We start from the raw sequence: 72,089 nt of genomic DNA, 5'->3' as shown, positions 1-72,089 counted from the left end.
AAATGAATGAGACCATATAATGTTTGTCCTTCTCCGATTGACTTATTTCACTCAGCATCATACCCTCCAGTTCCATCCACGTCGAAGCAAATGGTGGGTATTTGTCGTTTCTAATGGCTGAGGAATATTCCATTGTATACATAGACCACAGCTTCTTTATCCATCATCTTTCGATGGACCCCGAGGTTCCTTCCAGAGTTTAGCTATTGTGGACATTGCTGCTATAAACATTGGGGTGCAGGAGTCCCGGCGTTTCACTGCATCTGTATCTTTGGGGTAAATCCCCAGCAGTGCAATTGCTGGGTCGTAGGGTAGCTCTATGTTTAACTCTTTGAGGAACCTCCACACAGTTTTCCAGAGTGGCTGCACCAGTTAGTATTTTTTAAATTAATTAACTTTAAATTTCAGTATAATTAACCCACAGTGTCATTATTTTCAGGTATACAATGTAGTGATTCAACAAGTCTTTTTTTTAAGATTCTATTTTTTGATAAATATTATTTATTTATTCATGAGAAACAGAGAGAGAGAGGCAGAGACACAGGGAGAGGGAGGAGCAGGCTCCATGCAGGGAGCCCAACATGGGATTCGATCTGGGGTCTCTGGGCAGCAGGCAGGTGCCAAACTGCTGAGCCCCCTGGACTGCCCTAAAGATTTCATTTTGAACTAAACTCTACACCTAATGAGGGACTCAGACTCACAACCCTGAGATCAAAATCACATGCTCTACAGATTAAGCCAGCCAGGCACCCCTGTTTCAACAATTCTATACATTACTCAGTGCCCATTATGATAAGTGCATCCATCCTCCCCCCACCTTTCCTTTGATGACTACCAGTTTGTTCTCTATGTTTGAGAGTCTGTTTTTTTTTTATTATTGTTTCTTTTGTACGTTGTTCATTTGTTTGATTTAATTTCCACATATGAGTGAAATCATATGGCATTTTTCTTTCTCTGACTTATTTCACTTATCGTTATATCTAGGTGCAAACATGCTTTTTGTAAATGGCAAGATTTCATTCTTTTTTATGACTGAATAGTATTTATCAAAAACACAAAGAACAAGTGTTGGTGAGGATGTGGAGGAAAAGGAACATTGTTGGTTGCAAACTGGTGCAGCCACTGTGGAAAACAGTACGTAGGCTCTTCAAAAAAAAAAAATTAAATTAAAAAAATAAAATAAAAAAAATAAATTACCATATGATTCAGTAATTCTACCACTGTAATTCAAAGAATACAAAAAAAACACTATTTGAAAAGATACATGCCACACTACTTTTTTATGTTTATTGCAGCATTTTTCAGAACAGCCACAATATGGAAACAACCTAGTGCCATCAATAGATGAGTCAGGGCAGCCCAGGTGGCTCAGTGGTTTAGCACCACCTTCAGCCCAGGGTGTGATCCTGGAGACCGGGAATGAGTCCCACATCGGGCTCCTTGCATGGAGCCTGCTTCTCTCTCTGCCTGTGTCTCTGCCTCTCTCTCTGTCCCTCATAAATAAATAAATAAATAAATAAATAAATAAATAAATAAATAAAATCTTTTAAAAAATAGATGAATCAATGTCAGTATTTTAAATAAAAATTTTCAGCCAGTATTTGGTTCCAAATATCACACAATATACTTTTTTCTTTTCTTATAGGAATACAATGACACATGTCAAGCCTCAGATTTATTCTTCATGTACCTTCTAAACTATTTTTGATTATTTTTGTGTTCTTTGTCTTTTCCAAGCTTCAGTTCATATACTTATATTAAGCTATTCTTTATTGTGATATTTCTCTCTATTGGTCTAAGCTGCTATTATACTATATTGACTTGTTTCATTTCTCAGTTCTAGAATGTTTATCTTCTTTATAATTCTTTCATGAAAATTTCTAACTTGTCATCTTTGTGAGGGTATAATAATTATAGTTTTTTTATAGACCACGTCTATAATTAGAACATCTAAATGACCTATCAGTGTTTCTATTTTGTGTATTGTCTCTTCAGTTTTGGTCATTCAGCCCTTTGCCTGGCATCCTTTTTACTGTTTTACTGTATGTCACGTGTTGTATATGACTATAAAGATGCTAAACGATATTAATAGCCTCCAGAAATGATTTGATTTTCCATCTAACCGCAGAATATGAGATCACCTGGATCCAATCAGGGATTTAAGTAAATCAAGTCCCAACTTTGTATTGTGTTCACTTTTCTCTAATAGTCCCTCAAAACCAAATGAATTTGCCTAGATTGTCACACAGTGAATTTTATAAAACTTACACTCAAGCCTCCTAATTTATCACCATATATTCAGGTTTCTTATACATTAAGAAAGGGGTTTTAAAGAATATTTTATTTTACGTCTTTATTTCTTTACAGTGTTAGCATTGTTCCTAATGATGTAGCTTTTTCCTCAGAACACACAGGATTAAAAAGTATTTCTCTGCCCCTCTCTCTCTCTCCCTTTCTCTAATATACCCATATTATTGCATATGTGCATATATATTTTATGATATTCCCCAACTTCATACTGACCCTTCAAAATAGGCATTTAAGATGTTTTTAGCAATATATAGGCATGACTCTTTATAAGCATACATTATAAATTCATACGTGTACCATTGCCCAATTTACTTAAAATATGTTTTAATATTTTATATAGTACAACCTTAAAATTCATGGTTTGCAACTTTCATAAATAGTTCTTTTCGGGCAGCCCGGTGGCTCAGCAGTTTAGAGCCGCCTTCAGCACAGGGTGTGATCTGGAGACCCAGGATGGAGTCCCACATCGGGATCCCAGAGAGCCTGCCTCTCCCTCTGCCTTGTCTCTGGCTCACTCTCTCTGTGTTTCTCATGAATAAATAAATAAAATATTTTTTAAAATAGTTCTTTTCAAAAGGTTTTGTAATGATTTCTTCAATAACAGTCCTGGGTTCTATGGTATATTATTTGAAATTATAAAGAAAAAATATTACTCTAGCAAAACTTGGAAAGTTCCCCTACAAGCACATTAAATATAGTTATTAAACACAAGAGATCTTGAAAAGTAGATATTCTAATTTAATCATCTATTTGCTAAGCAAGTACTGAAGAGCTACTATACATTGACACATTTATAGGTGCTAGTAATTCTAAGATACATAAACCTTGTCTTTAAAAAAACATGCAATCTCAGTACCAAATTTAGAGTACCTGTATTTTGCTAGTTTGTTGATATAATTAGATATTTATTGGTATCACTTTTTTTTTGAGTAAGAAAAAAGCTTTTAGAATTGTCAGGTCATATTAGATAGGCTTGGTGAAATCCCGATTCATCTTGGTGACCACTCATTCCAATATTTCACATGATTTTTAATGCTCAGATCCTCAGAGCCCTATAACTGTATCATAAGAAAGACAATGACACCTCCAGGTGACTTTATATGCATAAACTGGAAATTAACAAGAATTTATTTAATTTTATCTAATATTTATATCAATTGAAATTCATTTGCACTTGAAAACAAAGCAGTGAGCATAGGCTGTCTTGTGATATTTCAAGATATAAAGAAGCATTATTATAAAGACTATAAATGCCAACTGCTCAAGTATATGTAAATAATCACAGAGATAGTTTCTTTTAATCTGCCACCCAAATGCTTAATATTCTTTAGAGGATAGCTTCCTATGCCATGAGCATTATTATAATTCACAGAGGCAGTATGTAGGAGCTGTGAATAACGGTATTGTATAAAATGCCTTATAATCTATAATGGTTAATAGGCCTCCAGTGGCTACCAGCTCAAGATTTAAGAATTGGCTGTCTCATCAAGAATAATTCACAACTGGTCAATGTTCTGCTGATGTAATACTATGACCTTGATCTTTGTACCAGATCATGATTGCAAAATAATTAATTCTGTTCAGTTCGTCCACATTAGTGGTGATGGATGACATCATTTATCAAGGCATTGGGAAGTTATTTAGGAAAATTTCTTATCATATCCTTAACCTCTCTGCTACCTAAAGTAAGGGCAGATTTGTAAGGTCAGTTTTTGCTATGTCTAGAAGAAGATTTATAATCATTGTTCTGTGCTGCCTGCATAATATATAAGCCTTGGGAGTATTCTAGCTATGTGCTTTCATTTCTACTATAACTATAATATTAGAAAACATTGAACTAATGTGCACTTGGTCTTCCTGGAGATGCCAGGTCAGGGTCACCCCTGACCTTATAATTTAGCCACAATGGGCTTTGATTCATAGTAGAACTTATAATTTTTAATATTTGAAAGTAGTTTTCCTAAAATGATTAACCTATTGCAATTCAACATGCAGTCCTCTGTAAAGCAAAAATCCTGAATTAATTTCCACTCTTTTGGACTAGCTCTATCTCAAAATTTGGTGCAATATTTTGTCCCCTTGAATACTGACATGTATTTTCCAAGAGAGTGCATGCCTGTATTATATTTTTTGTATAATATAAAGTCCAGGAATATGAGACTAAAGAAAACAGATCACTCTAAGGAAATTAGTAATTGTGGGCATCCAATAATCATTTTGGCAGACTAACTAGACGATGTTCAAGGGCCCAGAAATGACTATGTGTTGACATTGATCTGTTTTTTGTGTGATTGTGTGTGACTGTGCAAACTAACTAGATGTTCTCTTCCTTTGTTGACTTCTTAATATTAAGGGATAATTTTGAATTTTTTAGAGACTAGATACCTTATGTACATCATACAATGCATTTTACAAAGAACACAAACTCTACCTGCCATATCGCTTCACATTATTCATTTAATCTCTTTTTTTTTTCTCTTTATGAGGACTTTAGAAACAGAGAGTTGTGATATTGCCTCGGCCAGCTCAAGGAGCATAAATACCATTCGATTTACTTATTCTACTTTATCCCAATTTCTCACTCTGATCCTTCTCCTCCACCACAGGCAATGATTCAATATGTTGAATACTACTTTCAATTTTTATAATGTTCTTTGGTTACGTATCTCTTTCTGCTTTTTTTTTTTAATTGATAGCATACTTTTAAGTTGCATTTGCTTTTCTATGCATATGTTTGATGTATTGCTTCTAATTGTATATGGTTCTCCAGCATGTTTAATATACATTATCTATTGAATTCTTTAAGCAATAGACACCGCATTTTTCTATACTTTCTTATTGACAGGAACAATACTGAAAGGAACATCCCCACATATGCCCCCTCATGTGTGTGAATTCTTTGAGATAGAAACTCAGGACAAACTGTTAAATCATATTGATTTTTGTTACCAAATTTTGCTGACTATCCATATGACAGTCTGCCATCCAGAATATTTGCCCCATGAACCCTCACAAGAGCAGTGTGTGAGGGTTCCTCTACATCTATATCCTAAGTAAATATTTGAATTACACAGCTTTCTAATTTGCTCTTTCTGATTACTTTAAAGTAATATTTGGCTCTGTTTAATTTTTTAAATTTCTTTTATAACAAGCATTTGCTAGCATTTGAGTTGCTTTCTAGTTACTATCTCATCACATCCTTCACTTAATTTTCGATTGGAATATCTGATTTTTGGTTTCATACTTTTGCTCATTTATGTGTTCCTATTATATTCTACTATATTTATTACCTTTGCCTCAAGATATTCCTCACTCAACAGAAATCTTTAGTTTTATTTTCATCAAAAATTGTGTTTCATCCATTTGTAATTAGTCAAATAAACAGGGTCTTGCTGTGATTAAATTAACATCTTTATCCTTGAACCCCTATATATTTGTTGATACTGCGCTTTTTGTTGATGGTGTCTTGTTTTATTCAGTAAAATATATATACTTTTACTGGAATATATGTTGTGTTTTCTTCAGTATAATATATTACTGTGTTAATCATATTTGTATGGCTGGTATCTAGAGGGGTACATGGCATATAGTGGATTTTCAACAAACATTTATTAAAATAATGTGTTTGGAGCCATGGCACTGGAAAAAGGACAGATGCCTAAGGGAAAAGGAATGCAAAGTGAGACTTGGGTAGATAGAATCTATAAAATCTTGGTTTTGGTACAGCCTCCAATCAAGATTAGAGTTAACTTGTGGCCATTTGCTTTCCCAGTGGTTCTCCCAAACTTAATTGTATCCTCCCATTATCTCCTATTGCGCTTTCTTATGCAGGGAACAATTTTTATTATGAGCAATAAAATATTGTCTAAGATGATCAAGTAATTTTGTCTACCTGTATGTTTCTTTGTAGTATGTAATTAGAATTAACTTTAAAAGGACAACTTTTTGTTTTCTTTCTTAAGTATATTTGAGAATGTCCTCCAATTCTGTTCCCCAGAAACAGATTGGATATTCAGATTTCAGAGAAAAAGACTCTTGGGTTAAAATGTCAAATCTATGATAAACTAGAAATATAGCCTTAGGTACTCTCACCTTTGTTTTTGTTGTTTTTCCTTTCTAAATTGAGGAGATCCATGCAAAGCCCTTAGTGTGGATCTCAAGCATATAATTGGAACTCAGTCTGAGTTATCATTTTTTATGGTAAAATTGGTGAAATTAAAAGACACCTTGCAATATGAATTTGTAATGGACCTAATTCCACCTTTACTTCTTTAAAAGGGCTTCTAGTAGATGTGAATTATATAAGTGTCTCTGGCACAAAAGTTCATGAAACACTGAAAACTGAACAGTTGTACAACTGTTAATACTCTAAAAAGTCAATTTGGCTCATATAATGCTACTGGGTAACATAAATCTTTACTGTTTGCCTCAAATATTGGGTATATTTCTTCAAAAGTTCCAGTATAAAATGTACTTAAAATACTCTTGCTTTTGAATGCATGGAAGCTGAGGCTGCAGAGAATAAATGATCTTATGAGAAGGTAGGATTATAAGAATTCTAAAAAGGAAAAAAAAAAGAATTCTAAAAAGAGATAGTTGTGGTAACTAATTGTTTTTTATGGTAATATTTTTGTCTTTCTCTAGTAGCAGAGCATACTGATTGTTAATCTTTAACCACAGTAATCCATATACGTTTTTTTTAAAAGATTTATTTTTTTATTTTAGAGGGGAAGAGAGAGTGTGTGCATGTGCAGGGAGGGGAGAGGGACAGAGAGAGAGAATCTCAAGATGACTCCCCACTGAGCTTGAAGGCCAAAGCAGGGCTCCATCTCAACAATTGAGATCATGACCTGAGTTGAAACCAAGAATTCCACACTTAACCAACTGAGCCACCCGGGTGCCTCATTAATGCATGTTTATTTTAGGGACCACATTTTTTTCTTCAGACATTTCTATCCATCCCCTTTTTATTTTTATTCAAAATAAGATGAGAAACAGTGAGTGACTGCCATATTTGATTCTGCCTGCAATTAAGGATTATGTTTTAAGATGGTATTTTAAAATAATCATTTCTAATAATAAAATGTTATACCCAAAATCTACAATTCTGCAATTGTCTTTTGTATCCTCTTCATTAACATCTTTTGCATCCCAAATGAATCTTTTCCATTAGCATGGAAATATTTCATATTTCTCACCTAGTGACCTCACTTTCCCTCCTGCTTTTCACCTAGCTCCCCACTCTTCTATAACAAAAGGTCTTCAAAGAGTTTCTACACTCTAATTTCAGTGTCACTAAGTTCCTTCATTCTTCTCAAATTCTTTATAACCATCTCCATAAGTCCCTCAAAACTGTACTTGTCAAGGTTACCAGTAATATTCAGGTTGATAAATCCAATCAATTACCAGTTCCCAGTACTTACCTGCCCTTATCAGCAACACTGCTCATAGACCTCTTCTTCCTCTATAAAAAACCTTTCTTTACATGGTCTTAGATGCCATTTCTTTTGGTTCTCTCACTACTTCCCTAGAAATTCTTTCTTAGTTCTACTACTCCTTATCAAGCCTTTTTCTTTTTACATACAACTCCTCTATAATTTCATCCATACCTATAAATTTAAATATCATGTATAACTTGACATTTCCAGAATTTGTATTTCCTGCATAGTACTAAGTAAGATAATATAACAATTGCCTACTTGATTTCTTAATCTGAATATCTAGAATAACTCAAAATTAACATATCTAAAACCAAACTTGTACCTTTCTCTTGCAAATCTGCTTCTTTCCTAGTATTCTCAGTCTTCATAAATAGCAATTCTGCTCTTCCTATTGTTCAGGGCAAAATCTTTGGAGTTCTTTCTTGACACACTGGGATCTTGAAGAGCCTATTAGGGCATTAGGAAATTTAACTACAGCAAAATTAATAATTAGGATACAGTTTAATTCTATCCTTGTTGTTCTGTTTCAATATATAAATGTTTCCTCAATTAATAAAGTCCAATATGTATAGTAAATGAAGTATGGAATCCTAAAATGTATGGTCTTGAATTAACTAAACATCAAACCCAGAGAGACATCTTTGCAATATAAATCTAGAGATCCTCAGTCCATAGATCTAGACAATAACATATAACCAAGAAAATGAGGATTAATGACACCACAGAGAATCATTGACAGGAACATGCAACCCATAAGAACAACTCAAAAGGAAGATTCAAGAGAGAATGATACTGGGTGTTATACCATATGTTGGCAAATCGAATTGCAATAAATAAATATACAAAAAAGAAAAGAGAGAGAGAATTATAGATCATGTTACATATACAAGATCATCTTAAAGCATTCTAATAAAACAAATATCATTATCCCTAGTTAGGAATAGGGCCTATATTCAAATTCCTTCATTCAATCATTCATGTTGCCTTCATGGAAACAAGTTACATCATTAAAACAAACAAAAACCTAAAAAGCTTAAAGTTACTAAATACTACCTTAGGTTCATAACTATATTAGTCGAACATAGTATTTTTAACTTTTAAATTCAGTAAATACATTGTTTTTTTCTAGAAAAGTAGATATTATGATAAAATTTAACATATTTTATAATTCTCCCATTTCACAAATTATAGTACTAAAAGAATACCCCTCCAAAAAATAAAAGGACTTTTCATATCATAGTTTTGTGTAATAAAGTGTTAGAATAGCTATCCCAATGGAATGATGCTAATTTCAAAGTATTTTCTACTTATTTATTCACTGTATTGATAATACGGGCTTCAATTAGAAAAACTCAAAGGGTTATAAAATATTCAAGTGCCTACAAATCCCTTTGGATGTTGGCAAGATAGGTTTTCTCATAGTGGGAATAACAGAAAGCTACTCAGAGACATATGCTCAATGTGTTATTTGCATATAAAATGCCTGGTAGTTCATTTGTTTACATTTCATTTGTAAATAGGTTTTAGCTGAAAGACTTTAATATGACAAATATAAAAATGAATAATGAAAGGCACCTCCTTACTTGAAAATTTTTCTCCTTTTTTCTTAAACTTTCCTCATTGTTGAATGTATATAATTATATCCTTTATTCTTCTTATCTCCCTTTCTGTTTTATCATAGAACTACTGAGCAGAAAACCTGTCAATGTTTGATTTATTATATACCTGAAATGTTGTTGATGCTCAATGAGCCATTGAATAATCTGTTCTCTGAAAAGAAGTTACACACATTTAGATGTGTTAAATTTTTATTCCTCCAGAGAGGAAAAGTTAAGTGTAATCCTGGGACTGGGTCCAAGTAGCAAAATGCTGTTATTGATAATGTAGTTACAAGATAAGTACAGCATTTGAGAATAAGAATTTAAAACCTTTTCTAAGTATTTACCACTGTCATGACATCAAAGTATGTGGTCAACTTGTCTTTACAACAGGGCACAGATGATTCAAAGTATTTCTTAACTCTTATTTTGAATCAAATATGGCAATCAGTTACAATACTTTGTCAATTGTCACTTAAAGTGAGTAGAATCTGAGAAAATGTACCATTATTGGGTTTACTATTATTAAAAATATATACAATTAATGAGACATTAATAAAAGACTGAAACAGAGATGTTTTCTTGGGAGTATTAGATGAATCTATGAAAATAAAAGTAGCTTGAGTTGTTTTCTAGTGATGTCCATAGCATGACAATTTCAAGAACTCGCTAATGATATGAAAACCAACTTGTAGGAAAATAAAACTCTTATAGTATTCTTTTTTGCAATCCCTTTAGGAAAGATGTAATTTGAATGGTGATGTAGAGAAATAATTACATGTTTAGCTTCATTGACAAAAGTACAATAGATTGTATAACATTATGAATGGCTATCTTGTCAATATATGAGATTTGGAATTTAAAATTTGTGTAAAGTAAGTTCTAAGGACACAACCTCAATGATGGGAATGTGTTCTGGAATGATTACCCAGATCAAGGAAATTGTACCAATATATGAATTAAATGTACTGCTTCCTTCACAGAAAAGTTTTGCCAAGGAAAAAGGAGTCAGCTGAACCAAACTATGTGTTTAGTAACATAGTAAAAATGGTAATTATGTAAAAGTCAAAACTTTAAACTTAAGGGTTTCTGTATTGTGTAATAATAAGAAAACTAGTAAGGCAGAAGTGTTCTTGAATCCAAGGTACAATGATTATGGAGGTGAAACATTCTAGGAGAATGTTTGAACCACAGAATAAGATTTTAGCATTAAAAAATAGATAAATAGGGATCCCTGGGTGGCGCAGCGGTTTGGCGCCTGCCTTTGGCCCAGGGCGCGATCCTGGAGACCCGGGATCGAATCCCACGTCGGGCTCCCGGTGCATGGAGCCTGCTTCTCCCTCTGCCTGTGTCTCTGCCTCTCTCTCTCTCTCTCTCTCTCTGACTATCATAAATAAATAAAAATTTAAAAAAAAAAATAAAATAAAATAAAATTATAAAAAAAAAAAAAAATAGATAAATAAACCAACTTCAATCTCAACTTCTTTCTAAACATGAGAGGTGGACAGCTGAGCTTACAGATTTGTCTTATATTTTTAATGATTATAATATTCCATTAAAAATGTGACTTGTTTTTCAATGACAGATAAATTTGAAGGGTGCAAAAGAATAGAGCTTGTTAAGAAAAAAGTCACAACTATGTTAGATAAGTTTAGCTACCTCCCAAAACAAGCTCTTTTGTCACATTAAATCTTTAAATATTGATTGTTCAAAGTGTAAGTATAGGAGTTTAATATGAAAATTATAATTTCAAAAAAAAGAAAATTATAATTTCACTTATAATAACCAATGTGTTTAGATACAGTGCAGAATGACAGTTATAAGTGTAATAGTGATTCTCCATATTAAAATTATACAAATACAGTTATAAACAACATGTATAATTTATTAAAACTCCTTTTCTCTATTTTAGATTTGTGTAGTTATATTTTGAAAGCTAATTTCATTACTGATTATTCTAATTATAACCTTAGGTTTGTATACTTTCATAAATTTTACTTTTTAGAACAGCTTTCAGTTTACAGAAAAAGTTCACAGATGGTACAGAATTCTCATATATCTTGCATCCAGTTTCTCCTATCATTAAATGTCATACATTAGTACAACACATTCTTTACAATCAATGAACCAAAGAGACATATGGTTATTAACTAAAATCTATACTTTTATTCCCTTTTTTACATAACATCCTTTTCATGTTTCAGAATCCCATGCAGGATAACATTACATTTATAGTCGTCATCATGTCTTCTCAGGCTCCTTTTGATTGTGGCATTTTCTAAACTATGTTTTTTTTGTTTGTTTGTTTGTTTTCATTTGGATGTCTTGGACAGTTTTGAGGAGTACTGCTCTGGAATTGTGTAGATTGTTTCCACTGTTGAAACTTGTCTAATGCTTTTCTTATGATTAGTCTGGGAGGGTATGTGTTTTAAGAAGGAAAACCATGGAGATAAAATTATGCTTTGTCACATCATATCAAGGGTACATTCTATCAACAGGGCTTACCACTTTTGATGTAAACCTTGATCACCTCAGTGAGATATTATCAAATTTCTCCACTATAAAGTGCTATTTCCCCTCCCCTTCCCATATAGTACTCTTTGGAAAGATGTCACTTTCCAAATGTGAACAATCCACATTTAAAAACTCAAGTGTTTTTCTACCTCCTTGAGTAGAGTTACTAAATAAATATGTTGAATTTCTCTGCTTGAGAAACTTGTCTCTTCTTCCCCAGTTACTTATTCAGTCATTTAGCTAAAGTATATGAGTATGGATTCATGGATATCCATTCTCAATTTGGGTCTTCATAAAGTATTATTTTATTTTGTTCAAGTTTTCCTGTTTTGGTCATTGAAAGCTCTTTCACTTGGCCCCTGTATTCCTTTGACACAATTCATGATTATGGGGTTAATTTTCTTCCACTCTCTCTTTTATTCTGTTTAGGATTCTTTTAGAGCAGTTTTAGATTTACGACAAAATTGAAAAGAATGTACAGAGATTTTCCCCATATACTCATTAAATGAGTAGATTCTGTACAGCCTTCATGTATAGCTTTTTCCCCATTGTCATGTATAGCTTTCCCCCTTGTCAACATCAGTCTCCAGATTAGAGGTTTTACTAAGGATGAGCCTACATTCATGCATCATAATTACTCAAAGTTCATAGCCTACATTAAGGGTTCACTTTTGGTGTTAAACATTCTATGCATTTGGACAAATGTATAAAGACAGATATTTATCATTCTATCATACAGAGTGTTCTCACTGTCCTAAAAATCATCTGTGCTCTTTTTACCCCTCTCCTTCCCTAGGCAACCACAGATCTGATCTTGTTATTGTATCCATAGTTTTGCCTTTTCAAGAATGTCATACAGTTGGAATAATATAAATATGCAGTCCTTTCAGATTGTCATCTTTCACTTAGTAATACATATTTAAGTTTCCTCTATGTGTTTTGATGGCTTGATAGTCCATATCTTTTTAGCACTGGATAACTTTCCATTGTCTGGCTGTACCACAGTTTATTTTTCCATTTGCCTACTGAAGCATCCACATACAGATTATTGAGTGGACAGTAGTTTTCAACTTCTTTGGGCAAATGTGGGATTGCTGGATTGTATGGTGTAAGAATGTCCCATTTTGTAAGAACCTGTCAAACTGTCTTCCAATATGGCAATGACATTTTGCATTCCCATCATCAGTGAATGAGAGTTCTGATCCACAGTTCTGACCAAAACTTTGTCAGTGTTTTGGATTTTAGTCATTCTCACAGATGTGTAGTGATACCTGATTATTATTTTAATTTGCATTTCCCTGATGACATATGTTGTGTAGCATCTTTTAATATACTTAGTTCCCATCTGTATATGTTCTTTGGTGAAGTGTCTGTTAAGGTCTTTGGCCCTTTTAAAAATCAGGTTGTTTATTATTGAGTTTTATGAGTTATTTGTCTACTTCAGATAACATTGCTTTATCAGGTGGTCTTTTGTAACTATATTCATTCAGTCTGTGTCTTGTCTTTTTTTTAAAGAGTTTTTTTATTTATTTGAGAGAGCATGGGAGAGAGAGAGAGAGAGAGAAAAAACAAGTGAGGTTGAGGGGGAGAGAAAGAGGGAGAGAAAGGTTCCCCACTGAACGAGTATATACACTCAACTAGGGACTTGATCTCAGGAGCTTGGGATCATGACCTGAGCTGAAGGCAGATGCTTAACAGACTGAGCCACCCAGGTGTCTTCTGTAGCTTGTTGAATTATCTTGATATTGTTTTTCACAGAGCAGATTTCAATTTTATTCAAATCCAATTTACCAATTATTTTTTCATAGACTATGCCTTTGATGTTTGCTTTTCTTTCTGATCTTTTTTATTTATTTTTTATTTTTTTATTTTTTATTTTTTTAATATTCTGGCACAGCAAGTTGCTCCAGGATCATCTTCTATAGTTCTTGTCACATAGTACCTGATTCCTAGAATCAGACATTTCTCCAAAGATTCCAGATTTCTTTTTGAATAATGATACTGGAATCTAAGTATAGATGTGCTCAATGCTACTGGGTTTCAGTGCTTCCTGGCAATCTCAGCTGACAGAACAAGAATATGTTGAGTGTATATACTAACCTCTGTGTAAATACATGACTATAAATGCATCTATGCTAACCATTTGTATCCATATTAAACTAAAGTTTTTATTGATATTTACAAATCGAATTCATTGCAGTTGTTCCAGCCTACTCTCCTGCTTATCTGTAAACTCCCACTCCAACAGAGAGAAAACCAGCTTTCATCACCCATTTATACAACTGTTCAATTTCAGTATGTATGTAAAGCAATATCAAAATTGTTAGCCCATACCTTAATGGGATGTAAATTTATCAACCAAAGTACAGTATTTATGTACAATTTCTTTTACCTTCAGTTTTACAGATTCTACTCATTCTACCCATTTTCAGGAGATGAGCACCTTTCCCCCTCACCCCTTTTGGATCATGAATCCATAATTTTAGTATCCAACAAAAGGAGCATGACTGCTACTCAGATGATGAAACCAATTTTAACTTTATAAGAACAATGACCGAACTACTCCAAAATGGTATATATTATATTTCTACCAGCAAAAAAGTGAGTTTCTGTTGCTCCGTGCCCTTGCCAAAAATTGATATTGTCAGTCATTTGGATTTTAATAATTCTATAGTAGTGTAGTGATAACTCATTATTATAATTTGCAATTCCATAATAAGTAATATGAAATATCTCTTCATATGATTGTGTGCCATCTGTATATCTCTTTTCATTAGTGTCTGTTTATGCCATTTTCTTTTTTAAAATTTGATTTCTTGATGTTGAGTTTTTAGAGTTTTTTGTATATTATGAGAAGAAGTCTTTATTACATATGAGTTTTGAAAATAGTTCCTTCCAGTCTGTGACTTCTGTTAGATGGTTTTGACTGTGTGTTTCACAGAGTAGAAATTTTTAGTTTTAATACAGTATCATGAATTGTGTTTTTGGTGTTAAAACTCATCACCAAACTCAAGGATCACCTAGATTAACACCTACATTTTCTTTAAAAAATGTTATTGTTTTGAGTTTAAATTTAGTTTTATAAACCACTTTGGGTAAATTTTAGTATAACAGATGCAAAGTCTGTGCCTAGGTTATTATTATGATTATTATTAGGCAATTTTCCTAGTGTTATTTGTGGAAAAGACTATCCTTTACCCATTGAATTACTTTTTCCCTTTTAACAAATGCAGTTGATTAAATTTTTTGGAGTCTGTTTCTGGGCATTCCATTCTGTTTCATTGATTTAGGTGCCTATTTCTTGATTACTGTTGCTTTATAGTAAGTCATAATATTGTGTTGTCCTAAACTTTTCTCTTCTTGTCAGTATTTTGTTGGCTTTTCTAGATTTTTTACCTTTCCATAAAGATTTTAAAATAAGTTTGTTAATAGCTACAAAATACCTCACTGGGATTTTGTTTGGAGTTTTGTTGAATCTACAGATGGAATTGTGAAGAACTGACATCTTCACAGTATTTTCCAATTCATGACCACGGAATACTCTGCATTCATTTAGCTCTTTAAGATTTCTCTCATCAGAAAATTTTGTAGTTTCCTGCACATAGACCCTATACATGTTTTGATTTACACATAAGAATTTCATTTTTTGGCATTATAAATGATATTATATTTTTAAAAAAATTTTTTTTAATTTATGATAGTCACAGATTGAGAGAGAGAGAGAGAGAGAGAGAGACATAGGCAGAGGGAGAAGCAGGCTCCATGCACCAGGAGCCCGACATGGGATTTGATCCCGGGTCTCCAGGATCGCGCCCTGGGCCAAAGGCAGGCGCTAAACCGCTGCGCCACCCAGGGATCCCTATAAATGATATTATTATATTTTAAGTTCAAAATACAATTTCTCATAGCTGATGTATAGAAAAGCAATTGACTTTTATACATTAACTTCGTATCGTGTGATCTTGCTGTGTCCTCACTTTAGTTTCAGGAGAATTTTCATCAAATATTTTAAATTTTCTATATAGACAATCATCTTAGCATCTTATCTGTGAACATAAACTGTTTTATTTCTTCTTACTTAAAAATCTGTATATTTTTTATTCTTTTGTTATTTTATTGTGCATTTGTTGTCCCATAGCTTATAGTTTTAATCAGGAATGAATATTAGATTTTTTCCATATGTGCTTTCTTCATTAATTGATAATTATAGAACTTTTTTTCCCTGCAAACTGCTAATATTACAGGTGAATTGCATTGAATGATTTTCTAATGTTGAAACAGCCTTGTATACCTAGAACAAGTTCCACTTAATCTACCATATTTTTACTCTATGTGTGTGTGTGTGCATATATATATATATATATATATATATAGTTGGATTTAAGATGCTAATATTCTGTTGAGGAATTTTATATGTGTATTCATAAGAGATATTGGACTATAATTTTCTTATTTTGTGATATATTTATCTAATTTTGGCATTAGGATAATGTTGGGCTGAAAGAATGAATAAGAAGTATTTTTTTCTTTTATTTTCTAGAAGAGATTGTAGCAAATATGCATCATTTCTTCTTAAATGTTTATTAGCATTCAATGGTAAAACATTACTCAAATACACACACACACACACACTCCTATATATTTGGAGAGAGAAAGAATAAAACTACAGATCCAAGGAGCTTGGGGAACAAAGAATAATTACCAAAATGTCTACATCTAAGTACATCTTATTCAAGCAGACAACAAAACACAGAGGGTAATTTTGAAAGAAGCAAAAATATTTAAAGAGTTTAACTATAGAGGGATATGAGTAAGAATTGCAGTGAATTGAATAGAAACAAAGCAAGCAAAAAGAAAGTTGGTCAGAATATTTGATGTGTTAAAATAAAGAAAAAATAACGTCTAGAATTCTGTATCTGGAAAAATTGCCCTTTAAGAGTGAAGGGGTATAAAAACTTTCTCAGATAAAATCTTAACTCACAACCAGCAGATATTCCCTTCAAGAAAAAATAAAATAAGTTCTTCATGGAGAAGGAAAATTATGAGTGAGAAAGTCAGACTTAAACAAGAAAAAATACTTTAAACGATAAAATAAAGTAAAAATGAATTGGCATTATTAATAAAATAAACAATGCAGACTATTGTTATGATTGAGATCATGAAATAAAATACATAACTTTTATGCTGATTATTATATGTGTAATGAGCAATTTTCTAGGAAAATATACCCAAGTAGAGAATTAGAAAACCTGAATAAGCTAATACTCTAGAATAAATGAACAGGATTTAAAAATATTCACAAAGGCATTGTTTTCATGAGAGTTTGAGTTTGTCTTCAAAGCTTTCAAAAAATAGCATATTTCTATAATATCGTAACTACTCCATATATGTGTACATACATCTGTACACACGTACATTTACACACACTCACACATATATTTCTTTTCTTTCCCAACCAAAATTAGGTAGTAACTTGTTAGGTACAGCCCATATTTTTTTAAACAGAATTTTTATTGCTTCTCATTATGTATTAATGGATTTTTAACAGTTTCCAAGATTTCCTTTAAAGGTTGGTGTATTATGACATTTATTAAACTCTTTGTTTACTAAGTGAGCTTATTAAGTGAAACTACTGACATTCAATGCTTTGAAAACCTCCTCTTTCAAGATTATGCAGTGGTTTATGGGGAAAAATTGATTTCAGAATGCTACATTTTACTCTATTATAAAAGAAACTCTCTATATTTTCATATATATTAGATATATATATTTCTCCTCTTCTAATAATATTTACATATTTTAATTCTATAGTATTCACTGTATGCTATAACCTCTTATTTTTTGTAGTTTTTTAAAAATTTAAATCCATTCAGCCAACATATAGTACATCATTAATTTCAAATGTAAAATTCAATAATTACTCAGTTGCATATAATGCCCAGTGCTCATCACATCACATGCCCTCCTTAATGCTCTAAAAAAGATAAATGGGAAATATCTCTCTACTCAATATTGTCTTTCAAGCAAATAGCTACTTATGGTAAAATATGGTAAAAAAAAATCCTCTCTTCAAAACAGGAAGAATATGAACCCGATCCAAATATAATAGTAATAATAAATGCAATTAGTGGCTTCTACTTTTCATTGGATAACAAGTGAAATAATAAGTTAAGTGATAAAAAAAAATGAACTGCTTTGCTGAAAATTAGGAAACTGATTTTATTGTTTTGTTTTAATACTGTACTCTGATATAGTTTCAAAAACCACTATGATATTTTAATAGGTAACAATAAAAGGTCAGCAATATGTGATTATATGTATATGTCTTTTTAAAAACTGGCTCAGAGAGTATCAATCCATATATGGTTTGATTGTTAATTCTAAACACTTCATCTATTTATCCTTAGCAACATATACACAAAAGTTGCAGGGTTGAAAAATTCTACTTTGGTTTAATTCTTATTTTTAACAGTAGGAAAGGAGAAAATGTGTAGTTTGATTTTTATAATTGCACACGTAAATGATAGTATGGTCTACAACTAAACATACTAAAAAAAAGATAGAGTCTATCACTCTACAATGTAAAAGCCTATCTATTCAATAAATATTCCCAAAGCGTTCAATGTTTTCTTTAAAGCCATATATCTAGTATTATAGCTAGCATTAAATGTTAAGTTCAAAAAAGTCAATAAAATAAAAAACTACTGGCATATAACCAACTACACCTATTCCTGGTAACTTACTGTTTATCACTGGCACTAACATACAGTGCTTTTAAAGATAAATCTCACAACGTCCCCTGTACAGGAGACACTGTATTTATGAGATCTTATAGCTATATTTCTGTTTCATTGGGTAACTATTTATCAACAGACAAAAACTCTAGCAGTATAAAATACAGACTCACAAGAGTGGTATGCTGTTAACATTTTACACATCTTTATACATATGTACTCCATAGAAGGAATTTATAATGGAAGGCATAAATCTACATATACAGATCACACTGTGGATTTAATACATAGAGGATCAATATATTAAGTCTTTTTGACTGGATTATATAAGTATTTTTCCCCAGTGAATATAAGATTAAATTCTTTAGTGTTTAATAAAGAGAAAGGACACTATTAGCTGGTTAATGCACCAAATTGATATATTAAAACATAAAGGTGAACAAGCCACAGTAATTTTCCTTTTGTTTAAAAGGGAGAAATAACTAATAAGTGGATTCTAACAGGAAAATATAACTACAAGTGGGAAGCAAATGCTTGGAGTTATATCTACTACTTTTAGAAAAAGAAGCCAATGGATTTCATGCTGTTATAACCCACAGCTAATAACACACTGACTACACTCAAATATTGACTTATATACTATGAATTTACCATTAAGGATCAATCTGACAAATTACATTGCCAGACACTGTTATATCCTGATGGGTAAGGGCTTTATTCATGAGGAATAGAATATTGATTTAAACATTACTCAATTTACCATAGCTGACCATTAAACACATTCATCAGTTAACTTATTTTTATCATCCTCTTACACTATGTAAAAGAATAATAATATTATGAATATGATTATTAGGATCTATATCACATCTAATTTTTATTCTATATGTCTTTATGAATCCCAAATTAGTTATCTTGTTTACATTTCAAGAAATGATATTTTTGTAGACTTTTAGTGCAATAAATTAGATTTTTTTGTTTTTTTTGCATGTGTGTGTTATACAAAATGCTAAGGTGCTAATGTTAACTAAAGTCAATGCAAAAAAAAAAAAAGCATTTCAGTAGGGTGAGTGCCTTATAAATTTTATACAGAAACACTCAACTGCATGCATATTCACTGCTATTTTTCAAATGTGTCTAGACTGTATTATAATAATAAAATAAATTTTGTTTTTATTTTTTTAAGATTTATTTATTTATGGGAGACACACACACAGAGAGAGAGAGACAGAGACAGAGACACAGGCAGACAGAAAAGCAGACTCCCTGTGTGGAGCCCAATGTGGGACTTGATCCCAGGACCCCAGGACCATAATCTGAGTCCAATTCAGATACTCAACAGTTGAACTACCCAGATGCCCCAGTGAAATTTGTTTTTAAGTTTACTAAATTCAAAGTAGTCTTCTATCACTGTATTTTTTTCAAACAACTGATATTAAAAGTACAAACATCATCAAGTGAACTTTGATACATTATTTTAAAATTGAAGATTTCCTAGAAGTCCAAAAATTTAGGAATTAATCAACCATAGATTACATAAAGTCATTACCATGAGCTAATTGATATCTTTAGTCTAATTATATCATGACTTTAGGTTTCTGAAAAATACATGAAATAATGATATTTTATTTTATGGGTAAAAATAAAATGAATTTAATTAAAAATGTACTATTACTTGCTTTGAAATCTACTTTGATAGAAATTTTAAAGCTATTCCAGTGCTCTGCTGACTTGTGTTAGCCATTGTTATATTAAAAGTTGATTTCTGGGCAGCCCTGGTGGCTCATCGGTTTAGTGCCACCTGCAGTCCAGGGCGTGATCCTGGAGACCCCAGATCGAGTCCCACGTTGGGCTCCCTGCATGGAGCCTGCTTCTCTCTCTGCCTGTGTCTCTGCCTCTTACCCTCTCTCTGTTTCCCATGAATAAATAAATAAAATATTTTAAAAAATAAAGTTGATTTCTTATGAACAATATGTAGTTGTTTCTTTTTTTATCCAATTTGACAAGTTCTTGCATTTAATTTAATTTAAATGTAATGCAATTACCAAAATGTTTGGGTTTGCATCTGACATTCTGCTTTTCATTTTCTGATGGCCCTGTCAATTCTGTTTCCTTTTCCAATGGCCTTTTATCAGAATTATAAGTATTTATACTCAATTTCCCTAATTGGTTAATTAGCTATACATCTTTATTCTGTTTTTTAAATGATTTACAGTGGTCATCTTTTATCTACATGATATCCCTTCAAATAAAACTTACCACTTCAGAAAAATGCAAAATTCTACAACAATATACTCCCAATTTCTCCTACCCACTTTGTGGTTATATTGCTATATAGTTTGCTTCCACATATTTCACCATACATTGTCAGTTATCTTTCATAATTATTCTTTAGAGAGATTTAAAAATGTATTATTTAAAACAATTAGAAGTAGGGTGCTTGGGTGGCTCAGTTGGTTAAGCATCTGCCTTTGGCTCAGGTCATGATCCTGGGGGCCTGGGATCTAACACCATATCACATCCAGCTCCCTGCTCAGCAAGGATGTCTGCTTCTCTGTCTCCCTTTGCCTTCCCCGCCCCCCACTGCTGCTCGCTCTCTGTCTCCATCAAATAAGTAAAATCTTAAAACAAAAATTAATGAAACAATAAGAAGCAAGTTTTTATATAAGTATCCCAGTATTTATCACTTTCAGGGCACATTATTCTTTGTTCTAAATCCAGCATTTCATCTAGTATCATTTTTCTTCACCCAGAAATGCTTACTTTGTGTCACATATTTAATGCTGTTTTGTTAGCAATAAATCCGGTCACCTTTTGTATATCTAAAAAAATACTTTGCCTTTATTTTGAAATAACTTTTTTACTGGATACAAAATTCTATTTGCCATTTTTTTTTCCTTTCAGAAATTTCAGGTATTTTTTATTATCTTTTAACTTATAGTGTTTCTAAAAAAAATCTGTAAATTTCCTACTTCTTCCTCTGTCTCTAATGTATGTTTTTTCACCAGAGGCTTAAAATTTTTTTCTTTATCAAATATTTTTAGTAATCTAGTAATGATGTCTTTATTTCTTCTTTCACTTCATTTTGGATCTTTTCTATAGTTCCCTTTAAGCTCACTAATCTTTATCTCTGCATTATTTTAAGCTTTTACTTGCATTTCATGGACTTTTCTGATGTTGTATTTTCATCTCTATAAGTTATATTCAGGTTTTTTGTTTTGTTTTGTTTCACTATCTTCCATACCTTTCCCAGCCATGCTTGTTCTTTCCTCTGCCTTCTCGTATACACAGGTGTATTTGCAATAGTTTTTGTTTTGCTTTGTTTTTATGTCCTTGTCAATTAATTCTTCTATCTATTAATCTGGGTATATTTCTATTAATTGATTTTTCTTCAGAATATGAGCCATGATATTTTGGGGTTTGAGTATGCTTAGGATTTCTTTTTCTTTTCAGGCAGGCTGAAAGTAGCTCTCAATATAGGTAATGTAATCCCATTTAAGGTAATATCTTTCAGATGACTTTATTTCCTATCTTGTATATTAAGATGTCCTTTTCACTCTGGTAAAATCACAACTTTCAGGCCTATGTGGGCTTCAGAGATTGTCCTGCTTTTGTCTTTCCAGTATCCATCCCACCTCAACCTTAATAACTTCCTCTTGTGCAGGCACAAAAATACTCAGCAAAAGATAGAAGAAAACCAATACCAAGGTTGCTTTTTTTGTTTTTGTTTTGCTTTTTTTTAAGCTCTCTCTGCAATTCTCTCCAATCTGCTTTTCTACTGCATGACTTCTAACAACTTTGTCTTCCCAGAACTCTAAACTCTCCTCAAATCAACAAAACTGCCAAGCTTGGCCAGAGTTGCAGCTTTCTGTATTGTGGGCTGGAAACTTTCTTGTCAGTAGACTGGACTCTCATTGTATCTAGCTCACATGTTTCTCTTCTCTGTCTGTTATTCTCTGACTCTGGACTAATGGATGAGAACCTTTGTTTCATATATTTGTTCTGATTTTATAACTGTGCAAACAGGGAAGGTAAACGGTAGTCTCTATTATTCAAACATCGCCAGGAGTAGAATTTTAAATAGAATCAACTGGTATAATATGATAAATGAAATTATTAAGTCGATGAAGAGTTTATTAGAAAGAGATAAAAAGGACAGGTGAACTAGGGTTTGCACTTGAAAAGATTATCTGAAAGGCAGCACAGGATAATAAAGACAAAAAATATCAAAGAAAGTAAGAACCAGTCAACATTTAGTAGTGGGCTTATATTAATTTTTTTAAGTTTTTGATTGTGCTAAAAATATGTATTACAAAATATCTTAAAAGTATTTTAAATGTATAGGTCAGCAATATTTGTCAAATTTGCTGATCTTTTAGAAGAATCAGCTTTTGGTTTTGTTGATTTTTCTTTATTTTTTAAGAATTCTCTATTTCATTTATCTCTGTACTATTCTTTTTTTTTTTTTTCTTCCTTCTGGTAGCTTTAGGTTTAGTTCTTTTTTTCACATTCCTTAAGTTGGAAAGTTAGGTTCTCAACTCGAGGTATTTCTTAACTTTTTAATGTCAGTGTTCATAGCTGCAAATTTCACTCTTAGCATTACTTTTACTGTGTCCTACGAACTTTTGTAGGTTGTGTTTTGTATAAAAAAGAATAGAAATAATTACATAGCAATTACAATAAAATATTGAGTGTTATTATATGGGGAAGTAGGTATCTACACATTTAGAAAACTTCTCAATGTGTTCACTAATATCTGAATAATGTTGAGGAATTAACCATGTGCAGGCAGGAAACTAGAGAATAATTGTTACACAGATGGAAAGAATATGCTATGATCTAGAGGTTAAAGAGTACTTCAAACTTAAGTAATTACAATATGCAAATTTATGGTGATATATATGTCATACATATCTATATATATCATATTTATACACATATATCTGGAGAATTCACGATAGTATAGAAATTAAACAAGACACTCTTAACCAATGAATAAACTAAGAAATCACAAGGGAAAATAGAAAACACTAGATTGCTATGTAATTATTTCTATTCTTTTTTATACAGAAATGCCAATGAGAAAAACAGGCTCTCTTTTGATTAGCTTTACATATAAAACGCAGTACAAATTAAGATGATATATTCAATATTCACTTTTTTAATTAAATAAGAAAAAAATCTGTATTTACCCTATCTTACCTCTCAGCAGCTTCCAGTTAAGGAATGTTGCTTCTGGTTGTCAAATTAGAAAACTAGCGAAGGTAATAGGCCTTCCAATTCTAGTATACACAGAATGTTTCAGATTTCATTTCCTGTGTAGATGGAAGCAATGATATTAAGCAGACTAGAAAAACTCAGAAATAATTTAGGTCTTAGGGGCTTATTATGAAGAGTTAATACTCTATCTTTTTATATCACTTGATGACCATAGACTAGCTTCTCTATATGTTCTATATAGTATAAAGTTTTGGTAGGTGCTGGTCATCATTATATTTATAATAGAAACTTTGCTTAATGAGTAAGTCAGACAGTAGTAATCTTCTTTGGAGGCATCTGGAAATCCTTAAGTATATTTTTGGGGATCAAAATGACAGTAAATATTACTGATAGCTTTGGAGGGCCAGGGTTGCTGTATGGCTTGCAAATGCATTTGAAAGCAAAGAGGTTTCCTGTCTTAAATGCCAATGATCCTGGATGGCTCAGTGGTTTAGTGCCTGCCTTCGGCCCAGGATGTGATCCTGGAGACCTGGGATCAAGTCCCACATCAGGCTCCCCACATGGAGCCTGCTTCTCCCTCTGCCTGTGTCTCTGCCTCTCTTTCTGTCTCTGTCATGAATAAATAAATAAAATCTTTAAAAAAAATGCCAATACCAGTAAATACCAATATCCAAATACTCTATTTGAGAAACATTGAGAGATAAAAAATGGAAAGAATTACATTTAATATCTCTTTATTGTATTCTGGGAATTAAGAGAAAGGTTTTCAATATTATGCTGTCAATGCAAATTACATTCAATCTTTAATAAACTAATTTAGTTTAATATCACTAAAGAAAGTAGAATATTAATTTGTAAATTACAGAATTCTCAAAATAGATTTCTAAAGCAACCTATTTTTTTTAAGATTTTATTTATTTATTCATGAGAGACACAAAGAGAGAGAGGCAGAGACACAGGCACAGGGAGAAGCAGGCTCTGTGCAGGGAGCCCGATGTGGGACTCGATCCTGGGACTCCGGGATCACACCTTGAGCTGAAGGCAGCCACTAAACTGCTGAGCCACCCAGACGTCCCTCAACCTATATTTCTACAACTGGGTATATCTTTAATTTATTGCTGTTTTAATCTACTGTTACATCAAGTTCTCTGAATTCTGTGCAATCATACCACTTCATATAAAATTATTCCATTAGTACCATCAACTCCATATACTAGGGAATCCTAATTACAAAACTGATGCATTATAGATTTTTTTCAAAACTGTGCCATGGAAGGAGAGGACAAAATGATTCTTTACCAAAAATACACAACATTACAGATTCTCTCTATATTTAAATGTTAGCATCAACAGGATTTGCTACTAGACTGTATGGAACATGTGAGGAAAAGAGAATAATCAAAGTAGAATCGTGAAATTAAATTAAATGGGGGAATACTGGAGAACAAATAATCTGGGGAGCAGAAAAGTTACTGTTTTCATTTTGGACAAAGTAATTGGCTATCCATGTGGAAGGAAACAGTGGAATTTAAGGGAAAGTTTTCAGCTCTCATATTTAAAACCAGTGTATTTGATGAAATTATTGAGAGGAAGTATGTAAACAAAGAAGGAAATAGATCCTAGGAGAGAAACAGACAATGGTACTCTGGAGGCCAGATGAAGAGAGTTATTCCATCTCCAGTTTCTGGTATATAAGGTACAGGAGAATAAGTTATGTCAAGAATGTTCTCAGGGCACCATTAAATTTTAAGTAGAGCAAAGCAGAGAATAGAAAATTCAGAGAAAAATTAGAAGTGAGAGATTTTGTTAGTAACTGTGCATTCAAGACAGCACAGAAAAGGTGTTTCCATAGTGGGGTGGAATAAATGATTCAATCAGAATAGGGAAATCATCACAAGGCTATATGGAAATAAGAAATCAGGTAGCAAATAATGATAGCTGAGTCTTATGTTTTTTCAATGACTAGATGTAAATAGGAGTGTATAGTATGTTACGAATATTCTTGATGATTTCTGTGTGACAAGGTTCTGAGTTTTCTGTAGAGTGGAGAGGAAGGAGGAGAAAAGGATTTATCACTTAGTGGTACTCCTTTACAGTTACAGGACTGACAGCATCATAGGACTACGGATGCTTTGTAGGCAAACCATGTTTTCTCCACTGCTGATGGTGTGGAGGCTGATGGAGCCAAAACCATGTGAATCACTCTTGCTTGCCTTTTGTCAAGTCTTTTGTAATCTAGTCATGGTCCAGAGCAAACATTTTTATCAAAGGGCTGAGCCTGAGGTCCCGAATTAAATCTAACTATTATGACATTAGAGTTATTTTAAATTTGCTCCACACTTTATATGATTTTCTTAGTAGAGCTTTGAGAAGTATGTAATTTAAAATTTCAGTATGCTCAGTTTCAGTGATGTGATTGCCTGAAGAGCATGGAGTAAATAAATAGCGTGATCAGGATACTGTAAATGGGATTATTCTGTACGACGCTTTATTGTTTCGTTTTTTTTTTTTTTTTGATCTGAACATTTAATTGGAAATCTAACTCATGGCTTCATGAAAACATAGCCTAATATTTTTCTTCTGATGTTTTAAATAGGACATGAAATTAACCCATACTTCTATGTGTATGTGATAGTCCTTTTAACACAGTAAATACGTTAATATAGTATTAGGAAGTGCTTCAAAATCAAGATTTGTAAGAAAATAAGTCATATGTTTGTTAGGTTGTCTTATGATTCTGGGCCTATGATGAGCGTAATACCTCCTGTTTGTAGGATAATTGATGTCTGGATTATTTTCAAAAGCAAGTTCAAATCCCCACAGTACTCTTGCTGTAAGTGTACCTGTATTCAATTTACTTTCTCTTTTAGGAAGCAAAAGAAAGGAATATGAAGCTCAGAGAATGAGATGATAGTGCAATCAAAACCAAAATGAATTAAGTGAAACACATAGAAATCAAAAAAGTTATCAATGCTTACTATGAAAATTAAGTATAATTTAAGATTTAAACTCAAGTTTTGGGTTAAATCCAATATATATGACCTAATGACCTACCATTAATTGATCTATTTTTCATACACTTATAAACTATCTCAATACAGTGTTAACACAGCCAAGCAGGCTAAACCACGAACATGTGTTACTACATTCAGTGATGATAAGGTTAGTGAGTATGTGTGTGAAGATAAGTGCAAATCTATTGCTAATAAAAAAAAACTAATAGTCATTGTACTATTACTCATACTTAAAACCCAGATGGTTAAAACAATAATAATCACTAGCAAAATATTTATCTTACATAGTAAAAATTTCACTGTAAATCCTAACAAATCCAGCTTCAGAAATGCATGTTGTAAAATCATTATGTTATTCATCTTTTGTTCCATTTACAGAAAATCTTTATGTAAAGTGCTTTTCAATATTTAAAGTGCTTTTCAATATTGAGTGTTATCTACAAACTCTAAAAGTCTTCTAGGAGTAAGTAATAGTAACATATGGTAAGGATCTGAATTTTTATTTCTGTGAGCACTCTGTTCAAATCACAAGTTTTGGGACATTGTAACTCAAATATACAGAGAAAAATGTATATAAAATATAATAGTTTTTTAATGAAAATCTTTTCCCATTTGCTACTAATAATTGTTCTGTGCATAATTCTAGAGCTGCTTCAATTGCAGAAGTATTGTACTTACATTTGCTTTTAATAAAACTACGTAAAAAGAAAATATTTTTGAGAAATGTATTTCTACACAATGCAGCCTATTTTTTACATGACCCACCTATTTTGCCATGGTATAAGTAATGCTATGTTACTGGTGGTCACATACCTAAGATTTTAGAATTTTACATATCAATGTTTAAAATAATCTTTATTTGACTTGATACAGTTGCTCAAAAGATTAAAAGCATTTTAATGACAAGCCAAGTTTTCTGAATGCATTGGAAAAAATACAGCTGGGGAAATTGACTATTACTCTAAACAAGCAAAGTCTTTAACTCTGCTATAGCATGTTTCCTCCTGTGTTAATAACTGTTCCACACACAGGCATACCTCAGGGATATTGCAGGTTCAGTTCCAAACCACTGTGATACAGTGAGTATCGCAATAAAGCCAATATAAATGAATTTTTGTCTTCCTAGTGCATATAAAAATTTGTACTACACTTAGTTAAATGTGCCATAGCATTAAGTCTAAGAAAAACAAAACAAAACAATGGAGATACCTTAAATAAAAACTTTATTGCTAAAAATGCTAGCCACCATCTGAGCTTTCAGGGAATTGTAATCTTTTTGCTGGTAGAGGCTCTTGCCTCGATGTTGAGGGCTGCTGACTGATCAGGGTGGTGGATGCTGAAGGTTAGGGGAGCTGTGGCAATTTCTTAAAATAAGACACAATGAAATTTGCTGCATCAACTGACTCTTCCTTTCATGAATGATGTCTTTGTAGCATGTGATGCTGTTTGATAACGTTTTACCCTCAGGACATTTTCTTTCAAAATTGGTCAATTCTCTCATCCCTGCCACTGCTTTCTCAACTAAGTTTGTGCAATAGACTAAACATTTTGTGGTCATTTTAACAATCTTCACAGCATCTTCACCAAGAGTAGATTCTATTCCAAGAAATTATTATTTTTTTGATCATCCATAAGAAGCAACTCCGCATCCATTAAAGTTTTACTATGAGATTGCAACCATTCAATCATATCTTCAGGCTCCACTTGTAATTCTAGTTCTCTTGCTGTTTCTATCACACCTGTAGTTACTGCCTCCAAGGCTTCAGTCTTAAACCTCCAAAATCATCTATGAAAGTTAGAGTCAACCTCTTCCAAACGTCTGTTGATGTTGACATTTTGACTTCTTCCCATGAATCATGAATGTCCCTTGTGACTTCTGTAATATGAATCCTTTCAAGGAAGTTTTACATTTACTTTGCCCAGATCCATCAGAGGAATCACTATCTATGGCAGCTATAGCTTTTTAAAATGTATTTCTTAAATAATAAGATTTGAAAGTAAATGACTTCTTGATTCATGGGTTGCAAAATGGATATTGTTGTAGTGGGCATGAAAATAGCATGAATCTTACTGTACATCTCCATCAGAATTCTTGGGTGACCAGCTACATAGCCAATGAGCAGCAATATTTTGAAAGGAATCATTTCTTCTGAGCAGTAAGTCTCAGTGGTGGGTTTAGACTACTCAGTAAACCGTGTTATAAACAGATGTGCTGTCATCCAGGCTCTGTTATTCCATTTACAAAGCACGGGCAAAGTAGATTTAGCATAATTCTTAAGGCCCTTAGGATTTTCAGAATGGCAAATGAGCATTGGCTTCAACTTCAAGTCACCAGCTGCTTTTACCCCCAACAAGAGTCAGCCTATCATTCTTTGAAGCTTTAAGCCAGGGATTGACTTCTCCACTCTAACAATGAAAGTCCTGGATGGTGTCTTCTTCCAATAGAAGGCAGTTTTGTCTACATTGACAATCTGTTGTTTACTATAGCCACCTTCATTCATTGCCTTAGCTAGATCCTCTGGATAACCTACTCAACTTCTACATCAGCACTTGTTACTCCACTTTGTGCTTTGATATCATGGAGATGGATGGATCTTTTCTTAAATCTCATGAACCAACATCTCCCGGCTTCAAACTCTTCTCCTGCAGCTGACTCACCTCTCGGCCTTCACAGAATTAAAGAATTAGGGCCTTGCTCTGTGTCTGGCACAAGAGGCCTAGTTTTTGGCCTATCTCTGCTTTGGCATGCCTTCTTCTCTAAGCTTAATCATTTCTAGCTTCAGATTTAAGTGAGAGATCCGCGACTCTTCCTTTCACCTGAACACTTAGAGTTGATCATAGGGGTTGTTAATTGGTCTAATTTCAATATTGTGTCTCAGGGAATAGGAGACCCAAGGAGACAGAGAGAGAGGTAAGCAAAGAACCAGTAGGCAAAGCAGTCAGACACATTCAATATTTGTGGATTTTTTGCCATCCTATATAGGTGTGTGGCACCCCAAAACAATTACAATAGTAACCCCAAAGATCACTACACTAATAAAGATCACCATATGTATATATATACTTTTTTTTCTTTTTTCTTTCTTTTTTTTTTTTTTTAGTATAGAAAAGAGGAAGATATATTTTTCTTTGAAACCCAGTTTCCCTAGCAAAAGCCCTGTTCCTCCTACTCTGCTGAAAATTCAGTAAAAAGGCTGCTTAAAAGCCCTAGCTAGGGGACATGCCAAAAAGGAAAATACCTAATAAAACATCATGGATATAAGTATATATATATATATATATACACACACACACACATATATATATACACAATTACATAAAGTTTTATTTGTGTCAAATGCCATTATATTATATATATAATATAATGAAAAGTATATATATATATATATACTTATATAAAAGTATATATATATAATGAAAAAGTTTGAAATATTTTAAGAATTATCAAAATATGACACAGAGACATGAAGCAAGAAAGTGCTGTTGGAAAAAATTGTGTTAATTGTTTTTCACAAGTCAGGGTTGCCCCAAAAACCTTCAATTTGTAAAAAAAACCCACAGTATTGTGAAGTGCAATAAAACAACATATGTCTGTATATTACAGAAATATTTGAAATCCTTCATAATTATGGTATAAAAGAAATATGCTACTATAGCTTAAGACATCCGAAGAAAGTAAGATATGTCAATCTAAAGTCTGAAACAAAAACAAACCAGACAATTTTGAAATTCAAAGTAATCCATGAAAAAATGGATATGAGAAAACTGAGTCAGAGTAGATGTAATTATTTGATAAGTTTGAAAATACTTAGTCTTCAGTAAATGAAGACAAATGGTTTCAAAACAAAATAATGAGAGAAAATAAATTATTAAAAGTCATAATTGAAAAATAAGGAGAAATAATTTTATGCTGCGATTCCTTATTGATATAATTATGATTCAATTAGTCTGACCAAAACTGTGTTGTAACAAAGTTCTTACGATACAACAATTATTAATGTATAAGGAACACTGTGCTATTTATGTAGAAAAACATTCATGGAAGATTTGAATTGAATATTGTTACAATTAGCCAATATATATACTAAGATTCAATTTATGTTGTTTTCATTTGTGGTATCTCTCTCTTTCTGATATTACTAATCATACATCTCTTGAACAAATGTGATTAGTGAGGTTGCATATTACCTATTTAAATCACCACAGTATCTCTAACTTAGAGTAAATAATAGCTTTGGGTAACAATAAAATGTGACTAATGGCCTTGTTCATTTGAACACTGTAAGAAGAGGTGGAATCACTCATGGAAAATTGTGATTGGTGGAATGAATAAGTGGTAATTACTTCACATTAAATAAACAAAGGACACTATCATATATTAATACATTCACACTTTATTACAGTTTAGACATATTCTAATCAACACTGACAGCAATCGAATAGATTGGTTGCACCCAAAGGTGCTGTTTATTAATTTATCTTAACAAATAATGATGTTGTGTCAGGATAAATTATGTTTCTTCATATGTTGCAGGTTTTTCCATTGAAACTTGAACAGGATGCTTATGCATTTGTCTTTTTCTAAATGTAAAATTATTTTAGGTCAACATTTTACTGAGGTTTTAAGGGGAGATGTTTTTTTTTTGAATGACTTTTAGAAAGTAATAAAAGGTGCTATTTGAGCTGTTAGTCAAATTGTCAAGAAATCTATTGTGAATTTTCTATTTACCTTTATTTACCTTATACGTAAACTAGGAATAATAAGCCATTCCAATTCACATTTCATATTCCTCAACATTTAAAATGTGATAGAATAGGTGAATAATTGAAAGTTTAAAAAACATCACTGTAATGATTATGATACATAGTGTAAAATGGAATACTTTAAAAGTAAAGTTTTATTTGTGTCAACTCGTTATACATAAACAAGTACATATAAATAGGACCATGCCAAGCAATTCGGTGTGCCCCAAGAATATTTGCCTTTCTTTTGTTCTTTACACAGTGCTCAGAATAATTCTTTTATATTTTTAATGTGATCAGTATTTATTTATTTAGCAATCTACCTCAACAAATTCTTGTGTACAATAAGGCATTATTAACTAAAGGCACAATATTGAATAACAGATCTCTAGAATTTGTATAACTGGAACTTTACATCCATCACAGAGCAACTTCTTATTCCCTCCCTTCTCTTCATTTTGTAGCAACAACCATTCTACTCTGGTTCTATGAGTTTCACTATTTTAGTTACCTCATGAGCGAAATCATGCAGTATTTGTCCTTCTGTGACTGGCTTATTTCATTCAACATAATATTCTCCAGGCTCATCCATTTTATCACAAATGCCACAATTTCCTTCTTTTTTAAGGCTGAATATATTTCACCATACCATATTTTCTTTATCATTTATCTATTGATGATAGACTTTCAGTCTATTTCCATATCTTGTCTATTTTGTAAATATGCTGAAATAAATATGAGAGTAAAGGTATCTTTTTAAGATCTTGATTTCAATTCTTTTGGCTATATGTTTAGAAATGGGATCTCTGGATCATATGGTCATCACATTTTTAACTTTTTGAGGAGCCTCCATACTGTTTTCCATAGAAGCTCCACCAATTTGTACTTCTGTCACACTGTATGAGAATTCCAATTTTTCCATTCTTTACCAACACACACACACACACACACACACACACACACACAGAGAGAGAGAGAGAGAGAGAGAGAGAGATACAGATATATCCATTTTAATATGGGTGAAATGATATTTCATTGTACTTTTGATTTGCACTTCCCTGATTAGTGCTGTTGAGCATCTTTCTATATACCTGTTGTTCACTTGCTGTTGATGTTTTTAAAGGTTTTTTTTTTTTTAATTTGTCATGAGAGACACAGAGAAAGAGAGGCAAAGACACAGGCAGAGGGAGAAGCAGGCTCCCAGCAGCAACCCCAATGTGGGACTTGATCCCAGACCCTGGGATCACACCCTGAGCTGAAGGCAGATGCTCAACCACTGAGGCACCCAAGTGTCCCCTATTGTTCATTTGTATATCTTCTTTGTAGAGATGTCTATTCAAGTCTTTTGCCCATTTTTAAGTTAAGTTATATGTGGCTGCTGCTGCTGTTTATATGGAATTGTATGAGTTCTTTATATAGTTTGGGTATTAACTGCTTAACATATATATGGTTTGTATTTTTTTCCCTCATTCCTTAGAAATTCCTTTTCACTTTATTATTCTGCACTCTATGGAAAATGCTTTCTTTCGCTTGATGTCTCATGTCTATATTTTTGCTTTTGTTTCTTGCGCTTTTAGTGTCCTATTCAAGAAATCATTGTCTTAACCAGACAGGAAGGTTTTCCCTTAAATTTTCTCCTAGGGGTTTTACAGTTTTAAGTCTATGTTTAAATCTTTATTCCCTTTAGGTTTCTTTGTGTGAATGATGTAACATAACATAACGGGCCTAACTTCATTCCTTTGCAAGTGAATATCTAGTTTTCCTAGCACTATTTGTTGAAGGTTTTATCCTTACCCCATTGGCACATTTGTCTAAGATAAGTTTATCATATATGCCTGATTTTATTTCTGTATTTGATTCTGTTCTCTTTATCCATATGTTTATCTTTATGCCATATCATACTGTTTTATTTACTTTAGCTCTGTAATATATTTTGAAATAAGAAAGTATGATGTGTCCATCATTGTTCTTCTTTCTCAAGATTGCTTTAGCTATTCAGTCTTTTATGGTTCCAATGGAAATTTAGAATTACTTTTCTTTGACTATAAAAAATGCCATTGAGATTTTGAATAGGTATTGCATTGAATCTGTAGAAGGATTTCGGGAGTTATGAACATTCTAACAACATTAAAGTCTTCCAACCCATCACCAGCTCATATCTATATTTCAAGCTTCAACTGTAATTTTTCTCAGCAAGTCTTTCCTTATTCTCTTCTTGTGTTTTACCTTTAAATCACTGATATAGTATTTGTAATATTACGATGTAAATGTTTTACTTGGGTGTCTCCCCTACACAGGGCGAATCAAAAGAAGGGAAAAACACTCATCATTTTGTTACATATATTTGTTTTTGTTTTTACAATAAATTTTCTATTCTTATTTTAATATTTTACATAATTTTATATTATTAAATTAATGCTAGGATTATAATAAAATTGAACTTCATAATATACCTTCAACCACTACCTGCAAACATATGCAAAGTGTCTGCACATCCATAAACTAAATTTAAATCTTTCTTTTTCTCCTTCTCTCTTTCCATCTCCATATATATCATTACATGTTTATATACATGAACATTAATATAAAATATAAATATATATGTTCTATAATTGAAAAAATGGCACAATTTTTCGATAGTTTCTTTCCTTGTTAATTTTTAAAACCATTGAAAATGCTAAGTCAGTCTGTTATTCAACATGTTTGTGAAGTCTCCAGTTATAGTTATTTACACTATAATCAAACAACTAAAACAAGAGTAATGTATATATGCATATATGTACACAAATAAGGGGGGTTAAATCATGAAGCCTAACTCATTCATTCATTCCTTCTATTTATTCAATAAATGATATCTTATCTGTACACACCAGACATTTTAGTTAGCACTCAGCATAAGATTATGAACACAGCAAGCATAGTACCTCACTCATCTCATAGAGCTTAAAATCTAGATAGATTCCTCTGAGTCTAGAGGAAATGAACAATTAAAATCAAATTAATTGAGTATTGATATTTTGAAGAATCTGGTGTCAAGGAAGAGGATAAGATGATGAAAGAAAGTCTCTGTTAAGAAGTAATATTTGCATCTACTTGACTGTTGAAGAGGACCTAGATGAACAAAAAAATAGGAAGACTTGTTATTGGGTTTTCTCCTAGGTAAAGGGAATGATATGTGCAAAGATGTTCATTCTAAATAATGCTTAATGAATGTCAGAACTAAAAGATGAATAAGTTGAAACGCATATATCAAAAGGCAAGGAGAATGACAAAGGTGGGCTTTGAGAGCTAGAAAGGTGGAAAATTATGCAGGGTTAGTTGCACATCAGCTACAGTTGATTTGAAAACTATGAGGGTCATATCAAATCATTGGGATTTGATTTTAATTTTAACAGAAATATGATTTAACAGAAAAAAATATGAACTGATTTTCATTTTGAAAGCTAAAGGTGCCACTGTATGGAGGATAGATAGGACTCAGTCACAAATTAAAATGGGGATATGAGGGGATCCCTGGGTGGCTCAGTGGTTTAGCATCTGCCTTTAGCCCTGGGTGTAATCCTGGAGTCCTGGGATCGAGTCCCACATGGGGCTCCCTGCATGGAGCCTGCTTCTCCCTCTGCCTGTGTCTCTGCCTCTCTCTATCTGGGTGTCTCTCATGAATAAATAAAATCTTTTAAAAAAATGAAATGGAGTATGAGTTAGGTAACTGTGCTTCTCTAGATAGTAGATTAATCTATGCATCACTGCAGTTTTTTGTAATAGCAGCTATATAGTGATAAAAGAAGAAATATTGAAGAAAGAACAGATGTGTTTTTTTCAGAAATGACAAAATTACAACTTACTGATCACAATTTTTTGGAAGATAGTTATTTTCTGTAGAGAACTATTCTTTAATACAATACAGAATTCTATATAGGCCAGTTACATTGTGATGAAATATCCTCAAATTTGAATTTAACACTTTCCAAAGAGCACATCTGTTACAAGACAATGCGTATGTGAAATCACATCTGGACAATTAATTTAAACTTTGAAATCTGACTTCAAAGTTATTATCTAGCCTATAAAAACTAGAAGTTAATGGTTCTCAAGGTAGAAAGTAGCAAAATCTTTCAACTCATAAGGCAAGAGCAATATAAATAATTCACAACATTTTATTAGTATGAATGTATTGGTCTCTTACTTGATATACACTTGCTCTGCATTTTGCTTATGTCTTCTCTGTCTATAAACAATTCTAGATAACTACTGGTTACATTGCAAGGCCAGTGTCTTTTGAGTTTAGATAGATATCAAAGAAAAAATAAAAACCATCTTGTTATGAAAATATTTCCACTGACTTTTTTCCACAATCTATAATTCTTAAAATTTTAGATGGATAAATTTCACTATCATTTTTAATTGCCATGTGGAATAGAATATTTATTTATATTGACTAACAAATTCTCTTTTTGTTGGCTGCTGACTTAGAAGAGATAAATCAGAAAGTGACTCTAGTATTACAGTTAGCTGTATGAGCTATCTTTAAAGCAGATACACATTATTTTCTTATCTTCCAATTATCTAAACCTTATAAAGTTTACCTTATGTAACCTTAAGGTGTCATCAGATGCTGAACTCAATTCTTAGTAGACAAGATGGAAAGACAAGATATTCATTTCATCAGTTACCTTGGCATTTAGCGCAGGGCCATGGGGCCACAGCATACTTAATCATATACAGAAAGAAAATAAAGAAAATAAAAGAAAACAAAAGACAGAAATTTTGAATCGGGCATCAGTGGTGAAGTCCCAAAAATAGGAACAATAAAGAGTTCCAGCACTTTATACGATTACTAGTGAGTAGCCCTCCTGACAGCCAAGCGTTAGGAACCAATTAAAGGTCTTAGACTATAGAAGGCGGGGGACCTCTCTATTTGTCAGGCAGCACTAACAGCGGTTCCGTTAGGTTGCTATTAGTGTCACCCTTACTTTACCAAACAAGATAAAGAGGCATAGAGTATTTACACAATTTGCCAAACTAATAGGTAGTGAGTATGAGACAGACCATTATGATTCAGAGTTTGTCCTCTTAATCAATATACTACAGAGCTTTCTTCACCCACATAAAAATAGTTTCCAAAGCTATGAAAATCCTTCTCAAAGATGCTGACACATTACTCGCTAATGAGTTTTTCAAGGCTTTGGTAAAGTAAATGTCTCTAGAAGATATAGATGCAAAATAGGTGATTTACAAATTATAAATCCACTCTCATTTCTCCCTGCATCTGTACCAGGAGATTATTCCCCTCCCTGTTGGTTTCTAGTCAATTATCAGAATGAAATCTCAATCATTTGCTTGGTCGATTGTCTGAGACTAAATCTCAATAGTGGCCAATGATAAATACATATGTCATAAATCTCTTACTATAATGATACTCTTGAAATTCACTTCATGTGAAAATGGCTCATTGATTTTAGTGGACATGACAGAATCCTGGGAGGGCCAGAAGGACCAGTGAGAACCTCCAACAGGGAGGCCCCAGGATTTATTAGATCTATCTCCCCGTACAGGAGTTTTTAGTAGAAGCTGATAAGATCACAGGATTGACAACGTGCTAATATTCCACTTACTAATAGTTTTTAAAATAAAGTAAAATTAGGCTTAGGTAATGGAGCCTTGATGTGAAATAATAGAGGCAGGATTGCTGAATTAATTCCTTAGTCAACTTAGTTCACAGACTCAGAAAGAGCTAAAAAAAAAAAAATAATAAGATAATACATTCTCAGAATCTTCTTTCTAGCCTTCTCTGAAGACAAAAGAATAGCTACACAATCAGAAAATGAAACACTTAGATCTTTTTAACATTTGTCAACAGTGACTATAAATTTTCATTAATCTGGGGACTAAGACATGTTCTTTCCTTAATTACAGTGGAGGCTAAAACACCAAATAATAAATGAAGTCTTGAATGCAATTCACTTCATGGTAAGCCTACTTTGATTCTAAAACTAATCCATTATTCCTTCACAAATTATTAGATTTATAGTTCAGCAATAAATATGCTCTGCAATTATAAGCATTCTCCTAGGGGTGCCTGGCTGGCTCAGTTTGGTAGAGCATGTGACTTTTGATCTCAGGGTTGTAAGTTTGAGCCCCACATTGAGTTGGAGAGATTACTTAAAACTAAAATCTTGGGTTGCCTGGGTGACTCAGTGGTTGAGCATCTGTCTTTGGCTTAGGTCATGATCCTAGGGTCCTGGGATGAAGTCCTGCATTGGGCTATCTGCATGGAGCCTGCTTCTGCCTCTGCCTGTGTCTCTGCTTCTCAATCTGTGTCTCAAATGAATGAATGAATAAATGAATGAATGAATAAATAAATCTAAAAAAATAAAGTCCCTTTTTAAAAACAAATAACTAAAATCTTTAAAAAGAAAAAGGACATCTACTGTCCTTTGAACAAAGAAGGGAGAGTCTGATATAGTCCAAATAGAAATTCCTACAAGCATGTTTTTACTTCCCACAATAGCAGTAATTAAGAGTACAGACTCTAGAATCAGACCACACAGGTTAAAATCACAGTTCTACCATTTAAATGCTTTGTGACTTTATACAAATATCTTAATAATTTTATATTTTAATTTTGATATATGCAATTAGTTATAATATCTATTTTATAAAAGATTTTATTTATTTATTTGAGAGAGTGACAGAGACAGAGCATGAACAGGGGTAGCAGCAGAGGGAGAGAGAGAAGCAGGCTCCTTGCTGAGCAGGGAGCCTGACATGGGGCTTGATCCCAGGATCCCGAAATCATGACCTGACTCTAAGGCAGACATTTAATTGACTGAGCCACCCAGGCACCCCTAGAATGCCATTTATCTTATGGGGCACTTATAATATATTTGGCAAGCAGTAATTATATATTAGTGTTTGATTAATCAATCTAAAACAATGCCAAATTTTGGGGAAAGTTCAAAAAAATGTATCCAACTATCTAAAATTTTAAACTGAAGAAATAATTCTACTCACATCTTCTTTTAGTTATCAATTATTTCTGGAGAAAACAGATGGGTTTTAAAAAATGAGTGGATTATCATATTTTTAATCTTTAATTGACTTTGTCACTGTCACTTCAGATATGTTCCCTTAGAATGGATAATTATGTAAAAGCTTGGTGCCTGATATATTGTTTCTTATTTTGTGATTTAAAAAAAAAAAAAAAAGTTCTCTCCCAGAAGTCAGAAATCCTGGAGGCATTTCTCTTTCCTCTGGCAAGAAGAGCAACACTACCTACAATGTCCTACTGCAGTGTTAAATCAGCTTGTGGATTGTGAACAGCCACTTAGTCTTGAAGGAACTTGACCATGTTACTACCCCAAAGGATATCCTCTAATGACATTGCATTGGTGTTCTCATCACAATAGAACCTGTAGAGAAGGCATCTAGATACTATGGTAACTTGTTGGCATGCCAAGGAAAGGTGCTCATTCTCATGAAAAGTCTGGCGTCTGCCAATCAGTGGAGTAGCTAGGTATCTAGGAGATCTGGCAATTTTGAGATATCCACTCCACCACAGGGCAAGTTTCTGCATGTTATTTCTTGCACCACTAAACCAAGTCATCAAATGTTCGGTAGACTTTTCAGAAATTTGAACTTCTCTGACCCATTTAGAGTCAGGGAAGGCCAGCTTTGAAGTAGCACAGAAACACTTCTGGATGATATAGGCTGCAGTGTATACAGCTTTACTCTCTGCTTATTATAATCCTATTGGTCTAGTATTGCTTAAGCAACTATTATAAAGAGAGTTTTGGCTTTCCTATATGGTAAAGGCCATTGGAGGAGTCATAGTATATATATATATATATATATATATATATATATATATATATATATATATAGTGTGTGTGTGTATATATATGTGTATATATATATATATATACATATATATATCACTTTCTTTTTTTTAAGATTTTATGTATTTATTCATGAGAGACACAGAAAGAGAAAGATGCAGAGACACAGGCAGAGGGAGAAGTAGGCTCCATGCAGGGACCCCGATGTGGGACTCAATCCCGGGACTCCAGGACCATGCCCTGAGCCGAAGGCAGGCACTAAACCACTGAGCCACCCAGGGATCCCCTATATACCACTTCCTTATCCATTCATCTGTCAGTGGACACTTAAGTTTGCTTGCATATCTTGGCTATTATAAATAATGCTGCAATAACACAGGAGTACATATATCTTTTCAAATTAGTGTTTCCATTTCCTTTGGGTAAATATCCAATAATGGAATTATCAGATCATGTGGTATTTCTAGTTTTTATCTTTGGAGGGACCTCCATCCTGTTTTCTACAGGGACTGTACCAATTTACATTCCTACCAACAGTGTACAACACTTCCTTTTCCTCGGCATCCTTGCCAACACTTGTTATTTCTTGTCTTTGGGATTCTAGCCATTTTGATAGGTGTGAGGGGGTATCTCTTTGTGGTTTGGATATGCATTTCCCTGAAGATTAGTGATACTGAGCATCTTTTCATGTGTCTGTTAGCCACCTGTACATCTTCTTTGGAAAAAAAATGCCCATTTTTTAATCAGGCTGTTTCTTGGTGTCACATTGTATAAATTCCTTACATGTTTTATATATTAGCCTCTTATCAGATATACCATTTACAAATATCTTTTCCTTTATTGTAGGTTGCTTTTCTCATTTCATTGATGGAAAAGACAATGATACATTATGGAGCCATAAAAAAGGTTGAGATCTTGTCATTTGTGACATGGAGGGACTTACTGGTATTAGGCTAAGTGAAATAAGACAGTTAAAAACAGATACCATATAATTTCATTCATATGTGAAATCTAAAAAATACAGCAATTTAATAAATAAACAAAAAAGCAGAATTAGAACTATGAATACAGAGAACAAAATGATCATTGCCAGAGGGAAAGGCGGGCAGGGAAAAATGGGTGAAGGGCCGTTGTAGATGCAGGTTTCTAATTATGTAATGAATGTCACTGGAATACAAGGCCCAGCACAGGGAATATGTCAATGATATTGTATGGTGACAGATGGTAGCTATGCTTGTGAGCACAGGGTAATGTATAGAGATGTGGAGTCACCATGTTGTAAACCTGAAACTAATGTAACATTGTGTTCAACTATCCTCAATAAAGATGATAAAAAAGAATCTAAGCCCTGCAAGGTTTCCAAACTTAAATTGAGGAAACACTGTTCTGGCAGTCCATCAATTCTGCTTCTGGACAAGGAACTTAATTTACTGCAATGAAAGAAAAAAGGACAATTAATTTGTCTTATATATTTTATGACCCTGACAGATAGACTTTATTAAAGCCTTAATTTTTTTAAGATTAAAATCCATAATGCTTAATGTGGCCAACAAAAACCTATATTATCTGGCTTCTGCCCTTCTCAAAGCGTAATATCCAACCACTCTTTCCTCAATTCTCAGTGATCCAGACTGAGATTGTGCAATTTTTCCACTATCTCATTGAATCCAAAAGCCCTTGTATAAAATGTTCTTAAGCCTATAACTCTCTTCTCCTCATTTCTATGTCTTAGCACAAATTTAATCATTATTTAGATGTCAGATTGATCTTACCACAAAGAAACTTACCCTTACCTCACAGATTATATCAGGTCTCTTTCTTAAAGCTATCACAACTTCCTGTACTTCTTCATTTTTTCTTATCACTATAATTATTATTTAATAACTATTTCTTGTGTCTCCCTCTTTAGAATTAAGCCCATAATTCATGGATCATTTTTAACCTATCCATTTCTGTATTCATTCAATCTGTCACTGTGTAGTAGGATACAAAAATATTTCTTGAATGAATGAACAAATGAGCAAATTGTTTCATTGTAGTAAGTTAATTCCTCACAGGGAACTTGGAATTTTACAATTAATAAATGAGAAGAAGGACATTCTTCCAGTCATATACTCAATCCTATCATCCTTTTATGAGAGCAGGATGGTGAGCTGCAAGGTGACAACCCTTATTTTGACATATCCATCCCATAACTTTGACCCATGTCACTTCATCAAACACTAATCAATACACTAGCAGTAGTCTCACGCATGGCAAGTAACCTAAGCATTTAGGAAATATTGTATATTCAGTTTTGAGTCCACATCATCAAATTATTTGGGGATTTCTTTGATTTTATGAGAACATTTTTCATCATAGGCATATAAGACATTTGTAATAAGCAAATTATCTGATAAAGGGACAAACATGTTTCTAGCTATTGAAAAACATAGTTGCACATCCACACCCGATGCTCAGATTATGATGATACACTTGTCAAAACACAGTACAATTATGTTATGAATAGGAAGTTGATTTCATATTTAATCTTAATGGAGATTAGATATTTGAATTCTGTAGACATGTGTCTGAGTTTAATAACCATCAAATGCATGTTCAGATTGAATGACCGAGTCAATTACTTTCCCAAAAGTAGTTATTAAGAGGGTTTTAAAAACATAAGAATATCAATGGAACAACTCATGAATATTCTATGTTTCCAAAATTAATCACAAGTCAACTTCATAGTTTATATTTGTGGAATCATTATTATATGATTTGGAAATGCTGATGAGTTACAAAGTAATGAAATGCTAATAACTTTTGGAAGGGGTAAAACAACTAAAGGACATCAATAGGCCATATAGCATTTAGCATAGTGATCTCCTCTGCTACAGATTTTGGGTCTGGACTTTTATTTTTCTGAAAGAGATCATTTTCTAATGTATAGATTGCATAGTTTGTGGGACAGATCCTAAAACACTAAAATAGTATAAACAAAATTTTATATTTTACATTTCATGCTTTTAGAGTAGTAAATTAAGGGTTGAATGGTTGCTTTTTTCCCTTCAGTACACAACTCTTTATTATTTGATGTTGATATAGTTTTAAATTATTTTGCACATTCCAAAGACTGAAAGAGGATTTAAGAAGGCTTAACTGAAACTGGTTTGTCTGCCCTGCTTCCTCACTAGCACCGTGTCCCCTCGGTGTTCAGATAATGTGATGAGACATTAAAGAGCCGCACAGTAATTCACCTAAACCGAATTTAGGTGTCACCCATGGTTATGTACAAGGAAGAAGTGGGAGAAATAAAAAAGATCAGGGAACAAATATTCATTACAATGCAGCACAGTCTGAAGTTAAAGAAACAAAATAACTATGGGATATGAGAGCAGATTGTACTTCAGGAGATATGCTAACTAGAATGTGCTTTTCTTAATAAGATCTGTAGGAGTTTTTTGTTTGTTTTAAGATTGGTTGATTATTTGATATTGATTTTAGAAAGAGAAAGAGAGACAGAGACCAAGGGAGAGAGGAGCAGACTGAGAAGGAGAGAGAAACCCAGGCAAACTCCATGCTGACCACAGAGCCCACGTGGGGCTGGATCTCTGGATCCTGAGATCAGACCTGAGCTGAAACCAAAAGTCAGAGGCTTAACTCACTGAGCCACCCAGGTGCCCCTGTAGGAACTTTTAAGCTCTCACCAAGAGACGGCAGAGAAGAGGCTATTGCCTGTGGAACTATAGAAAATTTTGGTGATAAAATAAATGGAAAGATATTTCTGATTGAAATTCAGAATATTTAATAAATGAGTTATGATTTTTAGATAAGTTCATGAATAGGGCACTGGCTAAGAATAACTACTAGCTAAGCAAACACAGGACATTGAAAGTCATGATCCAAAATGATATAATATAATGCAAATTTACTCCAACTTGAATGTTGGTTTTCTTTTATCCATTCATAAGCCTGTTTTCCATGCCTCCATTATTTCATGAATTCAGCAAAAATTGGATAATTTTAAGTGTTAAATCTGTGTCAAAGGCCATATAGAATAAAACAAAAAGACTAATAAGATAACATTTCTGCAATCAAGAAAATTTCATTTCCCTGGAGAGAGTCTAAGAGCTAACAGTAATACAGTAGAGGAAATTTCAAATAAGAATGAACTCGATGGCAAGGAAAAGGCTTAAGAGGGTGTAGGACAAATTTGGAGCATAGCAAATAGTTCCAGATTGGCGACGTGTAATGATATAGGTGAGGAATGGCAATGATGGAAGTCCAAAATATGGTTAGGAGAGATTGATCATGAATGTCCCAATGTAGAATGCCAAGGAGTATGTACCTTATTTAATAATCAATGAAATATGATTGGAGGATTTTAGAAAGGTGATTCTTACTACTGATGTGGATAATGATAGGGGACAAGATTGTAAGAAGTTGAGGCCAGTTAGAGAGCTGGTGTAGCAGTCCAGGAGAAAAATATTCTGAGTATTCTAATATTGCATGATTGGAGAACATAGATAAAGATCCTACATGGATTCATAGGAGGGAAATCAAGAGCTTAATGTCTGATTTGGACGACATGGGTATTGGCATAGGGCATGATGGAAAGGAAGTAGTTGAGAATAATCCAAGATGCAAGTGACCAGGTAAATATAGATATTTTGATCAAGAAAATGAATAAAAGTAGATATTTTGAATTGTTTGGCCAGTTGCTTTCATTTATTTGGGGGCTAGAGGAGTCAGGTGATGGAGAAATACAGATGATACATTTAGAGATGATTATAAATTTAAATGGATTTGTCAAGATAAATGCGTATCTCAAACATAGTTATTTGATGAAACATTCAGCGTTTACTGATTTCATTATTTAAGAAATATTCTTCATAATTGACTTGTTCTTTCAGTGTCTGACAGGTAGGAGGGTAAAGAGTTCTAGTTTCATGTAGAATTTATTTCCAGAAGTTGTGAGGGAGAAGCAGCCTGCACAGGAAGTATTCCTAAAACTCACAAGAGAACTATAAATGTATGAGGTTTAAACAAGGAATATTCAGAAAATTAAAGTTTTATTCTCTGCTGTCACCAGTTGAAAATCCTGCCAGGAAGGCACAGCTGTGGGTTTTCTCCTTCACATCAGTCTCGCATTAAATAAGATTGAAATGTAAGGAGGATGGGACGGGCAGGGGGAGGAAGGACACTAGCTAACTGCAACCAGCTATTTTTGAAAAAGATAAATGCAACAAAGCTTCTTCTAATATTAATTTCTGTATAATTTCAAAGGCATTCTTGCACCATCTATCATAGGCATGAGATAGAAAAAAATAAAGAACTAATTAAAAACATGTTTATTTTATGTAACTTCTTGTTCCATTATATTCATCTAGGAAAGTTGCTAAAAGGGGGACAGGGTTAGTTTTTAAATTTCGAATACATATGTAAAAGAGTATATTATAATAAAAGTCTTTGCAAATATTTCCTTTAGCAATTTAAGGTCGGTTCATTGAAAAATCAAAACACATTGTTCAAAAAATGTAAAAAATGGAACACATTGTTCATTTGTGTATCTTATTAGAAGAATAAACATTTGCTTATCACCTTTCATTCCCCCACACACTCTACTCAATATTTTTGCATTATCTATTCCATTATTGCAGGAACTATTTAAGATAAAAATTATCACCTCAACCTTTCAAATGAGAGAGCCAATGTTCATAGATGCTAGTTGTTCTAGGTCACTTAGCTAGTAAGTAGTAGCTAGAATTTGAACTTAGATGATTCTTAATTCTATGCTATGTCCAATGGGCAAATAGAAGATGCAAAAAAAAAAAAGAAAAAGAAAGAAAAAAAAAGAAAACAAACAAAAAACTAAAAGGTAATTCCCTAAGCGGATAATAACTGAAAATTTTGCCTCTATAGCTTTAAATCTGCCCTCTTTTCTCCTCTAACCTGCCTGTAAGAATTCATCCTTTACCCCAGCCCTTGATGTGTTCATCACTTTCATTTACTCCAGGATTTTGTGCAATCATTTCTTTCTTTTCTCTTCTCTATCAGTCATCACTCCCTCTTCACTGGGTTCTTTGTTGCCAGCTGGAAAACCTATTAATGTTTGGAATATACTTAAAACTAAAAATAAATGCCAAAAGTACAACACATTACTTGACCTCTTGTAGCTATTCTCCGAACACCTTCCCTTTTTAGCCAGTTTCTCTATGGTATAAATTACCATCTGTGTTCACTTTTTCCCTTCTGATGTACCCTAAACGTTGGGAATCTGGCATCCACTTGCAACTGTTAAATAAAACGATAGTCTCCTCATCTAAAATGTGCATTATATTGCTCAGTCCTATTATTTGACCAACATAAAGCATTTGAAACCACTGACTACTTATTTCTTGAACTTGTTTTCTCATTGGCCTCTCTGAAACTGATCTTCCATGAACTTTGCTCCTCTTTTTGAATCTTGTGCATTAAATATTCTCTTTTTCAGACCACATTTTAACACTAGCTGCTCATAAATCTTACTTCAATTTTAGGCTTTAATAATTTTAGAATTATAAATGCTATAAATTGAAAAGAAAAAGTACTTGAGAGTTTAATTATTTACACTTCTTTTATACTTATTGAGTTTTATGAATTTTAAATAATAAAATTTTATTTTTTTCTGAGTCTAAAGATCCAAGCCAAAAATCTTCTTCTTCTTCAACTCTAACATCCAATAAGCCATAAGTCCTGACTATTCTTCTTGTTACACTATTGTACATGCCCTCTTCTCCTTCAGTAATACTGATGACTTAATTTAGAGACTCATAATAGATTATCAATATTATTCAATAGGTTTTAAACTAGTCTTCCTTTATCTCCTCTTACAACTTCCAAATGTCATGTTATAAAGTGTGGACAGGAAAATATTGAACATTGAACACACACACAAACACATTTATAGACTTTCAACTTTAGGTAAGGCCTCATAGATCAGAGTAGACCGTTACTTCAGCAGAAAAGTACTAGACAAGAAGGATAAATTTTAAAAATCACTTTTTTTTAAATCACTTTTTTATTAGGATTAGTTACAATGATCAAGTGTTCATTAGTGGTTCCATGGTGCTCTGGAGGAGCTTCTATGATAGCAGTTGTAATGATATTATATTGCACATGGAATGGTTTACCTTACTCACCAAAGTCTAAAATTCTTCTTTTTTTTAGGAATTTATTTATTTATGAAAGACACAGAGAGAGAGAGGCAGAGACAAAGGTGAGGGAGAAGCAGGCTCCATGCAGGGAGCCCGATGTGGGACTCGATCCCCGGACTCCAGGAACACACCTGAGCCAAAGGCAGAAGCTCAACCACTGAGCCACCCAAGTGTCTTCAAAGTCTAAATTTCTTTAGAGAAAAGCCCATTTTAAATTTCTTTTTATTTTTTAATACTTTTTATTTGTATTTAATCATTTGAGAAAGAGAGGGAGCACACACATGTGCACACAGGGAGCACAAGCCAGGGGTAGAGGGAGAGGGAGCAGCAGACTCTCTGCTAGTAGGGAGCTGGATGTGGGGCTCAATTCCAGGATCCCGAGATCATGACCTGAGCTGAAGGCAGACAGCTAACTGACTGAGCCACCCAGATGCCTCTACATTCATTTTCTTATTCCCACCACCTGTACAATACTTACTGCTCTATAGTTATTTAACAAATAATTGTTCAGTAAATGAGTAGGGGAACAAATAAATGAATATAAATATTAATAAGGGGACAAACAAGTGAATACCAAAATGTGATTAGGAAATACTTTTCAATGCCATCTCAACCGCTGCGGCCAAAAAAATGGTGTATATGGTTGGTACTTTTCACTGATTTTTAAATGGCACATTCTATCTATACTATCCATGTTGTAAGCTGTTTGTGTTACTTGTGTTACTATTTTATTCCCAATGGATTTTTAAAAGAAAATATAAATATGTTAGCTAAGATAAAAGATATTCATTTCTTTTTTTATGTTAGGAAACATGGGATGCCTCAATATTTAAGTGAATTTTTTTAAAGATTATTTATTTGAGAGAGAGAAAGACAGAGAGCACAGGGAAGAGCAGAGGAAGAGGGAGGGATAGAATTCTCAAGCAGAATTCCCTCTGAGCACAGACCTTGAAGCAGGGCTTGATCCCAGGACCCTGAGAGCATGACCTGAGGCGAAGTCAAGAGCTGGCCGCTTAATCAACTGATCTACCCAGGCACCCAATATTTAGATAAACTTTTAAACAAAATTAGAGTTAAATAACTCAAAAAAGAAATGTGATGTTAATATGATACACATAGTCCACAGAATCCACTCTGACCTTCCTCCCAGAGTGCCTTGCTTCAGCCAGGCTGCTGGGTGATGGTCTGATCAATTGGTGTGTGATAGTCCTCTCAATACTCAACTCAGTCAGACAACTAGAGATAAATTCAGGAATTTAGTTAGTTCTGTGACCTTCACTGGTAATGAATCCTGTAAGCTCATTAGTTGCAATTTGAAGCATTTTAAAATTAATTGCCTTTAGTTTAATGAAGTTTTTGCTTCCTTGAAAATCAGACCAGTAGTAAATACCTCAACAAACTCCTTAACAATTGTTTATTACAGGCTAGCTGTGACCTTGAAGAGACCTTTTCCCCCCAATTGTAATCGCATGTATTTTATAGAATGAATAGAAAAGGTTTTATTTTAATTTTTTAGAACAATTCTTTATGCATTAGGAACCTTATTATACTTGCATTCGTGTACAATTCTCTGAAATATATTAAAATCTCTTCTAAGATTGCTTTTGCTCAGATTCACCCTTGATTTTAATTTCTTGTTTGTTCAGCTTATTTGGCCATATAATTGTCATATCGCTCCAGGCACAAAAGCAACCACCCTGACACTATTTTTTTTAAAGAACATTACATTATAATTTATATACATATGCTTAACAGGAATGTGAATTGAAAAAAAAAAAAAGGAATGTGAATTGATGCCAATATTATAAAGGAAAAAATCATGAAATGTAGTGTTACATGGAGGAATAATTTACTGCAGAGGAAACTAGAGTTTTTAATTTCCATATTTTGAATTTCTATTTTTACCTATGTACAAAAATGAATTGAAATATTTATTCATTGGCCCAATTGTATAGTGTTGTATTTATAAATAAAAAATAGTCACATAATTTTTCAGTTAAAATTCATGCCTTTTGGTACTGGTTATTCTATTATTGCTAGATTATTCTGTTTTATAATTATGTTGGGATGTGTTTTCCTATCCTCTTTAATTGCAGAAGGCACTCACTTTCATTGTCCCTATTTACTTGAATTGTTTTCATAAGGGTAAGGACAACATTCACACACTTGATTGACCAAGGACAGTTATAAAGAGCCCCGAAGTAAGATAGCTAAACCCTGGGCTTAGGGGTCCTGGGTGGCTCAGTCAGTTAAGCATCTGCCTTTGGCGCAAGTCATGATCCCAGGGCCCTTGGATCAAGCCCCACATTGGGTTCCCTCCTTAGTGGGACGTCTGCTCCTCCTTTGACCTCTCCCCTCTGCTCATGCTCTTTCTTTCTCACACAATTTCTAATAAATAAATAAAAATATTAATATATATATATATATAGAGAGAGAGAGAGAGAGAGAAAGAGAAAGAGAGAGAGCTTAGATTGGCTTTCAATTATGTTGCCCAGGGAAGCTACTCAAGTTGTATGGTTTCCAGTTTACCCATTGATAAAAATGCAGATATGGATTAGATTTTCAAAAGAGTTATTCCAGCTCTTATTACATTGGGATTATACAGTAACAGTGATGACAAAATAAGATTACTAAAATGAAATCTAGAAATGTTAGTCTTAGTCCCATAGCAAGTTTGTTTCAATGCAAAGACAAAACAATGACAAAACACCATGTTTCTCACTTCCTGTTCAGTATTCTTTGCAAAACATAAATATACCCTTACTTAAACACATTCTTAACATTCTTAAATCTACCTTTTTTTTTAAGATTTTATTTATTTATTCATGAGATACAGAGAGAGAGAGAGAGAGAGACACAGGCAGAGGGAGAAGCAGGCTCCATTCAGGGAACCCGACGCGGACTCGATCCCGGGACCCCAGGTCACGCCCTGGGCTGAAGGCGGTGCTAAACCGCTGAGCCACCCAGGGATCCCCTTAAATCTATATTTTAATTAGATTACTTTATTACCATCACTGAGAGTATAGAAATATTTGCATAAAAATTGATATGAAATAATTTCCATAGATTCAATAAACCTAAAATGGTCTCTATCTATGCCTATTTGGGATATATTACTCTATGCTGCATATGAATATAAAACAATATACTGGCAAAGCTATTTTCAAACCTAACCTCGATATCTTTTTGTGAGTAAAAATTCTTTAAAACATTTAATGAAAAAAAACATTATCAAAATGTTTCACACTGTTTACTTAAGAGTGATCCTACAAGAGTGATGCTCAGAAGGAAAACGTGTCTAAAGCATTATAAGATTTTAACATTTCACAAACATTTGCTGTTTCGCAAATACATTTTTAGCACAGCCAAGTAAATATAAACACTAAAATGGATTTGAAACTTATGTGTATGAAAAATTATCTCTATCTCACAGAGCCATTAGAAGAAATAAGTAAAATAATGTCTGTGAATTCTTAAGACAATGCTGGGATGTATCAGGTAATAAGCATATTAGAAAATCCAATACAAGCAAACTATAAGTATAGTTAAATAACACTGATGTAATAAGTTTTTCTTTGAGTAAACAAAAAACACAATTTTTAGATAAGTGTTTTGTTAAACCTAGATGAATTTGAAAACAGGAGTGAACACATTAAAATAGCTGGACTTTGATAAACTGATAAATTGACAAGATGAATTCTTCTCCATTTGGTTGACTCAACATATCCAAAGTTCTTTATGGGGTTATTATTTTTCTTCAAGTGGTTCCACATATTTTCTACTTACTTACTTCATAGATTTTATCAAATACTATCATTTTCAATTCCCTGTCCCACCACTAGAGTATCAGCATTTTAAAAAGAGAACATTTCTCCAAATTTTTAGGATATTTAAACTAGAAAGGACATTAAGAGTACTCCAGTCTGTCTCATTTTAGACCAAAGAAAGCAGTTGTATGGCATATGTGGCACATCTAAGGTCTCTCGCTGATTCAAATTTTAGTTCACTGTATTTTAGAACCAGGACCTCTTAGTTTGATTAAATCATAAGAAATGAAGGAAATGTGGGAAGAAAAAAAAATGGCTAGAAGGTAGAAGACAAAGTGGGAGAGAAAGAACTAGAAAAGGAAACAAAAAGGAACACATATAAGAAAAGGAAAGATACATATATCTTGTAGTCCCAAAACAGGATTACCCAGGAAGCCCAGGATACCACAACATTCAGACTCAAACGTGTATGTGAAGGTTGACTGTGAGCTAATAAATTATAGATAACAATATGCTCTCACATAGATGTAGATACTTAACAAAAACAAACCAGAGGCACCTGGGTGACTCAGGCGGTTAAGTGTCCAACTCTTGATTTCTGCTCAGGGTCCTGAGATCAAGCCTCGCTTCAGCCTCTGCTCCCCAGGGAGTCTGTCTCTCCCTCTCCTGATGTCCTGCTGTCCTGCCCTCCCACTCACGCTCTCTCCCTCTCTCTCAAATAAATAAATCTTCAAAAAAAAAAAAAAGAAAAAAGAAAAAGAAGAAAAAAAGAAAAAGAAAAAGAAAAAAGAAAAAAGGCCCAAGAAACCGATAAGCAAACTTCCGGTGTGCTCTGTGTGAAAGGATTTCTAATTGTTTATAATTGACGGGGTCACAATTCATATCAGTATTTTATTGTTTACAACTGAGATAATTTTATAATTTAATCATTAAAATGTTTATTTATTAGTAGTTAAATAGTCCTTGAAATATTAAAACAGTTAATTTTTTAATGAGAATTTTCCTCAACAAAAGTACTGCAATCACCATGCCTTAAATTCTATATGTTGACCACATTGTGCCTTTCAAGACTTTGCTTTTTAAAATCATTAGTAAGCTTTCTAGAATTTGAATCCTGCTATGTCCTGTGAAATTGCTAAATTCTCTTTTACGGTTCGCCCTAAGCTTTTAAGGTGTATGTGGAGAAAACGGAGTTAGAGTAGTTGGCCAGCAACCCATGAACTCCTTTTGTGAGGGATGATGGGACACTTACTGGTCTGATCTCTTAACATGAGAAATAATCTTTTTTTTTTTTTTTCATGAGAAATAATCTTAAGTAAATAGACCAATGATATTTGCCAGGAGTCTGACTTAAGGACTATTTGTTATAAGTAAACCTTGAATCTATATATTTATAATAAATATGATATATAGAGTCATAGAAGTAATTAAATGCCCTGAGGCTTAAAATAAATATATTTTATAACATATTTACTACCTTTTGATGAAATAACTTACACAATGCATTTAGAGAACTATCTTTTTGGGGACAAAAAATATTTGACTAATCCAAAGTGCCTTTGAGGTTCTCCAGATCCTTCACTACTTTTTCTTAGCTTCTTAATTGTTTTAGTTCTTTGAATCATTAGTAAACCTTTAAGGGAAGTAAGATATCTGGTTTTATAAATCAGAATAGAAAATCTGATTCTTCGTATGCTCAGTATTTGCGATTTTTTTAAAATATTAAATATGGTTGTATTAGAAACATAAAAAAAATTAAATTTAAAATGTAAACATTTTAGGGACACCTGGGTAGCCTCTTCTTATTGGTCTGTATTCAGCTGTGTCATGATTCCAGGGTCCCGAGATCCAGCCTACCACTGGGCTCCCTATTCAGTGGGGAATCTGCTTCTCCCTTTCCCTCTGCCCTTCCCCTGCTCATGCATTCTCTCTCTCTCTCTCTCTCTGTCTCTCTCTCTCATTTTATTATTTTTTAAATCTCAAAAAATAATAAATGTGGGATGCCTGGGTGGCTCAGTAGTTGAGCATCTGCCTTTCAGCTCAGGACGTAATCCCTGGTCCCAGGGTGGAGTCCTACATCGGGCTCCCTGCCTGGAGCCTGCTTCTCCCTCTGCCTGTGTCTCTGCCTCTCTTTCTCTTTCTCTCTCTCTCTCTCTCTCTCTCTCCCTTGTATCTCATGAGTAAATAAATAAAATCTTCATGGCATTTGCCAGAATTTCACATATTCTCTATTGTATGGTGTTTCTAATATAGTGCTGTAATGCTGTAATGCACACAAATTTGACACAGTAGCCTTACTGAGGTGGAATTCATTCTATCCCAGGTGTAAAAAGCTACATGGGTATTCCCAGGCTATTTGAGTGCTCAGTTTAGTAATTGCTGAAGCAACCAAAATGAGCATATAATTCAGGTCCCCAATTTTTCACACAAAACTAGCAGTCAGAAATACTCTTTTCATGCCATCATACCATTCACAATCCACTAAGTATTTGTTTGCTTCAGTTGCTAGCCATTCTCATCCCTTGGTAAATAAATTAACTGTGAACATTTCAGAAAATATAACATTCAGCCCTTCCCCTAGAGATTTTGCTTCAATATGTCTCTAAATGTCTATACTTTAAAACTTCACACGTGAATCTTTCTTTCTTCTTTCTCTTTCTTTCTTTCTTTCTTCTTTCTTTCTTTCTTTCTTTCTTTCTTTCTTTCTTTCTTTCTTCTTTCTTTCTTTCTTCTTTCTTTCTTTCTTCTTTCTTTCTTCTTTCTTTCTTTCTTTCTTTCTTTCTTTCTTTCTTTCTTTTCCTTCTTTTTTTCACGTGTGATTCTTAAAGACAGTCTTACAGGTGGAGGCTACTATACAACACATTATGAGTATGTTGCCAAAAAATAACTTGCCTTTTTTTGTTTCTGTAGAGTGGACAATAATAGTAAAACCAAGGAGAAAAGGGAAATGTAAATGGTGAAGGACTCTAAATTAGCCAGTTCACTCACTGGTTAATTATCTCTTGAACACAGGATAATTACATTTAATTTTTTAAGATTTGGCATGGCTACTATATTCCTCGCCCTTTGTACTAAGAAAATACTCAGAGACAGTGCCATAGACGAGAGAAGGAGAAAAACAAGAAAGGAAAGAGCATATGATAGAACTAATGAATGCTTCCCTTGGACAGTCAAATATATTTCTAACTCTGCCTTCCAGTGAACTCACAGTTTCCAAAATTGTGTTTTAAAAGATGTTGAACTAATTTCTTCCTTGATAATAAAACCCTGCTGTGTTCCCAGTTAATTTACTCAGTTCTTTTATAATGAAGGCCAGGAGGCCCTGTCTTTTAAATTTATTTCTATCTGCAAATTCTATAATTTCAGAAAAGTACCCAGGACATGGGGAAAACTTGCTTATTTATTCATTTGCTTCAACTTAGCCTGAAGGAGTAGTCTTAATATTCTTATTTACCTGAAGCATAATTACTATTAAATATCCTGAATCAGTTATTTAGAATTTGGTTCAACTTTGCCATATTTTCACCCTCCCCATCTCACTTGGTTAAATCACTTGTGTAAGTTCACGAAATAGTTTTCCATTGCAGACCTGATCTATTATGCTCTAGCTGCAAGCTAGTATTTCATTCCCACTGTAATGCATACCTAGAAGCCTTGAAATTGTATCTAGTTAAATTTCCACACACTTGAAATCAGAGCTTTACCCAACTCTTTTATTTTTAATCCTAATTCACTAGCCTGATTGAAAGAGAATAGGACATGAGAGAGAAAAAAAGTAACCAAGGTCAAAAGCATTTTAGTAAATTTCACTGTCTTGAATCAAAATGAATCTGTCCATTCAAGGTTCTTCTTTTCCTGTCTCATGTATATGCAAAATCCCACTGTTCAAATTCTTTTTCTTTTTTGTCTCCTAAAATATGGTTATTATTTATTTATTTATTTATTTATTTATTTATGATTTTGTTTATTTATTTATTCATGAGAGACAGAGAAAGAGAGACAGAGAGAGAGAGAGAGACAGAGACAGAGACACAGGCAGAGGGAGAAGCAGGCCCCATGCCGGGAGCCCGACGTGGGACTCGATCCGGGGTCTCCAGGGTCACGCCCTGGGCTGAAGGTGGCGCTAAACCGCTGAGCCACCTGGACTGCCCCAAAATATGGTTAGCTTTTTAAAATTTATTTTAGAAATAATTCTTCCTTTTCCTATACCGAATTTTAAAATACTGACTTTTTCTCTCTGAATTATCCTTACTAATAGTTCAATTCAGTTCACTTCCATAGTTCACTTCCACTGTCCCTTTCTGTTCACCTAACAACATGCTGAGTGATTAAGATAGAACAGTGAGTATAATGAAGTCCCTATCCCAAAGAAACTCACGTTCTAGTGAGAAATATAGCCATCTAAACATATTAATTCAGGGCAGCCCGGGTGGCTCAGCAGTTTAGCGCCGCCTTCGGCCCAGGGCGTGACCCTGGAGACTCTGGATCGAGTCCCACATGGGGCTCCTGCATGGAGCCTGCTTCTCCCTCTGCCTGTGTCTGTGCCCCACCCCCCCGTGTCTCTCATAAATAAATAAATAAATAAATAAATAAATAAATAAATAAATTTAAACATTTTAATTCAGTTCAATATAGTGTAAAGAAAGATACATGCTCATATTTCTATGGGAGCAGAGGCAGAGAAGTTAGCTACTGAAATGTGAATGAGAAAGAAAAGAGAGCAACAGGAAGATTCCTGAAACACACACATTTTAATATGCAAGAAGAAAGGATGATGTAAGAGAAAAAGGCACTAAAGGATTGAAAGAGGAAAGAGCTTTAACTAAAGAGGCATAGCTCAACGGTGTCAAATACAGAGAATTTCTGCCAGAAAAGGCTCTAACTGTTCATAGTTTGTGGCAATGTGAATGCTATTGATAATTCTTTACTAAAGAGCTGTCCCCAAATGGTGGAGACATCATACTGCTCCAAGCTGGGAGAAAGATATAAGACAACAGACATATAGTGTATGATCACTGATGTTGACTAATCTTTCAAAAAACTGAGCCAGGAAGGGTCAATAAAACAAACAGAAACCCAGGAACTATACTCTCTCTCTCAAGGCAGAAACTCAGAATCCAGAATCTCTCAATGCTAGAAGAAATTACATTGTATTTCCCTCCTGAAATGGTCTCCAAATCTGTATGAAAACATTTATATAGATAGATAGATAGATAGATAGATAGATAGATAGATAGATAGATAGACTGATAGCCTCTGGGGAAGAATGAAGGTAGAAAGAAGAAGAAGAGAGGTCTGCTTTGCTTTAGCTCTTTGCTGGCTCACATTGAGAGAGGGCATCCGTCTACCATATTGAGCAGCACTCCAGGGTCTAGGGATATAATAGAACCTGGGGCTGTGGGAAAAGACCCAGAAAAACACTTCAGAGAGGAAAAGTTCAAGACAAGCAGCAAACAAAGTTGCCTGCTTGATCCTGATGGTTGATAATGTTGACATGGGGAAGGGAAGTACTTGGACTACATTGTACTTCTCTTTAAGATCTTTGTCATTCCCACCATATGTTGAATTACAGTCAAGGATCTTCTCTTAGTTATCCTTGTATCTTCAATGTTTTTATATGATAAGAAAATGAACATAAGTTAATACTTTGTTTTGTAGTTAGAACTTAAAATGCTTATCTGTCTGCTATAGGCTGTTACCCTTAAAGATAAATCAATCTAACTTGCATAATCTTGCTAATATAATGACTCTTTATAGTAGAATATGATAAAGATGAATCAAACTAAAAATTATTTTAAAGGATGAAAAAGGAAAAGTCCTTGAAAAATGAACCTTGCTGAAGTGGTCTGATGTAATAAGAATAGGTGACCTCAATCAACCTTTTTAAAGAAAAGTAAGGAACGTCTTTTTTTTTTTTTTTTAAGGAACATCTAATGAAAAAGATTTACATACTGCCTATGGTTTGGGGAGATAATAATAAATAGATAATACTGGTTGAATGCTTATTTTATGCTAAGCACTTTTTAAATGAACTTTGCACTTAATAATTCTCATGATAATCTTTGCAATAGTCTTAGATACTAATTTATTCCCATTTTAAAAAGAAGCAATGAAAACACGGAGTAGTCAAGAAACATACTCAAGTTCATGATGTTAATAAGCAGTAGAGCAAAATTCAAACTCAGGTAATTTAGTTCCAAAGCTTACAAAATGAAGAAATATATCAATAAGATTTAAATACATTGACATAAAAATAAAATTAATCACATTTAATTAATTAAATAAAAATAAAATTAATTATAATTCCAATCATAAATTTTATGCAATTGTTAATATCAAACACTATTAAAAATAGTGTATTAGTCAATGTTCTCCAGAGAAACAGTCAATATGGGCTTGTGTGTATGTGTGTGTGTGTGTGTGAGAGAGAGAGAGAGAGAGAGAGAGAGAATAAGAGAGATTTATTATAAGGAACTGTCTTAACATGATTATGGGGATTAAGAAGTCATAAGATCTGTAGTTGGCAAGCTGGAGACCCAGAGACACTGATAGATAGTTCTAGTACAAGTCTGAAGACCTGAGAACTAGGATAGCTGGTGGTATGAGTTCTATTCTGAAAGCTGTCAGGCTGGAGACTGAAGAATAGCTGATACTTCAGACTGAATCTGAAGGCCAAAAAGACTCAGCAGCCAGATAGTAGAATTCCTTTTAAGCTTTTCTGTTCTATTTAGATCTTCTGATGATGGATTAAGCTCACCCACCTTAAGGAGGAAAATCTGTTTTACTCTACTCACGCAAGTGTTAATCTCAGGCAGAAACACCCTCAAATACATACTCAGAATGTTGGCCAATGTCTGGACCTATGGTTAGTTAAATTGATACACAAAATCAGCCGCCATCATTGGAATGCCTGGGTGGCTCAGTAGTTGACCGTCTGCCTTCGATTCAAGTCATGAGACCAGGGTCCTGGGATCAAGTCCCACATCGAGCTCCCCACAGGAAGCCTGTTTCTCCCTCTGCCTATGTTCCTGCTTCTGTCTCTCTGAATAAATAAATAAAATCTTTAAAACAATAAAATAAAATTAGCCATCAGAAACTTAATCCATGTCCCCTTAAACCATACTTAATTACCAAGTAAAGACCATAATAATGTTATCATTCTAACTTGATACAACTACCCTGCATATAGCTGAAAATGTACTGATCCCTTTCCCAGAGAAGAAAAAACAACAACAAAAACAAAACAAAACAAATCAAAACCTTGAATGATGTTACTCTTCTTGATATCACATGACTTAAATATAATTATGTAAAGGAAATATATTTCTTACATTTCATGTATCATCTTTTACATGGTAAAAGATTAAAGGGGAAAATAAAGATATTTGCTATCTCTATGAAAATAAAGATATTTTATGAAATAATTTTATAACAAAGATTATATATAAAATGTATATATATATATACATAGGTATGTGTGTGTATATATATATATATACACATATAAAGCTAGCCATGGTTCTTTACCTGATGGGGAGACCAAAAAATTCATTGTGAAGGGCCTGGGCCATTAGTAACCCTCCTAGATTGAGTGGTTTTCCTTTTACCTTAATTATACAGCATGATAAAACTAAATGATGCCCTAAGAAAACCCTGAAGGAACTCCTATATTTTAGATATATTCTTCTTTACTTCCATTGTGGTGTAGTCATCCAAATTACCCTCCGTAGTCAGTGTTAATCCAATCAAGTATAGTAAGTCCCTTCTTTGCCTCTTGAATCAGAAACAGGAGGAGCCCAAAGTGGGTGGGCCACAGTCTTAAGTTCTAGTTCAATGGAATCATTGCTCCCTTTGGAGACAGACCTATAAGCTAGTAAAGCTTTGTGTAGAAACAGGAAGCAAAAATCTTGCTAGCATATCAGTAGGGGTAAAAATGAGTGGTGTCAATCCCATTTTTTGTATATAATAAAATATTGTATTAGAAAGGGTGCATAGCATATAGAATATAGAAAAATAAAGTATGTGGAGGTTGTTGTTTTTTGTTTTTTTCTAAATCTAGGTTAGAAAGTTTGGCCAATTATCTGACCTAAAAGAAAAGGGTCAGGAGCCATAATTACCTGAAAAAACAGGTACTAGAAATGCAGTACTTTAAATGAATCTCATCATTCATGTTTGGGTAAATTCCTTTAAACAAGTAAGGCCCATTAATTAAGATGTCATTGAGCACAGGAGAGAAAAATAAATTAAAAGCAGTGAGGGCAGTGAACAAAATGTAAGATAGACTAGAAAAGGAGCACAAACACATACCAAAAAAAATTTTTGACATAATGTATAAAAAAGTCCTATCTAAAGGAGATAAAAATTTATATGCATATAATTTGGAATGAACATGAAATATGAACACTTTTAGGTAGAGTATTGATGTAATAATTCTTCATTTTTAATTATGATTATTTGGTATTTAACCCACCATATATTGATTTGAGCAGAGAACTACATTACATACTGTGGGGAACTAAAAGACAACAGAGCTTGTTATTTGGCTCTCAACATTTTTTTTATTCCAGAAAGTGAAGTGAAGAATATATATATATATATGTATATATATATACACATATATATATATATGTTTGTAGCAGCATTGTCAACAACAGCCAAATGATGCCATATATATATATATATATATGGCAAATATAATTAGGTTATTGTAGTGCTTGTGAGTACTGAGAATATTAATTTGGGAAAGAGTTAATTCGTGAAAAGGAAATTATTTAAGATTGGGAGTGTTATAGGATAATTATCTGAGAGAAGAGAGAAATTATAGCATAGAACTATAAACCTGATTATAAAACTGAGTCAGCTGAATATATGAGACAATTATCATTAACGTATCCCTATGTCCAGCATATACTCTAGGCCAAACTGTTAGGAAGATAGATTCCCTTGGGGCTGTAAGAATAAATTAGTCTTTAAGATAAAGTAGAAGAGTAATTGCTTTCTCATTTCTCACTATCTGCATATTGGAATTCCTCCACCTATTAGGGTCACCAAATGCAGCTAAAAAAGGAAAAATTAATTAAGTAAAATTATGGCTCACTGGTTGGATTTCATAGCAGTATAGATATAGTGGAATTAATACAATGGTTTTAGGACCAGATTAAAATGTCTACAATTAGGTATGAATAATATTTTTTGAAAGTGGAATATATAGAAAATAGATGGTATGGGTGATAGATAGGAAATAAAGTAAATATGTTCTAATAGGTATAATTGAAGTCTTGAAAGGGGAAAGGAAGCAAGAAAAATAAAGAGAGGGACAGAGGGAGACAGAGAAAAACAAACCGAGAAAAGCAATATTTGAGAATAATATACCTGAAACTTTTGTAAAAGTGAAAAAAATCAAAACTTATTTTTGATGAACACTAGGAAACTGAAGCAGAAAGAATACAAAGAAAACCATCCTTATGCACTTTAAATCACTACAGCTAAAAGCCAAGAACAAAAAGAAAATCTTTAAAACACCACACGAATGCAAACTGGCACAGTCACTCTGGAAAGACCTATCTAAAAGTCTCCATACTCCACAGTATGGAGTTTTCTCAGAAAGTTAAAAATATAGCTACACTATGCCCTAGCAGTTGCACTACTAGGGATTTATCCTGAGGATACAAACACAATGATTTGAATGGGAACATGCACCTCAATGTTTATAGCAGCATTGTCAACAACAGCCAAAGGATGGAAAGAGTCCAGATGTCCATCAAAAGATGAATGGATAAAGAAGATGTGGTATATGTGTGTCTTGGAATACTACTCAGCCATCAAAAATAATGAAATCTTTCCTTTGCAACAACATGGATGGACTGGAGGGTATTGTGCTAACTGAAGTAAGTCAGTCAGAGAAAGACAAATACCTTATGATTTCAGTCATATGTGCAATTTAAGAATCAAAACAGATGAAAATAAGGGAAGGGAAGGAAAAATAAGATAAAAACAGAAAGGGGGACAAACCAGAAGACATTTTTTTTTTAAAGATTTTATTTATTTATTTGAGAGAGAAAGAGGACATGGGGTGTGGAGGAGAGGCAGAGGGAGAGAAAGAGAGAGAGAGGGAGAGAGGGAAGGAGAGAGAAGTAGATTCCCTGCTGAGTAGGAAACCTGATTTAGGACTTGATCTAAGGACCTGGAGATCAAGACCTGTACCTAAGGCAGACGCTTAATTGCCTGAGCCACGCAGGCATCCCTCATAAGAGATTCTTAATCATAGGAAACAAACTGAGGGTTGCTGGAGGGGTGGTGGGTGGGGGGATGGGGTAACTGGGTGACAGACATTAAGTATAGCACATGATGTAATGAATGACCAGTGAGTGTTGTATGTAAGTGATGAATCATTAAATTTTCCTTGAAACTAATAATACACTATATGTTAATTGAATTTAAATATACTTTTAAAAAGATTAAAAAAAAAGATCATAGGAAGATTTGTTCCATTGCCAATGATGTAGTGAAAGGGACTGCATTTTAACCTCCTGACTGAAACAATAACACAGTAACAAACCAGATAGATTACACACAACGATGATTTTTTATTTACTAGACATCTAGCCATGAAAAAGAATGATCACTGAGAAATGGGAAACAAATGGTATGAGCTTAATAATTGCCCAGCGGCTCCTGGATGGCTCAGTCAGTTAAGCATCTGACTCTTGATTTAGGCTCAGATCATGTTCTCACAGCTTTGAGATCAGCCTGACTTGGTGCTCCCCACTCAGTACTGAGTCTGTGAGGTTCTCTCTCTCTCTCTCTCTCTCTGCACCTTTTCCCCCTGTTCATGCATGCACATGCACTTGCTCGCTCACTCTCTAAATAAATAAATAAATAAATAAATGCCCATTATCTAGAATATTTAAAGACCATTACATAGGGAAAGGAAAACTGAAGAAGACCCCAGCAGACTTCCCCAAGTTAAAAAGATGGAGCTGAGAGTCTGGGAAGACCAAGGAAGCTTGAGTTCCTAGACATAAATAAAATAAAAAAAAGCCTCACACAGAGAGAAGCCCAATACCTACAGAGGGCCTTCCTGATTATCCCATGGAGTGCTGATGAACACATACATATGAGAAAACGACCTCAGGCCAAGAAACAAACCATAACAAGGAAAAGAGGGAACAGGATCTGGTCCCACACACCAGCTTAGGACATCTTCTAACCTACAAAATTTTATAAAGAATTCAAGAGTATCTTGCCTCAACAGTGAAGAATAATTTCACCCCTGTGGTGAGCATTGTCCTAGCACCAACTAATAAAATTTAGGCTACATGTTTCAAGAGAATAAAAATGTTTCCAAATAATTTAATTGTAACATTAAACAGAGCTCATGAAGATGTATATAAATAAAAAATATACAGAAACCAACAAGGTAAAGTGACAATGTTTAACATCTAATTCAAGATTTCCAGGTATGAAAAGAGAGGGAGATACAGACTTCCAGCTATGGAATGAGCAAGTCAGAGGAATAAAAGACACAGCATAAGAAATACACTCAATGATATTGTAATAGGGATATATTGGTAGCTACACTCACAGTAAACATAGCATGATATATAAACTTGTCAAACCACTAAATTGCACTCCTGGAAATAAAATAACATTGTGTGTCAACTATAGTAAGAAAAAAAAATTAAAAAAAATAATTTCTAAGTCCCATATAAAGAAAATGATCATTCAAAATCAACACCGAATTGACACAGATGTTACAATTAGCAGAGAAGGACATTAAAATAGTTACTACAGCTCTATTCCATATGTTCAAAAAGTTAAGTAGAGACTTGTGATATATTTAAAAAATCCAAATCAAACTTTTAGAGATAAAAAATATATATAATGCAAGAGATAAAAACTATACCAGATGGGATCAATATTAGATTAGGCATTACAGAAGAAAAGATTAGTGACCTTAAAAGCCTAGCAATAAGAAACCATCAAACATGAAATATAGACAGGAAAAATGCATAATAATAAAAATAAGAACAGCTCATCCATGTCTTGTGAGACTATATCAAGAGGCCTAAATGCACATGGTACAGAGTCCTTGCAGGACAGGAGAGAGGAGAAAAACAGAAATAATATTTGAATAAATAACAATTAAGTTTTTCCAAATTTGATAAAAATTATGAACCCATAGATTCAAAAAACCCAGTGGACCCCAAGCATAAGAAACATGAAGAAACATCATAAAGACACATCATAACTATAAAGCTCACAACAAGTAATAAAGAAAAAAATCTTTAGTAGAGCCAGAAAAGAGAGGGAGAGAGAGAGAGAGTATATATGCTAAGAAACAAAGATGACAATAGATTTCTTCCTAGAAACAAAGCAAGGTGGGAGGTAATAGAGAAATATTTTTAAAGTATAGAAAAAAAAGTCAAAAAAGAATTCTACATCCAGGGAAGTATCTTACAAATAAAAATACAAAGTAAAGACATCTTCAGACATTAAAAAAGCTCAAAGAAGTCATCACTGGCAGACTTTCATTGCAAGAAAAGTTGAAATTTTTCAGGCAGGTGGAATATGCCACCAGATAGAAATCTGGATCCACACAAAAGTAGAAAAGAGCAAATGGTAACTATATTAGCAAATATATGATTTTATCCTCAATATTTAACCTTTTGTTTTTATCTTTTTAAAGATTTTTTATTTATTTATTCATAGAGACACAGAGAGAGGCAGAGACACAGGCAGAAGGAGAAGCAGGCTCCATGCAGGGAGCCTGATGTGGGACTCAATCCCGGGTCTCCAGGATCAGGCCTTGGGCTGCCGGCGGCGCTAAACCACTGAGCCACCGGGGCTGCCCAATATTTAAACTTTTAAAGATAACTGACTTTTTATGCAAAAACAATAACAATGTGTTAGAGTTTGGGTCACACCATATAAGCAAAATATGTGACAATAATTACAAAAATGTCAGGAGGGAGAAATGGAAACTAATGTATGGTTCTTAGGCTTTATGTGAAGTGGTATCTCTTCAAAATAGATTATAATTAGTTAGAAATGTACACTTAGACACCCTAAGGCAACCAATAAAACAGCAGAACACAAAGCTGGGTGGGTCTCTGAATTTCGAAGACAGCAGAAAACATAGTTCTTGATATTCCTCTAGCTCCTTTACTGCATGACTTGGAAGGCTACCAAGAATGATGGGGCCCCAGAATAAAACAGTTTCACAGCTGTCCTCGTCGGTGATATAAGAATCCCTGTTGCTCCATTGAAGGTATATGACCTAGAAGATCCAATCTTGCTGGAGGAATCCATACTAGTTAAAGAAAGGACTAAATATTTATTAATTAAAAAAATATTTTATCTATTTATTCATGAGAGACACAGAGAGAGAGGCAGAGACACAGGCAGAGGGAGAAGCAGGCTCGTCACAGGGAGCCCAACGTGGGACTCGATCCCGGCACTTCAGGATCACGCCCTGAGCCAAAGGCAAATGCTCAACCACTAAATCACCCAGATGTCTCGAAAGGAGTTTGTATTTAAATAGCAGTTCCTGGTATGATCCCGAGACCCATCAGAAACTAGCACCTTGCTGGAGGACATTGATTAACTATGAAATTGAATGGCTTTCTTACATTGGATATTTTCAGAACCAATAAATAATAAGATTTAATAGATACAGGAAGATACCACTGTACAATGGTAGGTATATTTGACACTCGTCTCAATCAGTATCAGGTAGTACAATTAAATTACCCAAAGAAGAGGACCCCGACACCCATTTTACTTACCTCTTTGTACCAATGTCTCTCCTTCAACTCAGTGCTTTCAGCCTGGAGGAAGGTTTTATACTACCAGTCTGCAGGAAGGGAGAAGAAAACACAGTTCTGTTTCAGAAATGTATTTGCTTAAAATGTAGCTGTGTGCAAAAATATAATTAAAATATATAATATATATTAATAATATAATATCGCCACACTACAACTTCACCCCTAAAGGACAGCAATAAGGGGAAATCATTCAAACGGGAAGAAATACAAGCAGTGCATGTGGTACTTCCACTTTGTCTGGAGAAAGAAGCAGACTGAGATAAGAAACAAATTCAAGGGCAATAATAAAAAGCTTGATGGTTGATCAAACATCTAAAAGGTGCATAACTAGAAGATCATTCACAAAACGTTCTGGGTTATAAAAACAACAACAACAACAAATAAATGGATCTATGGAAGTGAGTAAAAAATCTATGGATCTTTTTCTCTATCAACCCCCCACCCCCATCCCCCCACCCCTCCCCCCCAGGGAGCATCCACCGCAGAAGCACTCAACAGCCAGGCAGATAAGATGGATTTTCCAGTGGTCCTCAGTTAACCTCTGTTCTTGGGTATGATGATGTGTTGCAAAGGGCCACGAATGGAGCAGCATGGTAGCAAGGATAGAGGCCATGTAAGCATTCACCGGAATGGCTTCACTGACACCAAGACTGATTTAACTACAGCTGTTGTTGATTGCTCATCTTGTCAGTAGCAATGAATAATGCCAATCCCTTCATATGATACCATCTTGTGAAAAGACCAGCCTGTGATTTAGTGGAAAGTTAATTACATCTGTCTCCTTCAGCCCTGGAGGATTCAGTGATTCATCTTTATTGGAATTGACACTTGCTGTGGATATGGTCCTCTGCCTACAATTTTTCTGCCAAAATCACTATTTAAGGCTTACAGAATGTCTGACTTACGTTCATGAGATCCACCCGATAATAGCACAACCAACGGAACACAGTTTACGGGGAAGGAGATGCATAACTGTGCTTGACCGCGGGATCCATGGACTCTGTACATCCTCGTTCAGAAGCAGCCACGCTAACAGCCCGTCAGAGTAGCCTACGGACTCCGCTAATGTTCCAGTTTAGGGACGCTGCCTGGTAAGATGAGGCTCTGTCCTCAGAATGCAGTTTATACATGGAACAAACAACAGATATATAATGTGTCTCTAATATCTAGAATACACAAATTTGGGGAAAATGGGCTGACATAGATTGCCCCTCCCAGCATCACTCCCAGTGACCTACTAATTTATTGAAGGTCCTGAGACAGACCTCACTCTTCAGGGGAGCCTATACGGACACAGTATGTTCCAGTGAACCTGAAGCTATTAGCGAACTAATTCATTAATGTCTACCTGGCACTAATGGACAGCAGACCAAGAAAGTAATTATTCTGCTAAAATTATTCTAATATAGAGCTGGGGTTGCTGCTACATAATGGAGACTGGGATGAAGAGGTCTAGAACCTGTTTCTCTGTACATAATGCGTAATGCAGATAGGTTTCTTTCTGGAAACAGTGCAAGAAGATAATAAAGTAATATTTTTAAAGAACAGAAGAAGAAAAGAAGAAGAAGAAGAAGAAGAAGAAGAAGAAGAAGAAGAAGAAGAAGAAAGAAAGAAAAGAAGAAAGAAAGAGGAAAGAAAAGAAAAGAAAAAAGAAAGAAAATAAAAGAGAAAAGAAAAGAAAGAAAAAGAAAAGAAAGAAAAGAAAAGAAAGAAAAGAAAAAAGAAAAAGAGATGTCTCTATCCCTCTTTATCTGGTGATAATAATGACCTGGGTAATTATTACAAGGTAATCAGGAGTTCGGACCATACACTTAGTGTAGCTGAAGTACTAGAACAATTAAAATCCAAGAAGGGATGATGAGTATCACTTAGGGCTTTGAGATAAGTTGCAGTAACAATGATCATAGTTTGTTACCATAAGCATGGTAATTAAATTTGTCTTTGAGAGATTCCTGCATCTTGAGGGCTAGATGCCAGGGATTTATTCATGGAAGCGTGGGCTGCAGGAAGCATTTTTGCTATGCCTGTTAGAACCTTTCAGCTTACCACTGATTTTAGCTGCAGTTGCAGATGATCCTCTAATCCTGGGTTCTTCCCAACTAAAATGAACACTATAGATTTTTCCAATTTTTTCCTCCAATTTTTCCAATTTTTTCCTTTCCAATTTTTTGGGGGGCCTTCTCCAAAACCACAAGATACCATTCATCTATTACCCAAGAGAAGCCCAGAATTTATGGGGGAAGATAACCACTGCTGGGGGTAACCCTCCATTAGACGGCAAAACTAACTGGTGGATGAATGCCTCAACCTCTTGTGTTTGGGAAAGACAATTCTAGAAAGGATTCTATACACTTCTTTAAGATCCAGAAAACATTAACCCTAACTACTCAGAGCAAACATTTCAGCAGTGCACCATTATTTTTGCTTTTCTCTGTTGCTCTTCACTCTGCCCACTTCCTACTCTACCTTTGGAATCATCTTGCAAATAAACTACTTACATTGCAGTCATTGTGTTTGGTTTCATTGAGGGGGAAATGCAAACTGAAAAATGGAGAGAATGTCTCATTTACTATTGTGTTTCCAGTTTTTATATAGATTTCTGGTATATGGTAGTATCCAAGAGTTGCTCATTTGTGAATACTCAAGATTATTGACCACAGAAGAAATATTTGAGAGACTCTTAGTCTTTCTGGAGTGGAAACAAAAACAAAAACATTATCTATATGTCCTTAATTTTTTTTTCTGAACAGAGTAAAAATTAATAGGATATAAAAACCAAGATACGTTTAAGTAGATAAGTAAATAGAGAGAAAGATAGATAGATAGATAAGTAGATAGGTAGATGATAGAAAGTGTACCTACCAAGCAGAAGCCCAAGAAACAAGAAGAGAAGACATTCACAGTACTACAGAATTGGAGAATTAATAATAATAATAATAATAATAATAATAATAATAATGTTACTTTCTTTTTTCTCTTTCTCTATTCCCCCTTTACCACTACTCTCTAATTTCTATTTGATTCATGTCTCCATAATTCTTCTATTCCTCTGCAGATGCTGTTATTGATTGTTTTCCCTTGCAGTAGCCCGATGTAACTTTCATAGATCAAGTTGTATATCAATTTCTAGTTCAAGCTCACAACTTGAGAGCCTGAGCTACAAATCCCAACTGACAAGATAGCAAGCCTTGGCCCAAATGTGGCTACAGCAATGGGGTCCAATATCCTGCTTCCTGCTCAGCAGGGCTGAGAAGTGCAGAATCCTGGAGAGACTTTGGAATTTCTCTAAAAAGAAAATAAGAGAATAGGAAGGAAATGATTGCCAAAGATAGTGCAAACTAATATTTTGCGACTTTGATAGTGGAACTTTATTTTTATAACTTCAAGTGTTAGGTAATAGAGCATTTCTTTTTTTATAAATAAGTAATTCTTTAAAGTGATTAGTTGAAAAAAAATTGAATCTCACTGTTTAAGAAAATTTTACTTGGGATTTTTATGAGGTAGCTATATAGCATCTTTTTTATATTCCATGAATATTATAACTAATATGAATATGAGACATCATCTTTAATACTGGTGTTTTATTTTTTTATTTTTTTATTTTTTATTTTTTATTTTTTTTTAATACTGGTGTTTTAAAAGAAATCCAGAAAATTGGTGTTTGTATGTTCATGTATGCTTAATGCTTAAGGACATATCAATAATTATGAATTCTTTGAGCTTTTCCTTTGTATATGCCTTATGATGGTTAGCTGAGAAATTCAAAATTTTCCTGTTGAATAATTGGTTCATCATTGTTTACAGCTACATATTTTCCTGTTTATATTAATGTCAAGCCATCAGACTCCATATTTAGTTTTTCATTTTTGCTAAGTAAGGATGACTGATTAAGGGTGCTAGCTGGAAAATGTTTTCCTTCTGGAATTTAATTAGTTTGACTTTAACTCAAGAAAAAAGATTCTGCTAGCTGTCAGCTACTACTTGGATCTCTAGCTAATTAAGGCTCTGAGGAAGCCTATTAAAATTGTTCAAAAGCCAAGCCCCCTTTAAAACATCGCCAGTGTTTCCGTACAAGGAGTGATGGTGATATTATTGTTCACATGTCTTATTTATTGCATCTGTGTTGAAAATAAGCTAGGATATGTCATCTATTTAGATCTGTCTTTTAAAAAATTCTTTGAAATGCATCAACATTTGAAATATAGTACTTTTATCAGGCTGATATATATCTTGATAAAACAGATATAAGAACAATTTAGAGTCCCCTCTTCTGAGACAGTTGCTGAGATATTCCATGTTGGGTGTGTGTGCTTTCAAAGCACTAGTTATCACACTTACTAAAATTTCTGTTAAAATAAAAAATGGAAATTATTTACCTGGCTTTTCTTATTCAAGGCACTATCAATTCAGTAATTTGGACTTCCTAGGATCAGAGAGATGGAAATATCTAGAGTAGAATTTTTAAACTTGAGATTTGTTAAGGAAATAAAAGGGTTTGTTGTCCACAATTAAACCTATGCTGTGTGATAAAATCTAATAAAATAAGCCTTATTCAATCTACATTTGTACATTTTAGAGTATGGAACTTGTTCTCTAGTAGAAGTGTCTGACTTTCCCCCATGAGAAATATGTGGCAATCTCGATAGTGAAGATAAAAATGTAGCTCTAGGCAATTTCAAATACACACACACACATCTTTCTCATTTCCCCCCTATTTCTACTAGTTCTGCTTTATGCTGTGGTATCTGCTTTTTATCTTTAGGGACACTGATAGTGAGTCTTAGTCTTTGGACATGCACATGCTCAAAGTTCAGTGTGTGCATATCAAGGCTATAAATTGATTTATATGAGAAACTTTCCTTTTTCCAATATTCTCTGCAGGATGGTAGCTATGACTTTGAGATATTGCAGCTCTCTTTCTCTCTAAACTTACCACATGGGCTCCACTATCTCTGAAAAGAAAGTCAGCTCCAAATTCATAAACTAAGTCAATAAGGAAGGAAACCGGCAGGATTCTGGCAGGATGAATTCAGTTCTATTCAGAGTGACACCTGGAAACCAGTGTCTGGTGTTTCATCAGTGGAAATGCCAATATAATTTCTGGAAAAATAATCAAAGTTTACCTGGGAATGGTAGCCAAAATTTTCACTTATTCATAACTCCATATAAATCATTGTCTTATTCCTAACATAGTAAAAATTACAAAGTAGCAGCTTGTAAACATTTTTTTTTAAAAGATCTTATTTATTGAGAGAGAGAGAGCGAAAGCATGAGCAGGAGGAAGGGCAAAGGGAGAAGCAGACTCCTTGATGAGCAGGGAAGCCTGATATGGGGTTTGATCCCAGGACCTAAGATCATGACCTGAGCTGAAGGCAGATGCTCACCTGACTGAGCCACCCAGGAGCCCCATAAACATTCTTTAATGAAGGGTACTGGCCTCAGTGGCATCACCAAGTGTATGCATCATATTCATTTAGGATTCATATGAAGGATAGGCTTCTGATTTAAGAGGATTTAATTTGAGAGGCAGGGTTACAAAATTATACAGCAATATCTGTATGTGTGCATGAAAAATTTTTTGAGAGGCAGATTTTCTAAAAAAAAAAAAAAGGAAAAAAGACTATCATTTAGGACTTTTTATGTTTCAGAGCATTATTTCCTTCCATTAAAAAAAAATCACCCTATTCACAACTGCTTTATTGTAAAAATATATTATTTTACTCACCAAACCAAAAAATGGTGTGGCCAGTTAGTGGTCCAGGGAAGTACTAGAACCAGAGTCTTAAACATTCTCTCTCTGCCCTGCGACCCCAACCTCTCACTCCATGAGTCAGCTTGTAATGGAAGCACTGATCTCAAATTTTTTCTAGGCTTCCATTCAGTAAATGAGGGGGGGAAAAAAGGCACTTTTCCTTCTCATACTTAGTTTTTAAAATCCTGGAAAAGATTTATCTTAGCTCAATTATTCACCCATTTGGCAAGTATGCCTACGGAGTTTGATACATGGAGAAAGACACTGATCAAGCAAATGGATCATAAATGTTCCATACATAGCCCATTACTAAAATTAAATTAATTAACTCTTGAAATAATGGATTTAAGAATTGATTTACTATAGGAGAAGATTCAAAATGCTATCTATCATTAGTGTAAGTTCAAATCCTCTGAAAGAACAAATGTAAGATGACGGTGAGACACAGATATAGATATCTATAATAGTTGGCAGTTCAGATCTGGAAATTGGAATGCAGTGATCAGCATAAGGATTGTGTCTGACAACATGCCTAGGTGTGACATGTGAAACAGTATGTGGGCTGAAAATGGGAGGCTTTACAGCAGAGTAAAGGATAGGCAAAGGAAATGATGGGCGTTAAAAAATATGAGAACTAGGAGAGTGTACAGTCAACAGAAGTCAAGGGTCAAGTCCAAACCAGAGCAATCAGGCAAGAAAAAGAAATAAAGAAAGAAATCTTTCTTTCCAAATCAGAAAGAAAGATGTAAACTATCTCTATTTGCAGATGACATGATATTATATATAGGAAGTTAAAAACCACCAAAAAACCGTTCCAATTAATAAACAAATTTAGTGCAGTTGCAGGATACAAAATCATTAAACAAAAATCAGTTGCATTTCTATACAATAATAACTATTGGTTTCAAATTTTTACTGGAGGATACAGAGTGCTGAAAATGTTAGTTCAATTAATTGAAAGAAAAAAACCCTACAAATTCATGAGTTTTTTTATCCTTTTGGAGCTAGTACTGGTAAGTTCTTCAATTCAGACAGTTTCTTTGCTCATTTACCTTTCTGGGTTCCACTTTTTCCTTCAGTTTTCATCCAATAATTCCTTTTACTATTGGCAGTTCTTTATTGCATTTAACCTTTGAAATTTTGTTTTGAAATTCTATTTGCTTGGGGCATCGGAGTGGCTCAGTGGTTGAGCGGTTGCCTTTGGCTCAGGTTGTGATCCTGGAGTCCTGGGATCAAGTCCCGCATAGGGCTTCTGGCAGGGAGCCTGCTTCTCCCTCTGTCTATGTCTCTACCTCTCTCTGTGTCTCTCATGAATAAATAAATACAATCTTTAAAAAAAAAGAATGTTTGAGGGTGTTAGGTATGGAGCTAGTAAATGCATGCATTTTTCTTAATTGTCTATTTCCCCTCATAGGCCTGAACAATAAAAAAAAATAATTCCCATCCTTTCAGCATTCATCAGCAATACCTGGGAACCAAGTTCTTTCTATTAAAAGGTATAAAAAATAGAAATAGGGACACCTGGGTGGCTCAGTGGTTGAGCATCTACCTTCAGTTTAGGGTGTGATACTGGAGACCCGGGAGCGAGTCCCACATCAGGCTTCCTGCATGGAGCCTGCTTTTCCCTTTGCCTGTGTCTCTGCCTCTCTCTCTCTCTCTCTCATGAATAAATAAATAAAATCTTTTTAAAAAAAGTAGAAATAATTATTAAAAAGGAATTAAACAGTAATTTAGTAAACTACGAAAAATAATTGAATGGTTGAATAAATAAACAAAATAATAAATAAATACAATATATCTTTAAAGGTGAAAACATCACCAAAAAATCTGCAATCTGGCATTTCTTTAAGCTGTTGTGAAATACTTTTACAAATTGGAATATGTGCAAAAACACTTCTCAGATCTTAAAACCACCTTTTTATAAATATCAATATATAATTGATGTAACATTAATATTTATGAACATTATCTCAATGATTTATTATCAAGGATCCAAATATAATGTTCAAATATTCAAAACTCAACAAAATAGTGCATTGTGATCGGGCCTTTTAGCCAGCCATTGCACTCATGACCAGCTTCTATTTGTTGACCTCTTAATCACGGATGCTCTCTTCTCTGAAAATTTGCCCTTAGCTCAATGATAGCTCTTCA

The sequence above is a fragment of the Canis aureus genome, chromosome 8 (assembly GCF_053574225.1).
Source record: "Canis aureus isolate CA01 chromosome 8, VMU_Caureus_v.1.0, whole genome shotgun sequence".
Taxonomy (NCBI): Eukaryota; Metazoa; Chordata; class Mammalia; order Carnivora; family Canidae; genus Canis; species Canis aureus.
The sequence above is the reverse complement of the archived record's forward strand: the minus strand, read 5'-3'. Positions refer to the sequence as shown.